A 72,089-nucleotide genomic window follows, 5' to 3' on the forward strand; every position below is an offset into this window, starting at 1 on the left:
TGTAATATTGATGATGAAAGATATCAGGATATTATTTGATCTTTGTAAAATAAGTCATAACTATGTTTACTTTTTGTTTTCTATCTGTGAAAATAGAAGGTTAAAGCTTGGTTGTTTAGATATCTTTCAGTATCATTTCATAAAATCAAAAATAGATATTCTGATCTCGACAAGCTATAATTAACATCATAGCATTAAAATAAATATTCTATCTTTTCTTTGTTTTTATTTTTCTGAATTTTCTCTTTAGAATCTCAAAATGAAAGTTAAATTTCTGGACTGCCTGTTCAATCTCTGAATAAATGAAAACCAAGGCCTGGATGTGTATCAATATAAATAAGTCAAATAAATGAAAACGAATGGAAATCTTTCTGTCTATTTGTCACGATTCTAGAAATACAAAACTAGATTTTATCTTAATTACTATGCATCATGCATTGAACTATCTGTGTATCATTTATGTTTCTGATTCTAGAAGTGAACTGATTTTTAATGGCTATTAGTTCAAATATTAAATTCAAATATCCAATGAAAAATTTTAAATATGACTACAAATTTGAACATGCTCAATTTCCTTGATCTGCAATAAAGACATTAACTACATCTTTGGTGTCTGTTAATCCATGATATGATAATAAAAAATTATAGGCAAAATCTTCCATAGCCAAATTATCATTTATTTAACTTTTTATTTTATTATCATATTAATTAACCTATCCCCAGAAACTCAGAGTCTCTAGAAATATGATAATTGATCACCCGGTTGAAATGGCCCATATTTCATTGTTAAACATAAGTAGTTTAATATCTGGATTGCAATATCTTCTGGAACCAGATAAGCATCTTCATAATATCATTATATAACTAAAATATTCTTTTTCTAAACAAATTTTTTGTCTCTGAAAACTAATATTTAGGGTGAGGTAGGATGGAGCTTGAATCACATATTTAAATTTTAAGTCAACAATGTTAAGTCAATGATGGTAAGTCAACGATGTTTGCTTTAATTAATATTTCTGAGTTCGAAGCTCTTAATCACTAAATTATTCAATAAAGATGAAGGATGGGACACTAAAGAAAATAAGAGTATGAGTGAACTAATAGATAATATCTCCTTCTGAAGACAAGTACACATTACTTCAGAGAGGAAAAGAATTATTTGAGATGATCGAAAGGAAATCCAGCATTAAATTGTTATCGTGGAAGCATGAGTTTCAGACATGAAGTTGATGTTTTTTTGTGGATTAGATCAAATTTAGAATCAAAACATGAAGACATACTTGGTCTCACAAGATACAAACACAGTTTTCGCAAAGCAATTGTGAGCTAGCGTACATTAACCTTTGGTCGACCTCATTAGGATATTGAGGTGAGTATAAAATCCATTTATAATGTTGATTGAGTTTTTAACTTACTATAAACTGGTAATTTGGGGTGAGGATAAAGGAATAGCACATGGATACGACATACATGCGTTACTCCCCGACCTTGATAAAATCACTCCATCGTTTCTTTATCTTACACTTTATCTGTTAAATAGTAAAGTTAAAATTTAATTGTATAAAAATAAAATGAAGATAAATACATAAAAAATAAATCAAATAATTCAGCATTTTTTTTAGATAATTACTATTCTAGTAACCAACAGTGTGGATAGTCCGTTAGGGTATATCTACACAGCTTTGGATAGATTAGGGAAAATTGATAAAATTTTATAAATGGGATTGTAACCATGTAATGAATCTTATAAATTTTAGTTATTAACATGATTGATCAGTTTTTCACTGATTTTTTTATGATCAATTCCGACATATTTCTTGGAAAATTATATCATATTGCGGAAACATATTTTTAGTCATATAGCATCGTGTGGTCACATTACACCACACAAAAGGCTTGTGTGAGGTGTAGTCATCGCACATGTGGTGTGGTGTAGTATTGCACACAACTGTGCCGCCTTAGGAACACTTGTAGTGAAAAATTATTAGACGATAAACAAAATGTGAGTAGGCCATTTAGATAAACCATTACTGCCAAGAAGAATCTCATCAGAAAAGTACAGGCCATATCACAAAGGGGTCTCATGAGGCAACAAGTAGCAAAGGCAAGGACACCACAAATATAAGGCATCATATGTGAGAGGGGGAGTCGATTTGATATGTGGTATATTTGGGATGGCTAGAGGTAAAGCTAACGCTGGTTGGAATCTATGATGGGTTGGCAGGGAATGGGGCAGATGACCCTATATTTCAGTTCCCTTTTATTTGGACAAAAATATAGTTTTTGATAACTACAATTATGTTTTTCATATAAACTCAAAATTATGGTAAAAATTACGTTGTTCATAATTTGAGTATAATTAATTCAATTTATAACCTATGCTCGTAAATAATTTAACTAGTTAGTGATGAGTACGGGTCGTCTCCACATGGAATGGATATTAGGGAAAGTACAATCTCAATTTTGGTGAGGCAATGATGAGAGGACTTATATATATGGTAGTGAATGTGTGATGAGAGTAGATAATAATATGATAAATGGCTAATTAGGTTTTATTAATTTGGGATTAAGATGGACGAGATACGAGAGTGAGATGGGATCATAACAACAGCGTGGTAAGTGGCATAAACGCGAATGGATAAGGTGATAAAGATAGCGAGAATGAGGTGGCCAATTGTAGAAATGAAAGACGTAGTAATGTATGTTGGTTAAAATAAGAAGGGGAGAGATGTGTGACGAAATCGTCACGGCGTAGAGAGCACGTGAAATGAAGGTTAAGGTGAGGCTGGGTAGGGAACGATGATGGAATGGATTGAGGATGGTAATGGGTGAGGGTGACAGATGGTGAAGATGGATAAACTAAGTGTGTTGGAAACGATTCAGTGTAAGGCGAAAGGCTAACCTTAGATCCCTATATTCTATTGGGATCACGGCGTCTTCCTACTACAGACAAAACTCCCCACTCCTCTGTTGAACCTCCCCAAACACTAGAGACACCAAGGAACACTTGATGGACCTTCAAAACTTCACTTTTTTTCAATGAGCCTAACTAGGAGAAAGTGAGCTTAAAGATGTTTTTTAGAAAGATGGAGGCTCAATTTATAGTTCCTACCATAAGGATGGACAGAGGACAAAAGACGAAGCTTCCCTTATAATTTCAACTCGATCGGAGTTCTAGATCATTGAACATCAAGCCTTGAAGTTGGATGATTTCTAGCAGTTTATTTAATTCAAATATTTCTCTCTCCTCATCCTCATTAGCACCGTCACATCATTTGTTTAGGTTTTTATCTCTTATGGGTATTAATTGCGATTATTGCCTGAGACTCTGCCTTCTCATATGCGATTGACGTCTCTCGTCTCACCCCATGTCACCCTAAGGAAAAAGACAAAATGGAACAATGATAGTATATTATTTTAATAGCTTTTGTGGAAGCTGATGTGGTGACACATCAACGCACACCACCTCAGCGATTGCCTCTTGTAAACCAATAGGAATGTGAAATGTATGTGCCACGTGTACAAGTGTGCCCCACATGAACACGTGGTGCTCTATGGCGCTTCCACATCGCCATGCCGTCATTATTGACTATTCCAAGGAGAGAGAAAGGAGAGAGAAATAATAATAATTTAATCATCTCTTTCTCAGGTCACGAGGCAGTTATTGCTAAAAATACCTCCTTTTTTATTGGTCCACATCCCCTGCATCAGGAAAATTAAAAAACCCAAAATATATTCTAAAATTCATATAAAATAAATTAAAATACCTAAAATACAAATAAATATATATGTCGACTTAGAAAAAATCATATATTTTGAAATTTAATGTCGTAAGATTCCACAAAAATCATATTCTACCTCAAAAATTGTTTTCTGTCAGAAAAATCCCCAAAAATACATGAAATATAGAAATTTCAGAATATCATTCTAAAAATGAATTTAATCATTTTAAGCTTGATAACATGCATATAGCTCAATTCCATGCAAATAAGCATGTAAATCTGGTCATATTAAGTTACTAAATATGCATGTTATCAGTCTATACATACTAGATAAAATTTAATGGAGATATTATCACTCTCTTTCTCTTTATATATAACCTATACATACCCCCACACCACCAGCACTGCACTATATTGTCCCTTGTGTGGAATAGGTTCAGCAAGTTTGGTATATGCTTTTCTAACAATAGATATTATGTATTCGTCAAGCCAATCACACTTTTATTGCATATTTGAATTCATTAAAATACTTATTCATTTATTATTATTATCGTATGGTATTTATAATGAAGTCTATAAATATATGCAATCGCTAAGTGAATTATAATAATATCATAATATAATGATTATTAGTCTTTAAACATGTAATCTAAATAGTTATTTTCAAAACATACTTGGGATAGACATTAGAATGATAACAAAGAATAACATTCTAAGAGTCTTACTTATATGACAAGTATTTATAGTCATTTAAACTTTGATTTAGATATATTACAGAGAGATGGTGGGTTCTCCTTAGGGAAAGAGTATACTAAATTGATCCATTTGAATCACCGAATGGTGCTATGCCTGATAGTTAATTATATGGATTAGTATCACTAATGTTTAAATGTTCCTAAGACCTCAAATCCCAAATAAAAAATTAAGATGAACATTTTTGTCTTAATCTGAAGAATCCCTTAGGAATACTATACCTAAATGTTAATCAAGCTCATTCATGGCACGATTTTAAAAAGTGATCCATTGACTTGAGACACCAATGACATATCATGGATGGAAAACTATATTTTGACTATGACTTACAAGTCTCTGACCACAAGATTCAAACAAGTCATAGCTCAGATGTAATAGGCAACTCAAAAATATAATTGAGTTGTCAAGACAAGATCACCTTTCCTTGATATAAAAGGAGATAAACTCAAGGAAGATGATGCAGCAAATCCCTTGCAAGGGTGGTGAGGATATTAGAAAAGGCATTCTCCAATGATCCCCCTTACACATCAATACTAATCAAATTATGGATTAGGATTTGACCATCAACCATACCCTAAGTTGTTCTAGAGTCTCGCATAGGTGAATGTTTATACATATATGTTAATCAATAAATGTAATGCTTCCATGAGAGGGTTCTAACACTACTCAATATTTTCTAGATCATAAGGTGTAGCTTTATAGCCCATGGGCTGAAAACTTAGCCTATTGATTGGGTCAAATCAATTATTAGTTAATTAATTTATATGTTGACATAGTTAATTAATAAATTTGATCAATAATTATTATTAGATCACTGAAGTTATTTACTACAATGATACATGTGCCTAGAGGGTCTGATGGGGGACCTTCCAGCTTCGAAGACCCCATCGAACCAGTTCGTCGAGCGAGAGCTCATGCGAGAGACTCATCTTTCGGAGTACCCGACCTCATCAACGGCTCGTAAAGGTTTGACATTATCTTTCCTTTCATTTCCTTGTTTAGCAGGCCATGTATGTCGGCCACCTATCTGTTTGTTTTTGTTTATTTGCACGTGTCTGGACTGCTATGCGGACCTACACGTTTGCGCATGTGTTAGTGCATATGTGGGCATATTCGTGTTTTTCTCTCTCCTATTAGGGGGCCCCAATTATTCTTAATTGGGCCTTCTCCCCTTCATATTCAAGGGGGAGGCCCATATTTGCACATATAAAAGGTGGGGCCCGCCCATTGGAAGAGAAAGAGAAGAAAGATTAAAATTGTGATTTTTCTGTATTTTTTAAGTGTTTTTTTAGTTTCCATCATATTTACAAAAATGCCACTATGAACTTAGGAGAGAGAAAGAAACCCTAGAGTTCATGGGAAACTGCCGCCTTCCTCGCTGGAAATCACCGCCGCCTCCTTCGCCGGAGTTTTGGCCATCGCTGCTGAGGCAGCACAACTCTGCCCAAGGCCACTAGTGGCCGCCCGGGGCCGCCAGCGGCCGCCCAAGGCAGCCAGCCGCCGCCAAATACCACCTTGGGCCACCACCGACCGCCTAAGGCCACGAGCGGCCACCCAAAAGGGGCCACTTGCGACAGCCCAGGGCCGCGAGCGACTGCCCTGAGCCATTGGCAGCCGCCAGGTTACTGCGCCGCTGCGGCCGCCTGTGGCCGCCACGCCGCCATCGCCGCCACCGCGCCGCTGACCCGAGGCCGCCGACCTTGCGGCCAACTTGAGGCCACCGCCCCTGCGGCCAAACTCAGGTCGTCGTGTCCCGCGGTCGACCGAAGGCCACCACGACCCACGGCCGACCTGAAGCCGTCGCCTTGCATTGCCTTGAGGCCGCCGCCTTCGCCACCGCCTTCAGCTACCTTGTGGTCGCCCCTCGCTCGCCTACGCGGCCGCCCCACAGCGGTCCCCAACATCCAGCCTCGGCTCATCGTGTTGCTTGTCGCACCTCTGTGCCTTGACTCCTCCGCGCCCTACAGTCACGCCCATTGCTAGTCTAGCGCCACCACCACTGCTGCACCCATTGTTGCGCCCAAGGAAGGGGCACCCATTTTAGGCACCAGCTAGATCTGGGAGACCCCCCTTCCTACATTTTCATCCCTTCTCTAATCAACCAAGGAAAGATTCTTCATGGTGAGATGATCTTCAAGACTTTCAAGAATACAAGAAAAGATGGAAATATATGTGGTCTGTAAGCCAATCACATATTCTATATCTCATTCTATGTTCATTAATAGAACATATTTATTATATTACACATAGGATGCTGATATGAAGTCCATGAACACATGATTAAACTTATTAAATTAGAATGAGATCGTAATACAGAGATCACTAGTCTTCAAGCATGTGTCCTAAGTAGTCCTATTCGAAGAATACTTGAGAAAGACATCGAAGTATCCAGATATAATAGAACTACTTAGCCTTACTCATATGATGAGTATGGTCATTCCAATAACCATCAGTGTGGAGACACTAAGAATAGATAGTGGGTGCTCTTTAGTGGAAAGAGTTCACTAAATTGATTCGTATGAATCCCTAAATGGTATTATATTGAATTGTCAATCAGGTTGATTCATGTCATGATTGTGTAAGTGGTCCTTAGACATGAGACACCAAAGACATATTGTGGACATGCAATTTTAATTTAACAGGATTCTACAGAGTCTTAGTTCAAGTTCATCAATAAGTTTATAAAGACAATCCAGTGCTCATGATGGGATTCTTCACTCTCAGTAAAGAGGAGACAACTCAAGGAAGATGATGAGATAAAGTCTTTGGCCAAGGTTGTGAAATGTTAGAGAATAGTTCTCTGATGATTTCAAACACATCAATATTAACTAGGATGACTAGTTAGGGTTTGATAGTTGACAACACCCTAAGTCATCCTAGGAGCATCAAGTGGATGAGGGACTGTACGTACACAGTAACTGATGACAGATAGTTTCCATGTGCGTGTTTATACACATTATTCTACATCTTTTAGAGCTTGAGGTGTAGCTTGGGAACCCACATGTTAGAGACTCAACCTATCGATTGTGTTAAATCGATCTGATTTTAATTAATTTATATGATGATATAATTAATTAATTTGGAATGCCAATGCAGGTTATTGGGCCGCTAATGTCATTAAGTAGACAAATACATGGGCCTAGTGGGTCACACGTAAATGGTCTTTTGGACATCGGAAGATATACTTAAGGTTTGGTGGTTTTGATGAAAAATACCCTCTTAGTATAAATTGGGGAAGACCTTGAACTAAATTCACCCGGGCTAGAATTATTTAGGGGTCTTGGCCTTCTTTTCTCTTCTTCCCACATCTCTTCTCCACCCCTCATGCAATTGGGACAATGTAACGAGGACGATAGAGGGTGCACGAAGTTCACAAGGCTGAAGGAGAAGATTTGATGTGTTGAGGATTTTTTGGATACATCTAGATGTTGCACACTTGAGCAGCTCGAGTCAGCTTGCTCAGGGATCCAAGAAATCATGGATGTGATTCGTGCACCGGTGCTTAGATTCAATATTTTATTGATGGCTTTATGATTCTGTTATTTGCCTTCAGTTGTGTGGATCCTTGTATTTATTAGATTCTAGAGGCCTTGACATGGATGAATAAAACAAAACATTACGCAGCGGAAGCCTAGAACATACTCAAATCACATCATTAAAACTATGAAACAAACTACCTTTGCATGGATTGCATCCGTGATTTCTTCAATCCCGGAGTGAGACGAGTCAAGCTGCTCAAGTGTGCAGCCTCTAGACCTATCCACACGATCCTCGGCACGTTGAATCTCCTCCTTATTAATGAGCCCATTCAATCTTTGTCATTGTCGTTACATCGTCCCGATCGCATCGGGGATGGAGAGGGGGTGTGGGGAGAAGGGAAAATAAGGGGAAAGGCCCGTGAAGAATTCTGGCATGGGTGAATTTTGTTCAGGGCCTTCCCCTATTTATATCTTTTGACATCCAAAAGACCATTTGTGTGTGACCCTGTAGGCCCATGTATCAGTTTAGTTAACGACTCCAGCAGCCCAATAACCTTTATTAGCCTTCCAAATTAATTAATGTTAGATCGACTTAACCCAATCAATAGGCCGAGTCTCCAACACGTGGGGTGCCAAGCTATACCTCGTGTTCTAGAAGATAAAAAGGAGTCTGTATCAAATCACTTCATGGAACATGTTCGTCATCGGTTTTTGTGTATATTTAGTCATCATCTACTTGACGCTCCTTGGATGACTTAGGATATGGCCAACTGTCAAACCCTAATCGGTCATCCGAGTTAGTATTGATGCATTCGGAAATCATAAGAGAATTCATCTATGATACTTCACTACCTTGGCCAAGGACTTCATCGCATCATCTTCCTTGAGCTGTCACCTCTTATAACGAGGGAGGACGATCCCATCTTGACCACTCAATCAAAGTTCACCTCTTATAACGAGGGTGAACTTCTTGATGTACACAAACTAAGATTGTTTAGAATCCCATGATCAGAGACTCGTTGGCCATAGTCAAAGTACAGCCGTCTGTACACAAGACGTCTTTGGTATCTCAGGCCTAAGGACCACTTACACAACCGTGACGTGAATAAACCTGTTTGACAGTTCGGTATAATACCTTCCAGGGATTCGTAGGGATCAATTCAGTGAACTCATTCCACTAAAGAGCATCCACTATCTATCCTTAGTGTCTCCACACTAGTGGCTACGGGACTGGCCATACTCATCATATGAGTGAGGCTAGATAGTATTATTCTATCCAGATACTTCGATGTTCTTCTCGCATACCCTTTGAATAGGAATGTTTAGAACACATGCTTAAAGACTAGTGATCTTCGTGTTAGGATCTCATCATAATTCACTAAGTTCGATCATGTATTGATGGACTTCATTATAAGCATCACACGTGCACTATAATGAATATGGTCAATTAATTAACATCGAACGAGATGTAGAATGTGTGATTGGCTTGACGGCCACCTATCTTTCCATCAATATTCATCTAGATCAATGCCTCCAGAATCCAACAAGAAGAAATGGAGATCTAAGAGCAACATGATTGTTTGGATACTTCTAGAGGTTAGGTACATCAATGATTTCAGAATGATCTCACCGTGAGAAAGTCAAGGGTGGAACAAATTCCCCAAAAGGCACATATGATGTATTGGTCTTAAAGATCAATTTTGAATCAATTAATTGCTTGTACTTAATGAAAAAACATGTTTTTCATGATTGAACCAAGGCAAAAGAACCCATAACAGGAAGACCCTCAAAGATGGGCTATGTTTCAAAGGGATCCCTAGAGAGCACTGGACTTGACCAAAGTTTGGCTAAGTTCGGGTAATGGAAAGGGATGGGAACACCCTAAAATAAACTAAAAATAAAATGGGATTGGAAAGGGATTGGAATTTTTATGCAATTATGAAAAGGTATATGGATGAATTTCTAATGAAAACTTGAGTGAAGAAACTAAAGATATTGTATAAGGTTTAGAGAGAGAAACTTTATGGTTTTAGAGAGATAAGATTCTTGCCCATTGATCCTGATCCAATTTTTTTCTATACATTTCTACACACATGAATCTTAAAAAATTCATTAGTAAAAAAACATTCTCGACACGAAAGTCAAGCAAGATTACTTAAAATGCCCAAAATTTGTATTAAATGGTATTATAGTTAAATTCAGGAATTTATAACAATATAGTTGGTAACATGATAAATTCAATATTTATATGATTAAATTCATAAAAATTGATGCGTATAATCACCTTTATGATGTTATCAATGTGTTCATTTTTTTCCAAGGTTAATATCCCTAATATCCTTGGTTCTCACAATCCCCATGCCTCCACCAAATTCCACTGCTCATCAGCACATATCCGCCTCATCTCCGTTGTAACAAGAAATACTAAATATGTATCACTTTCCCTGACTCTGTTTCTTGACAACGTGTATCCACCACCATCTCCGTCACATCCAATGGTGGTATGTTGTTAATCCACTCCCCTCTACTCACACCAGATCATCAAACATCAATCAGCACTTTCAAAGTTCCTGTTAAGACATTTTAATAGAACTAATTAGGATTTCTCATTAGAATTTTCCATGAAATTCCATAATTATTTTTATCAATTTTAATAAATTACTTTAGTTAGGAAAATATCTTATCTCCCTCATAGAATTATTTTGAATTAATTTTACTATTTGTATTTGATTAAATTAGTTTTAATTCTTAAAATAAATATATATCTCTAAAACACTAGATTTAAAACTAAATTTCACTTTATTAGAACTTGCTCCTCGTGTATTTGACCCTTGCCCTATACTCATAAGGAATAGTATAAGTGTTGTCGTATAAAATAGAAGATCGTAAAAAACATAATTACCTAATTTATGGTTTACCAACAGTCAAAACTAAAACATATTTTCAAAAAAATTGGCTTTCTAACAAATACATGCTTATGGTCAGTGCCTATATATTAATTATTTTAGTTTAACTAACTCTACGGAACATGTGCCATTAATTATTTTATTCAAGTTATCCCTTGCCTAACCCATGTTCAAAGGGGTTAATCCCACATTGAGGAAACCAACATTCAGTGAGCCTATATAATTTATCAAAACAGATAAAATGTTAATTAGGAAACTAATCTCTCCACAGCACGCACGGGAACCCTTGGCACTTTCAAACTCTTTTCCCGATTTGTAAGTGTGCGACTACATGATTGCATGTGGTTACTTTGGTGAACTTGAAAGTCAATTGCAATGGCTTTGCGGCTTGGCCTGCTGGAGTTAACTGCTGTGTGGCTTGGCCAATTGGTGCGGTTTTTTCATCTTTTAAAAAAGATATCTTGCTCAACATTTTTATTTACATAAAAAATAAAAAAATCTCCTTTCCCTTAAATACTTTTTTATCATTACCTAGATGATATTTTCTCCCAATACTGAAACACTCTTAAATCATAAACGGGGGATCATCCTCCTTTCCCTTTTTGTTTATCCTTATTCCTTTAAACCAAATGCAATGATCGCCATTTTCCCTGAAGAAAGGATGTTGAGAGGGTGATATGAGAGAAGCGTATATATGAACCTGAAGGAGAGCGTCGCGAGAGGAAAAAGATTTTAAGTCGACAGCAACAATCATATGTTGAAAAAATATGATAAGTCATCACATCATATTTATATAAGTAAGACAAATAAGAATACAAAACTATGAAATATAAAAATATTAAATAAAAACAATATTTATATTTTAGTTATTTCATCCTTCTACTTAAATGAAAACTTCATTGTGCCAATTTTAAGTTTATAATTAAATAAAAATTATGAAATCCGCATAAAAATCTAGATTAATACTTTCTCTCCCATTTAGGAATTTCTAGAAGCAGGCAGTGTGTTCTTTACTTTTCTTTATTTCTGATTCTCTTTCGCACTCTTGATAGCCCTTTCTTTCTCTATCTATCTCCTTATCCATCTATCCTAGGTTCTTCCTATATTTCAACATCTATTTACCTGTAATCTCTCTATTAAGAATAATGTCCCTTATGAATAATTGTATTATACAATATGCATTCCCTCTAAACTTTTAACTTTTGAATTAACTCTATCTCTAAAAATCCACTCTCTTATGAAACAATCTCGCTCTCTGCTATACATTCCTGACTGAGAATAATTACTTTTTAAATATTATTTTATCGGGTTGAATTAATTATGCCAACGTGTCAACACCCTTAATTATTCTCTATCAGGTATGTCACATTCTTCTGGATAAGCTCCATAATTCCATTTTAATAGAGGTTTAATCTGTAGGTGATTACTTTAAAAGTATTTAATCTCACAGTTTTCTATCAGGTGCCTATCATTGGAAAACAACACTGTCCTGATCAGCTGTCCATGCTTTTAAATGTACTTTCCATTTCATGATCTCCTTCATTTATTTCAACTTATTATTTAAGTTTTGGATTATGGTACGCACATGTTTTCATGAATATTCGAGTCCCAAAGTGCATATTTTCCCCTAATCAGAAAGGTCCACTACAAGGATTTGGAATGAAAATGCCAAGTTATTTTCATTCTCTGAATTTTATTAGCATCCTCCAAGTTACTTATACCTAATCTAGCTCTTAATAAAAAATTTCTCAACAGAACTCTCGCTCTTCATGTCTGACATAGATATTTTTGTTCATCTCTTTTTGTCTTTCACCATCTATCCTTCTCCTCGTTCCCGCCTGGTTTTATACACCTGTGAATAACTATCTCACATTTTTCAATATTTATCTATCTCTCGACCTTCCTCCCTATTAGTATCCCTCGCTGCCTTTATCTGTGCGTGAGTGTTTTTTACGTCCAAATCATTCAACGTGGCAGACCTTTTTTCAATTGCAGGCGACAAAATGCCTCAATGTGAATGTGGTGGTGTCACTGCATGACAAATCTGATTATGTGCTTTAATTTTTTAAATAAGTATTTTATTCTCTAAATTATTTTTCTATGTCACATCAAATCACATTTAACTGGTTTATTCTTAAAATTACGATTTTTCATTGAATCGGTGAAAGCAGTTGATTTTGGCCTGATATTTATTTTTCATGCTTAATATTAGAGATATAGATGACCTATTATTTCTTGAGATTTCATATGTAAATTTAATAATTCAAGGTTAAAATACTTAGTTGAATTTTTACATGTTTTAGAACTTACATTTATTTGATTCTTTAAATAAATATTATCCAAGAAACACAATATATTATAAAATTGTCAATATTAATAGATAAAGCTTTTTAAAAAGCATTCACAGGGTACACGAGTAAGTTGAAGGAGAGGCCCATTTGTTGTTTACAAAGCTCACATGGGATAAGAAGTCAGGACATGAGCTGCAGCCTTGCACCTGAGGGAACTACGCACGACGAGGAAGGAGGGGAATGAATAATTCGTCAAAACGAAGACTCCTACTTTTTCGTTATGCATTGAATGAGTATTCTATTTTCTTTCTGCCGTAAATGAGTAGCGTATCTTACATAAATATTTCTTTTAAGACACGTTAAACAGAAGGCATTAGCTTTCCACCTAGTAGCGTTTTCTTATGGGAAGGTCGGTCACGACCGAGTGTCGACATAATTTTTATAAATGCATGGTCAAATGTTCTACAGAAAGTCAGAAACACGAGGGTTTTTTTAATCCCTCTCTCTCACTCAACTCATTTCCTTCTTACCTTTCCAAACGTGAGTGAGGATTCTACCACAGCCGGAGCTTGTCAAGGGATTTGTCTTTCACTTTTGCGTGGCGTATTGAAGGGAGAAGAATTCAAGATTTGAGGTTATCGGTTGACAATAAGTCCGCCATTTGATTGAGCAAAAAAAAACCTTTTGGCAGGACCAAACATATCGATACCCGGCATCATTTCATCAGGTGCAGTTGGAGAATCTGAGGACCGAAGATCAACTCACTGACATTTTTCGTAAAGCAATGGTGAGACTGAAGTTTGTCCAGATGCGCAAACAAGGTTGGGACATAGAAGCACGGACATGAGCTGCAGGCTTAACGGTTATAATGTTTGAGCAAATCGATAAGGGATATAAGGCTTAAGGGAATTTCACACAACATTGGGTAGTGACTGTTGCGATTTTATTCTTTGCTTTAAATTAGTGATGTATCACTTACACGTTGTCCATTAACTGGCACCACGGAACGTTACACATCTGGGATTCTACCCAGCCAGTTGGCATTTATGTTAGAGAGAGAAAATTGATATGCCAAAGGGGACAATGGATATTCGTAAAGATTAATGACTAGAGGGCCAGGTTCATATTGGCGGTTCCCAGCTCCCAAGCTCGCAGGCCGGAGATCTTGACAACAGCCCCGCCATTATTGAAGGCGTAGAGGTGCGCGGCCGCGCCGACGGCATGGACGGGGTAAATCCTGGAAGTGATACATGTCTTCCCTTTAGCTCCAAAGCTCTCCACCACCGACGCGTCAATCTGTTCCCATCGTCCTCAATTTCAGGTCTTCGCCGTGCACATAAAGACAGAGAGAGAAAGAGATCGAGGGATTACCAGAGTGCGAAGAGATATTTTCTTATCCTTTTCGATGTCCACGTCAACGAAACCAGCGAAAGACGGCTTCCAGACGCCCGGGCGGCTAGTGGAACTGTGCAAGGGGCGTTAGAAAGCTTGTGAGTTGGGCAGAAAGATGAGACAATGAAGAAGGAAAACGACGAAGGGGGACCTGCTGTCATCATGGCACATGAGGACAGTGTGCTTCTTCTCCGACCCTTTGAATACGCGGAAGAAGACAGCGGTGCGTTCGCTTAGATCGGCCGAGGCGAGGACCCACAAGCCGAACGGCCCCACGCCTCCGGCGACGTCGGCACCTCTCTTTTGGCAAAGCTCCTGCGCGTCCTTCCAGCTCGGGTCAAAGGCCTCTGCCCTATCTAGATCCTTCACCTCGAAGGTCGCCTCCACATCCGCCTGGTCCATCCGCAGAGAGAGAGAGAGATATTCAGGATGGTAGAGAAAGATTGAGATCGAGATATTTGATCCATTATCTCTAACGGTAGAGATAGAGATGAAGGGTAGTAGATACAGAGCGAGGTAGCGATAGAAATAGAGATAATTAGCGATACGGCAAGAGATAATGGATAGTAGGGACAGAGAGAAGTTACGATTGAGAGAGGGAGAGAGAGAAAAACAATAAAAGATACAGAAAGCAGGATAGAGAAAAAAAAGATGCAGAGAGAGGCCGAGGTGGAGATAAACGATAAACAATATAAGATACATATAAAACACACGAGAAAAATATAGATAAGAGAAAAAAGATAAGAGATACAGGGAGAGCATAGAAAGAAATAAATGATAGTTAATAGGGATAGTGTGGATGAAGAGTAGATATAGATCGTAATAGAGATAGATATATAGCTACTGACAATGTGGTTTAAAGACTTAACAAAATAGATGAAGATAAAGGGAGAGAAAATGATGCGTAGAATAAATAAAAAAAGTATAGAAAGAGGGGGAGATAGTGATGGCAGACACAAAGTGGTGACAGAGATATGGAGGGATATAGAGGTAGAAGAATATAATTGGTTCCTGATAAAGAGAGATGGAGAAAGAGATCCATAGTAGAAAAATAATAATAAGGTTGTGCGCAGGACCTGTGATGTTGCGATGCCTTTGACCTCGTAACGCTGGCCCTTGTTAAGGACCAACTCCCGAGCGACGACGCTCTTTCCTCTGAGCTTCTTCAGCTCCCGAACGGGCCACTGGACAAGCTGCCGGCCACTCTTATCGAGCCACACCGCCCTGGGAACTGTCTGCACTCCGGCCCAGCCCTTCGTCACGTCATCCCCCACGCTATCCGACTCGTTCGCCCATCCCCACAGAACCCTCCTCTTCTCCGGGTCAAAGAACGTCTTCGACGCGTAGAAATTCCCGTAATCGTACCTCAACCCCGTCCTGTTATCCTTCATACCCTTGTCTGGCACGAACCGGTCTTCTCTAAACGAGTATCTCCCCAGAGTGTAGTACTCGAACCGGGTCAAGTCCAGGCTCACCTTGAAGACGTACTTCTCAGAGATAGCAGAAGTGTCAAGCCCGTTCCTCCCGCGACCCGCCACGGGATAAAAGTCTGGACACTCCCACATGCCGGTGCCCTCCGCCGCGTGAAGCGGCGCCGCCGCCTTGACCCACTTCTTGAAGTTGCGGCTCGTGTACAGCACCGCCAGCCCGCGTAGCCCGACTTTGGAGCCCACCGCCACGCGCCACCGCCGGTCGGGTCCGAGCCAGGCAGTGGTGGGGTCTCGGAACGCGCTGGCGTTAACGGCCGCGTCCGGGTCGATGACGGGGTTATAACTGGGCTTCACCCATTCTCTGAGATACGGGTCGGCTGGGTCCTTGGGGAAGGCTATGTTCTGGACTTGACGGTTCCGGCCGTCGATGCCGGTGTACAGTATGGCGGGTACGCCGTTGAGGAGGACGGTGGCGGAGCCCGACCAGCAACCGTTTATGTCGAAGGGCTTTGACGGGTAGATCGCCGGCGGCAGCGGAGCCCAGTTGATGAGGTCCTTCGACACCGAATGAGCCCATACGATGTTCCCCCAGACCGCCCCCTTGGGGTTGTACTGGTAGAACAGGTGGTACAGCCCTTTGTAGAACATCGGCCCTGTACAATACCTTCAACCCGTCAACACTGGGGGAGAAAAACCTAAAGGGACGGAGCCCATTACGTCAACCATTCCATCAGAAAGGAAACCGAGAGAACCCCTTATAGGTTCGTGTCCCATTCCTTGTCGCCCTGCTCGAGAAAACTACTGGTTTTCGCCCTCGTCCACAAGCAGCGTAAATTGTGCATTTTCCACGTATAACCAATTCAATGACAACCCTTCTAGTCATCGTTTCCGTCATTGTCCTCGACGGGTTGATGGTAACGATGGTCCTCAGCCGAATGAATCATGCGCATCATTCTAAAGAACGAAGAGGAAAAAGGCTCACCGTTGGGGTCTGGAGAGATCCGCCGAGGCCGCCATGGAGAGAGAACAGAAGAATTGGTTAGGACGTAAGAAAAGAATAGAAGAGAAGAGTTAGATAGAAAGGGAAGAAGACACACCGTTGATCCAGTTCTTGGGGGGTTGGAAATGGAAGCCGGTGCGGAGTTCTCCGGTCGCGAGCTTCGTGTCTTCTTCGGTCTGAAACTCGCCGTAGACATGATGAGAAGCTTCTGCCACCAGCCACGTCGCCGCCGCCAAGAGGCAGAGAAACAGCGCCGTAGAATGGCCGATCTTCGCCTCACACCGACCCATCTTTGCCTTCTCTGAATCGGCCTCTGAGAAGACGCGATACCGCCGGAGAAGAAGATGCGAGTTTTGTAGGGACAGGGAACGGAACGGGATAACCGGATAAGGGGTGGCCGTCCACGTTCGAACTTGTCCGGGGAGGACTTCCCGTTACCGAGGCTGTTGCCGAGGACACGCGGTGAAACGGCACTGGACCGAACGTCGAAGCGAACGTCCAGTAGGTTGCCGTCCAGCAATTTGGCGCGGGTCGGGAGGCGATTTTCATGCTTGTAAAGATCTCAGCCGTTGGATAGGAACGTGGGAGAAGAATGGCCTTACGAGAGTCTCCGAGAAAATCGTGGTGATGGCAACTTCCAATGTCCACCGTGGCACCTAAATGAATGATCCCCCATACTTCAATGCAAGTGATTGTGACTTTACCGCTAATCCAATATAGATAGAAAAGAGAGATAGAGAGAGATTAAGGGAGAAGAATAGGGAGAGGACTGGATAGCGGGAACGATTCTTCTGTAGGGGAACTGTAAGGATGGCAGTATCATTCATAACATCACGTAGACGTATGGGCATACGTATCGGTATCTTATACTAGATTACAGCACTGTTCATACGTTAAATACGGTATCGTTTCCATTCTGTATAAAAATGATGCAAAACTGTCGCGGGATGCCATAATCTAATAATGATATAGATACCCCCTTCCCGTTCTGGTCCATGCCGTTGGAAATCGATATCACTCCGGGATATCAGTTCTTTCGATATCTTATCATCAGATTTATATTTGAAATACTTGTTTGTATGAGTAAGAAAAATATAAACAAGTAATTGAGTTAATTAACCTTCATCTTCTTCTATGTGTGAATAAAATAATTATCATTGAGTTCGTTAATTTCACATATAAGAATATTTGTTCGTTAATTAATTTGTTCATCGGATGAATCGGCAAAAGAAAGGGTCAACAGAGTCAACAGTGAACATAGTTAATCGAACAATATCTTATTTATGGACAAAATAGCCCACTGAAGAAGTAAGGCGAGACAATCCGCGCTCAAAGTTAATATGGGACAACTTAATATTTGATACCTAGGTTTCAGCTAACTGGCCTCTTGACGTTACACGCTGAGATTCATCATGCATAGTAACATATTTTTTTAGTAGAGGGCTCTCAATGAACAATACATTGAACTATATTTTATTTGATTTCTATCACATAGGGCAGTTTCTCTTTGTAAAAGAAACCAAAATCTAGACATCATCATCCAACATAGGGATATCAATAATTGGTATGGATATTGGTTCTGATGTCTGGATATCATATTTTGATATCAAGTTGTCTTTCACCACCATCCTGTCTCCTTCAGCATTTGTTCCAGTTCGATATGGTGACACTCACACCTGAAATAGCCTCAATTTTCTTGAATATAGGATATCATATTTATATCACATGCCATACAGATATTGAAAGACGGACCCTATGAACCACTGTCGAAGGAGGTTAAAACCCCGGAAATGGGAAACTCACAAAACATGAGAAAAAGCTCCCATATCTGACAAGCAAAAAAAATGATATTTTATAAATAAAAAATAAAGGTTGTGATTTTGGAAGTATGAAGAAAGTTCTTAAAAAAATATAAAAGTAGCCTTTCGTGATAAGACCCCTCCTAATAGGTCCTCTCTAGGTTGGACCTTGATGGCTAGGTCATCATAAGGTTTCATTACCCTCACACTGCCACTCTTGCCACACCCACCTGATCCCTCACTCTTGAGATCCACTTTGGGGTTATGCTTATTAATGACCCTTACACAGGTCTTACTACTGAAGAATGTTGACGAATAATTAAATCATCATTTCTTCATATTCCAATGATGTGAACAACACTAACCCCTACTTGGGAAACTCCACAAATGATGTACCCCTTTATATGGGGTACCAATTGGCAACAACCATAATCACATCTCATACTGGATAGAGGGGTTTTAGATCAAGACACTACATCCCATGATTCTTTTCTCTCAAAGACTCGTAGAGGGTCGGTGATGGAGGACCATCCGCCAGCTAGAGCACGCGACCGGCCCGTGGAGTCTCGCAAGCAACCCCGCCGTGAAGCTCGAGCTGACGAGAAGGACTCGTCCTTCAAGTACACTGCTTGAGGACCCTCTCTTGTTCTTTCTTTTCTTTCTTTTCCCTTTTCGTAATTTCGCACGTTTTCCATCCTCATGTTTGTGGGCCTCGTGTTCGGTCCGTTCTCGTTTCAAAAGAACCCCAGCACTTTGTGGCTTAATTGTGGGGTTTTCTTCCCCTAACCAAGCCCAAACCTCTAGGGTCATCCACTCTCCCCCCTATAAAAGGAGAAAGGATGCCCTAAAAGAAACGGATGAGTTTTTTTTTATGAAAATGTTGTTGTTCCTCAGAATGTCGTGAGTCTCGCAGCTGCAGATCGTGAAAGGGGGGGGAAACCCTTCTTCCGCCGTCCTGGACAGAAGAAGAAGAAGACCGCTGAGAGATCCGCCGCTGGTCGTGAAAGACAAGGAGATCATCATCCCCACCCTGAGCAGAAGAAGAGTGCCCCGTGATCCCAGTTTGCAGAACGAGAAGGAGGGAGCCCTTCCCTCCCCTCGTCCGTCGCCCGGAGAAGCAGCAGAACGCCTGTAGCCGCCTGCTGTTGTCGCTTGTTGCCGACTTGTGGGAAAGCTCGCCGCTCCCCGACCAGAGGAGAAGCTCACTGCCGCCGAGAAGATCGTTTGAAAACTTCTGCCGTCGACGAGAAGGAGGAAGCCACTTCCCTCCCCTCTTCCGCCGCACGGAGAAGAAGCCGAGCGCCCTTAGCCGCCTGCTGTTGACGTTTGCTGCTCGATCAAAGGGAAAGCTCGCCGCTCGCCGTTCAGAGAAGAGAAGGAGAGGATTTCCCCTCCCCCCCTCCTCTTTGCCAAGTCGGCAGGTCCGCTCTCCGTCACCACGGAGCCGCGGTGACTCCTTTTCTTCGGCCAGCTCCTGCCGGCGATCGGCTCGCAGTCCCTTGCTGGAAATGCGGCCCTTTCCTCTGCCACCTCAGCCGGTGGTCTGCTCGCGGCTGCTACAGACCACGTCGCCTCCTTCATCAGCCGGCCCCTTCCTGCTTCTGCCACGTCCCCACAGTTGCCGCTACCGAACGCCACCCGCGGCCCTGCGCACAGACCATTCTGCTAGTCGTCCGACGTGCGCCACCTCCACCTCAACACCCAGCTATATCGTTCGACGCCTCACGTTCTGATACCGTCAGTGCCCCCCCATCACGCCGATCCTCCCTCGCCCGTCCCTCGCCCGACATCGACACGGCCCAACGCACGCTGCGTTTCCCACGGCTTCCGGTCCACCACGACCTCCCCGGACTACGGTCCTGCAGGTCAGTTCTCGCCCCTTAGGTGTTATTACCCCTGGCAATACTTGGTCGTGTGCTCCTCTGCCTTGACTTTCATATTCTTATACTGCCTCGTTGCGGGTTGGGAAGAGTCCTGTCCTTTCTATCCACCCTTATCGTTCGACCGGGGAATCTACGACCAGATCATGGGATACCCGCACGTCGGTGTTATCGTGATCTATCGGGTTAACGGGAGTCCGACTGTACGAGGCTCGTACGGGACGCTGCTGGGTCCATCGTCCACTTGGCTGTGGAATCGTTCTTCTCGTTATTTTCTTATAACTCTTGCATCATCTTAATAATTCGAACTTTGAATACTCTCGGATTGAGCACTATCCCGTGTGTTGCAACGTGCGCCGTCGATCCCGGCCGTCCGTGTTGCATCAGTCGGGAAACCCTCACAAAGTCCGATCTTATTTCCCTCATCAACAAAAATCAACTTCGTTTATTTGGGCTCATAAAACCTCTGATTTGGCTAGGTGATATCCACTCTCTACTATTTAAGTTTGGAACGGATAATATTCATTCTAAATCTATGCATAAAAATCATTAAAATTGGGACCTGACTTATGATGGATATTATGTGGCCGCCAAGCGAAATCACACCACAATGTTTATTTAAGCTCATTGAATAAAATATTGCATTCATTATTATTCTAGTGTGATGTTTATAATGAAGTCCATGACGTCGTGAAATAATGAATTGTGATGATAGTTTAATATGGTGATTGCTAGTCTTTAGACATATATTCCAAATATTCATATTCAATGGATACTCCAAATGGACATCAAACTATCCAGATAGAATAATACTACCTAGTCCTACTTATACATTAAGTATAGCTGATCATGTGGCGACACTAAGGACAGATTGTGGGTGCTCTTTGGTGAAAGAATTCACTAAATTGATCTATACAAATTCCTGAATGGAATTATACATTAACGGCAATGAGGTTGATTCATGTTACGGTTCTATAAATGATCCATTGCCCTGAGACACCAAGGCCATCTCATGGATGGACGACTACGTTTTGAGTACAACTCACAAGCCTTTAATCATGGGATTTAAACAAGTCATACCTTGGATGTAGTAAGACGCTCACAGTTACAATTGAGTGTTCAAGATGGAGATATCGGCGCTCGATATAAGAGGATATTGAATCAAGGAAGACGATGTAGCAAATCCCTGGTAAGGGTAGTGAGGATATTGGAGAAGGAGTTCTCCAATTATCTCATTACGCATCAGTACTAATCGAATTACAGATTAGGGTTTGGCAATAAACCATACCCTAAGTCATACGAGAGTCTCGTGTGGATGATGGATTATACGTATACAGTAACCGATGATGGTAAAGGTTCCATGAGAGAGTTCGAGACTACTCGGTATCTTCTAGAGCACGAGGTGTAGTTGGGCACCCCATGGGCTGCAAACTTAACCTATCGATTGGGTTAAATTGAACCTTATTTAATTAATCTATATGTTGATATAATTAATTAATAAGGTTATACAATAATTTTTATTGGGCCACTAAAGTTATTAACTAGAATGATACATGGGCTTAGAGGGTCACACGCATAGTATCGTAGGGGCCTTGGTGAACATATTTTTCTTAATGGGTTTTTGAGAAAAAATTCAAGTGAAATATAAATAGGGAAGGGCCACTCATTTCAAGCACCCAGGGCATCCATATTTGAGAGCCCCTCCCTTTCTCTACTCTCTTCTCTACTCATCCTAGGGGAGTGTCTTCGTGGTGAGAAGATCTTCTAGATTTTTAAGAAGATTCGAAGAAGAAGATGTGGAGATCCAAGCACCGAGTGATCACGTGGATACTAAAAAGGATCGGTCCTGGCTTTGGAAGAGAGATTGAGAAGAGAAAGAGTGAGAGAAAGATAGAGAGAGAGACAGAGAAGAACAAGAAGTGAGGAAGAGAGGAGAAGAGGGACACAGTCGAGATTAGAATCTCTTCTTTATTCCCATGATGATTTTTGAAAAGATCGTTGGTTCTCCTTATATAGAGTATGTTTAGGCTAAATATGATAAATGGTTGCAATACCGTAACCGTTATATTGGTTATAACGGCTACAGATCGAACGGTTTGATCCATCGATCTGTTTAAATCGTAACCGTTATAACTGGTATAACAGCTACGGATCGAACGGTTTAGATTGATCGATCTATTTAAAACATAGCCGTTATATATTATATAACGGCTATCTATGGTTATCCTTTCTGTGTTAATCCTTTCTATGTTTGACCCTAAATTATGTTTAATACTAATCTATATTTAAACTTATATGTTTCCTATTCCTTCTAATCTCTTAACGAGTATAAAATAAATTCATCATTACTAAACTAATTTTGGGAAAGTTGGTACCAAATTTTTGGTGGCGACGACGTCAACGCATCGACACCGAACGCGTCACCACCGTCATCTGAAGTCAACACGACTGCTGAACACATGCCGCCATCGTCACTGGATCAAGTCAATGAGCCAGCGTCAGGCATGTCTCCACCCACGCACACCCCTTCGCGCGTCCTGACACGTCGCCAAAGGCAGATCCAGAACTGCCCCTTTACGTGACATGAAACCACGCCGCTCGTCACATCGCTCATCTTTATTTTTATTTCTTTAACTCTATTTTCTCTTTCCTCCAAGGCCTATATGTATAGGCCATTTTTTCAAGAAACAGTTAGGCAAGTCATAATTCAGGAATTGAGTTTTTGTTAACTCTTCTTGGACGACTTGCCCTAGCCTCCCCTTTTCCTCCGATCGCCGCCGCTGTGGCCGCCCTCGTCACAACCGCCGGTTACCACCCACCCTCCTTTCTCTCTCCCTTTCCTTCTCTCTTTCTTTCCTTTTCTCTCTCCCGCCAGCAACAGGACGCCACGCGCCGACGGCCAGTCCTCACCGTGCACGCGGCCGCCTGCACATGCCGCGCACCGGCCGCTAGCCTTTGCGGCGCACGTGGCCGCCCACGCACGCGGTGCGCTGGCTGTCAGCCCTTGCTGCACACGCGGCTGCGCGCCACTCGCTAGCGCTCGCCAGGCACACGATCGCCCACCACCCGTCGCGCGCCTGCCGCCAACATTCACCGCGCACACGGCCGCCAGTGCCCACCCGCGCCTATGCACGCCAGTGCCACCGACGTCGGTCGTCGTCGACGTCATCCGAAGCTTCAAGCCACGCGCGTAGGGTGTGCTACACGCCCTCCGCACTCTCCGCGCGTGCGTTGGCGATCTACATGCTCCGCGCAGTCAGCGCCCACGCGCGCTGCTCCGCGTGGGTATTCGCCTACGCCTGAATCTCCAACAACGACATCATTGCTCCTCTGCCACGCCCAAGCATCTTGGTTACCATGCAGTCCGGTTTAGCCCGGTCAACTCAATACCAGGGCCGTTCAACGCCCGGAACGCCCAGGTATTTTCGTCCAGTGGGCCATACAACGCCCGGATTGCCCAGTCACGTCACGACCTGAATTTCCTACAGCCTCATCATGCACTACGGTGCTGAGGTACGCCTGAAATCTTTGGTGTCGAGTGTTCTTTGTCCAGTGTTCCGCGAGAATTCTTCCACCGTCGTTAGATTTGATTTGATTTTCTTGGAACTTCTACAAATTCTTTCTTTCGTGGGATTTCCCGCAGACGTGAATTCGTAATATTGGATTTGGTGCTTCGGCATCGTCGGGTGGTTGAAGATAGTACTCTCGCCCTCGACGAGGAACGGGGCTACACCACCATTATATCATCGGTTTTAAGTTTCGAATTCGATCGTGTGGATTATGCGGTCTGTTTTATCCCTCCATCCAAACCCGTCCTGCATCCTCCACCCGTCGTTGTCATACCTATCCCCGCAGTCATCTTTTTCCCTAGTTGTCATGCATCAATTTTACTAACTATTAGGTCATAAAGGCAATCTAATATCTCCTAGAAATTAAACTTTTATAAATTTTTTAATGTGCAAATGGAATAGCTAGGTAAAGTTCATAACCTCTTATCTCAATCCCATTAAGGGCTTTTACATTACGCTCAAGCCTAGCAATTTAGAAATTCAGATCAAGATCAAGAAGAACGATAAAGAAATTCACTAAACAATCATCCAAATTACACTAAAAATTTAAATACAAGGAAATAGAAAGCACCTAATAGGGTTGATCCAAGATGAAGCTCCTATTTGTCTTGGAGCTATGATAGAACTATTTCTGGAATAACCTCCTCCTCTCAAAATTTGGCTTTTATAGTTATGTTACATGGTAAAACTTAGTATTTTACCCTAGTTAATATTTAATTTTTATCCATCAATGCAGGCTTGATCTGAATGATCCAAAAAATATAGTTATAAAGTGGAAGTCAAGACGAGCAAATATATAAAAAAATTACCTAAATCGAACTTTAGGATCAAAAGTTATTAATAATTGAAAATTAACCAATCTAAGTTGTTGCATCAATTTTCATCTATTTAATTTAACTTTTTTTTACACGAAATGTCGTGTCGTTCACTGATTGGTGGACGCATTTGAACTTAAAATGGCAGGTTCATTCTTGTAGTGCCACTTAAAATGAAGGGTTCATTTGAACTTAAAATGGCCTTGACATGGATGAATAAATGAAAAACGATTCGCAGTAGAAGACTTGAACGAATCGAACGTCATCAACAAAAACATTAAACGAAGTATCTTTCCACGAATCGCATCCGTGATTTCTTGGATCTCGGAGTGAGCTGAGTCAGGCTGCTCACGTGTGCAACCTCTAGACGTATCCACGCGGTCCTCGGCATGTCGAATCTCCTCCTTCTCACTGACAAGCCTCATTCTTTTTCCGTCGGCGTCGTTACGTCATCCCGATCACATCGGGAAGGGAGAGGGGGTGGGAGAAGAAGGGGAAAGGCCCCTGAATCATTCTGGCCTAGGTGAATTTTGTTCAGGGCCTTCCCCTATTTATACTAAGTTGGTATTTTTCATAAAAACCCCAAAAACTTAAGTATATCTTCTAATATCCAAAACACCCTTTGCGTGTGACCCTCTAGGCCCATGTATCGGTCTATTTAACAACTCCAGCGGCCAAATAACCTTTATTGACCTTCCAAATTAATTAACTATATCATCACATAGATTAATTAATGTAAGATCGATTTAACCCAATCGATAGGTCGAGACTACGATACGTGGGGGGCCAAGCTACACCTCGTGTCCTAGAAGATAAAAAGGAGTGTGTATCGACTCACTCATGGAACCTGTTCATCATCAGTTACCGTGTATGTATAATCCCTCATCCACTTGACACTCCTAGGACGACTTGGGGTATGGTCAATTGTCAAATCCTAATCGATTATCCAAGTTAGTACTGATGTATTCGAAAATCGTTGGAGAACTCTTCTCTGATATTTCACTGCCTTGGCCAAGGACTTCATCACATCATCTTCCTTGAGTTGTCACCTCTTATACCAAGGGTGGATGATCCCATCTTGACCACTCAATCGTCTTCGTAAACTTCTTGATGTACCCAAACTAAGACCATATAGAATCCCATGATTAGAGACTCGTTAGCCATCACCAAAGTATAAGTGTCTGTCCACAAGACGTCTTTGGTGTCTCAGGTCTAAGGACCACTTACACAAACGTGACGTGAATCAACCTGATTGACAGTTTGGTATAATACCATTCAGGGATTCGTACGGATTCAGTGAACTCTTTCCACTAAAGAGCACCCACTCTATCCTTAGTGTCTCGACACTAATGGCTACGGGACTGGCCATACTCATCATATGAGTGAGGCTAGATAGTGCTATTCTATCTGGATATTTAGATGTCCTTCTCGCGTATCCTTGGAATAGGAATGTTTAGAACACATGCTTAAAGACTAGTGATCTCCGTATTATGATCTCATCATAATTCACTAAGTCCGATCATGTATTCATGGACTTCATTATACGCATCACACGTGCACTATAATGAATATGTTCTATTAATGAACCTGGAACGAGATGTGGAATGTGTGATTGGCTTGCCGGCCACATATATTTCCATCAACATGTATAGTGACTTCATATATCATGTGGCCACTATGGGCATCCCTGTTGTACAAAGATCAAGGGCATGGTCTCGTTGCTTCTTAGGAACCAAGCACTTGAGCTTGATGGTTTCTCAGTGGACTTCATTTTTACGTGTTGGGACATCGTTGGCATAAATCTAATAAAATCCCTACAAAAGTCTCTAAGAGAAAAAGCTTCCCCCTACAAAGGCTTCTCTAGGAGGTACAAATCTATTTTCATTGGAGTTATCCTAAAAGTGGCCAATCCAAATGCTTTTCTAGACTGTTAGCCAATTTTTCTTTGTAATATATGTCAAAATATGATATATTTTCATTGGAGTTATACTTTGCTTAATAGTTTCTTTGTCCCTTTTCATGGGTTGCTTTCTTCCTTTGCACTTTGTGAGGTCAGAAAAGGCACGAAACCTAATTATAAAGGGATCCAAAGAAAATTCTATGATGGGAATTTCCTATGACATTTCATTGTTACTCCAAAGTAATTATAAAATAATGAACTTATGCTTCTATAGAGCATTACATTGCATCATTTTGTACTTTAGTAAAGGATACGAGATTGATAGTAAAGTTTATCAAAATATCATATTACCTACCTAATTTTGAATATTTATTATGTTTTAATGCCTGAACTTGATCAAACATATTTTGGTTATTTATTATTAACAACTAAAGAAGGATAACAAAATCATGTAGTAAAACATATTTGATCAAACTGATCCAAAGATAATAGAATCTGAAAAAATTAGTGTGTGTTATGAGTTTCAAGATCATGTTAAATATTTTTATTTTGTAAAAACCATGAAAATAAGTATGTTTGAAAATAAATTAAACGGAAAACTAATAAAGGAATGTACTTTACTTGAGATGAGGTAAATATGTTGAAGTAATCTACTTGTTGTTTAAGTTATGCCACACCCCACAGAAGTTTTATTCAGTTTGAAATGAAAATAAAATATTATAAAATTTGATAGGAAATTGGTATACTTGGGAAGACTTTTAATCTACTCAAATTGTCTCTCGTAAGGGAAATATATTGTAATCATTTTCCAAAATATTTGCCATACTTTATTGTATGGTAGATCTGTACACTAATTTATAAATGGATGGTATCTCCTTAAAATAAAGATTATATTTGGAATGTTACATTAATTCTATAATAACCCTAAAAATGTGTGTAAATATGTCGTTGATTTGACATTTAGACTTATACAATAAAATTTATAAATACCCTTAATCACTAAATATATAATATAGAGCAAGCAAGAGGTCAAACCACAAGGAAGCAGCAAGTCAGAATTTTTATCCAATTTTAATTAATTAATTCAAAGATGAATTAATTTTGCAATTAATCAACCTTAATTATACTTATTAATGTTTTTAATTAATCAAAATCAAGTAAAAAACTTAATTTTGATTTTAAATATTTTGGTCAAAAATCTCAATATAGAATTATTTCAATTATAAGATCAGATTAATTCAAATAATTAATTTCCCAATTATTATAAAATTTTAAGACAATTTTTATGAATTAAAATTGGGAATTTAATTATCAAGAAATGGATTTTAAAATTGGACTTCAAGATGGATGAATTTTCAAATCAAATTTTATTTTTAGGTTTTAAATATATTTAATTAATTTCCAAACAATAAAAATTGAAATATAGAGAGAGAAAGTGAAGAATTTGGGGAAAAGATGAAATCCGACCCTAAATTAAAATTCTAATAATGCAGAAATGTTCAAAATTGATGTAGAATTAAGGATTAAAAACCATATCTTGAATCAGAATCAAAATGCAGTGCTAATTTCATTCAAAACCACTTCTAGGGCATGTACATTTTGCCCATGCCTTGCCGTTTTAGAATCGTTCAAGAAGAAGATTGAAATACAAATCAAAAACTTACAAATTTGAGTGCAGAATCAAAAATTGTCGACTTCCAAAGCAACTCTTGTGTCCTTCCTTGCCAAATCCTTGGAGAGAACTTCAAAAAGTGATTTTCGCACTTTTCAAGATCCAACTGTAGGGATTGTAGAGGGGGAAAAGACAAACATGCCCTTAAAATTTCAGCCCAATCGGAAGGCTAGATATCAAGATATCGCCATTTTATTGAGGATTAATCCCAGCCGTTGGATTAATTTATCTCTCCTCCAATGAGTTAGGAAATGGTGCTTTCTGATTGACTGCCGCATTTTTTCCTCGTTTTCTCCCTTCTTGAATAGCGATCTGACACGTCCTTGTCCGCATCCGCTGGCGCGCAATCATTGGAGGAATCATTCTTTCTTTTAAATATATTTAAATGGCTCAAAATTTGCCACGTCGCCTCGTCAGCCCCTACAAAAAATTTAAAAAAAAAAAAAGAGAGGTGAGCTTACTGTTGTCTATTTAATACGCGCAAATTGATTGCCGTGTGCGTTTAATGCACGCGGCTAATTGATGTCACGTGTTTCTATTTCAAAACAAAACATGTGTGTCGGTTGTCGCGTGCATTTTATGCACGCGGCTAACCGAATACAGTACAAGGTATCCTCTTGCTTTAATAAATGCACAAAAAAGTTAAAAAACGTACTTTTCTTTTTCTCGCCGACCGCGCCACGTCGATGCCCTTTTTATAGAATCATTCGCTCATCATGGCATCGCGATTCGCGATGCCATAATGAGACAATAATGTTCTTTTCTCTCTCTTAATTTTATTTAAATAATATACATCCATTTATTTGCCCGAATTTTGGGCGAATGACGTGGATGCCCCTTGATATATATATAAATATATTATAAAATGCTAAATAAATAGAATATGTGTTATTTAAATACGAAAAATCATTTCTTAACTAAATATTGGTCACATAATTATATAAAAATATGGAAATATTCCAGAAAAATTAGGAAAGCCATGAACAACCTTTAGCCAAATATTTAAGGCCCTGTAAAAAATATTTCTTCAATGAAATGAGGTTAAATACCATGTAAAAAATGTTAAAAAATTAGAAAAAATAGTAAAATCAAAGTGTAAGTCATTTATCTCCATTTTTATACGATAACATGCAAATATGGTCATTAAAACACATAAATATAATGTAAAATGTATCAATTAATCATGTTGATTTGCAAGTTATCATTCGATAGTACCAATTTGAAGGCTATAATGTAGATTTAAATCCTAGGATATGTGGATAACTGAGAGGGGTTAATTCGATATAAGAGGAGACTAACTCATGGAAGAATAAAAATGCAGAAAATCCATGTCTAGTTTAGCGAGTATATTGATGGAGTTCTCTAATTATCCCATTATGCATCAGTCCTAATCGAATTACAGATTAGGGTTTGATGATAAATCTTACCCCAAGTCTTTCGAGAGTCTCGCGGATGATGGATTATACATATACAGTAACCGATAACAGTAAAGGTTCCATGAGAGAGTTCGAGACTACTCGGTATCTTCTAGAGCGCGAGGTGTAGCTGGGCACCCCATGGGCTGCAAACTTAACCTATCGATTGGGTTAAATTGATCCTTATTTAATTAATCTAAATGTTGATATAATTAATTGATAAGGTTATACAATAACCTTATTAATTAATTATTAACTAGAATGATACATGGGCTTAGAGGGTCACACACATAATATCATAGGGGTCTTGGTGAACATATTTTTCATAATGGGTTTTTTAGAAAAAAACTCAAATAAAATACAAAGAGGGAAAGGGGTTTCATATTCAGCACCCATGCAAGCCTAATTTGAGAGCCCCTCCTTTCTTGATTCTCTACATCAACCAAGGGAGAGTCTCCAAGAAGAGTTGAATAGGAAGAGGTGGAGATCCAAGTGTCGAGTGCTTGCGTGGATACTTCTAGAGGGCAGACGCATGAACGGCTTCAGAACGATCTCGGAGCGGCAAAGTCAAGGGTGGAACGAGTTCCCCAAAAGGTACTTTGAATGTTTTATTTTAAAGATCGATTGTGAATTGATTGACACGCTTTCGCATCCATTGAACTTGTTTTCCATGGCCGAACCAAGGCACCGAACCCAACATGTGTATGGTAACAAATGACACATGGGTTATGTGAGTGAGTTAGTGCACTCTTTTGTATCTTACAAAACATGAGGAGAAGTTTGGCACCCCATGGTCTGGAGACTCAACCTATTACTTGGGTTAAGTCAATCTGTCAGTAATTGATCTATATGATTCTATTGTTGATTAATTTGGAAGACCAATAAAGGTTATTGGCCCATCATAGTTTTTGTCTAGACTACACTTCAAAAGTGTATTTTGGATGTCAAAGGATATACCCAAATTTTTGGGATTTTATGACAAATTTTTAGTAAGTGTACGTATAGGAAGGCCCTGAATTAAATTCATCCAGGTTAGAATTTTTCAGGGCTATCCCCTTCTTCTCTCCTATCCATTATTGATTTGATCTAGACAGTGTAACAATGACAAAGGAGCATGAACAGAGCTCATTAAAGTGAAGGAATAAAATGTTACATGCTAGGGACTATGTAGATACATCTAGAGGCCACATGATAGATAAGTTCAACACGTCTCACTCCAAGATCCTAGAAATCATGAATTTGATCCTATTTTATGTGTTTCTTACCGCTTTTATGCTTTTCTGCTCCTAAAGTTGTGCCTTCTTCTGATTAAAGAAAATAAAGTTTTAATTCATTCTTCATTTTATCCATAATAGATGCTCGTAAAGTTGTGCTTGTCTGTATGTTTGATTATTCTTTTTGTTAATACCATTTCTGTTATTTCTAAGTCTTATAGTGCAGGAATTCATTATGTTTCATCTAGATTAAGGTCATTGAACCCAAAACTTGGAACACATTGTAATAAGAAGTATAGGAATTTAATACTTTGTAATGATCTAAGTCACACTATGATATAAATAAAGTAAAAAATAATTTCATAACATGATTCATTCCATGAGAAATAAATTTATGAAGCATTAACAAAATGTGTGGATGATTTAACATCATCTTTACTTCCATTCAATCTATGTATAAAAATTTTTGGGGCTTAAACTATTCTAATATTAAAAAATGTAAAAATAATAACAATAGATTATAGTTTAAATAAGAAAAATATAATACCTATGTTGGAGTCATTTTTTGTATCATGTATTCTTTGAAATGTCTTGATAAGTTAGTGGCATTCACCCATAAGAAGAGATATATAATTTCACTTAATTCTCAAGGGCTTTGATTTCTCCCAGTGGGGTTCAGTCCACTCTACATAAACACTTAACCTCGGAATCCTTCTTTACAAAACAAGTTATTAATTTAAATTTTTTTATTAATACAAACTTGGATAAAACAATTCAACTATATCATACAGTATATAATATCAAAGTAAACTTTAATTATAATAAACCATAGTGAATAAATAATGTGTATACCATCGGAAGTAATTTAATTCGTTAATACTCATTTAGGACAAAGATTAATGTGTAACGCTAGAGTTGTTGGACAGATGACGGATTGTCCTCAGTCCATGCAAAACCTGTATCCGTCTTCATCCGGAGCAAAGGACTGATGGCTGAACAAAGTACTTTCAGTCATCTGTCATTAGTCATCCGTCATCTGTGATGGATGACTAATGACGAAAATTACAAAATGGATGAAAAAATGGAATGATGATGTTGTTGTGACCGAAATATTTCTCTCTCAATTGTTTCTCCCTCTATCTCTCTCTCGATCGCCCCCTCTCCCCCTCTCTCTTTCGCTCGATCACTCGCTCTCCCTCTCTATCTCAATCGCCCCCTCTCGTTCTCTCTCTCTGCCTTCAACACATGGTCTTGAAGACGAAGTAGAAAATGGAATGATAGAATGATATTCAGAAAATGAAAAAGTGTATTTGTATTCTTGATCCATACAGCTGTATATATAGTCGGATGTTCCTTAGGTATGAAATATGGTTAACTAAATTTAAATGAAGTCCGGTTGCAGTTCATGATGGCGCATCATGAATTGATGAGTCCCAAGACTTCTACTTGACTGCGGGTGGCAGCGGTATGGTCTGAGATGTAGGCTGCACCTCCTTTGTCAGGTACTGCTGACATGTACTCTAGACAGCCCCCCGCGAACTCAGCCCAGAGAGAAGGTTGAGTTGGAGACGAAGAGAACAAAATCGTGCACGAGAGAGAGCCTTTGTGAGAAGGTCTGCAGTTTGATCAGGGGTTGATAGATAGGCAACCGGCATTAAGTTCTTAGCGACAGCATCGTGAACAAAGTGATAATCAATTTTGATATGTTTAGTGCGAGCATGAAAAATGGAATTTTTACTTAGATATGTAGCACCGATGTTCTCACACTGATAACACCCTAAATTTGGTCTTTGTTTCATGCTATTAGCTCAATTTTATGCATTTAAAGGGCTTAAAATGGGGTTGTTATCATATATTTACGTATATTTAATGTTTCCAACTGATTTCTGATTTTTCCCTAATCTTATATTAATTTTATGAAATTTCTGGGATTTATTTAATCTTGAAATAATTATTTTTAAATAAAAATGGCAGGTTTAAAATTGAATTTTGATGTTAATTAATGTGGGGACGAATAAATGAATTTTCTAGAATTTTCTGGAATTTTATTGGATTTTTTGGGAATTTATTCAAGGAAGAAATGAATTTTTAACTAGGAAAATGATATATTTATATGGAAAATATGAGTATTTAATCAATTTCAAAAGTAAAAGGGGTTTTTCTTAAAGTTTCGTTGGAATTATGCCGTTAAAACAGCTCTCGGTCGTGGCTGTAAGCAGTTAAAATAGTTACAAAGTTTAAATGCAATTAATCAGTAATTTTTTAATGGTTTTTATGAGGAAAAGGAGGAGAGATAAAGTGAAATGGATATATACAAGAATCAGTAAGTGTCCATTTGCATGCCACCAGTTTATAAGGGACTTTATTTCAAATTCCAGGCTAGTCTCTCTCCCGGAGGTACGCTCACCTCCCGTGCTGTGCATGCAAAGCGCACGCACAAGAGGTGACGTGGCATTGTTTGAATGGTATAAATTATGAAGCGCGTATGGGTACCTTCAAATCACCTCGGATCATTTTGTTTTTATTTTTTAAAATTTTTTATTCCAGGACCAGGGGTATGTGGTGCTCAGATATTTAACCCAAAAAATGGATTCAAATTGCGCCAAATCCGCATTCGACACATCATGGCGTGTGGAAGAATTAAATTAATAAATAAATAGATTTAAATCCAATGGCTAAAATTGGTTTAAATTCATTTATTTATAACTTTTGATCCTGAAGTCCGATCGAGATGATTTTTTAAAGGATTTTCTCGTCTTGATCCCCTCTTTCTATTTTTATGATTAGATAATTTACATCAGTCCTACATTGATGGATAAAAATTAATTACTAATTAGGGTTAAAATGGTAATTTTTACCATTTAACGTAAGAATAAAAGCCAAATTTCGAAAAGAGGGGGTCATTCTTGATGGTGCTCTATCACAGCTGCAAGTCAGAGAGGTGCTCCAGCTTGGATCAACTTGTTTGGTACTTTTTCCTTCTTTGTATTTGAACTTTTTGTGTATTTTTGGATGTTGTTAGTTGAATTTCTTAATCGTTCCTCTTGATCTTTGTCTGAACTTCTAAATCGCTTGGCTTGAGTGGTATGTACAAGCCCTGACTAGGATTGAGAGGAGAAATTAAGAGATTCACCTAGCTATTCAAAGTGCATAGAAAGAAAAATATAAAAAACTTATTAAAAAGGGTTAACTTTGTAGGCGATTAAATTTCCATTTTATTATTCAATAGAGTTATTATTCCTGAATTATCAAACCTACAAAACCAACCAAAACAAATCAAAATTTTCTTCTTAATCTCTCTAATTGAATTCTTTGAGCCTTTCAATTTGATCAATTAATTCAATTTAGAGCCCCATATTCTTCTATTCCTCGCATCTCTCCATCTCCCTTTCTAAATTCCTCATTTAATTAGGGTGATTTGATCTTCATTGAAGATAAAATTAACTTTAATTAGTGTCAAATTATTCAAGTAGATCATCAATTGAATTAACTTACTATCTTCCCTTGGATGATACCCATTACTTATCACTACACATATTAAGTAGGGTTTTATAAATTTTATTGTATAAGCTACAATTTACAACGACAAGGGATTAAATTTGGTAAATTTGACCCCTATTTTTGGTTTATCACACACCATAACACTGAAGGAGAGAGAAGAGAAATTTGAAGTTCCTTGAGGAGAGAATTTAACCAGAAAAGTTCAGCGGTGACATTTGCAAGTGCTTTATATTCTGCTTCAGTGCTTGAGCGAGCTACTGTGGTTTGTTTCTTTGATGCCCAACTGATCAGATTTTGACCAAGGTAAATTAAATAACCGCTAGTCGACTTCCAATTGAGTGGATCACCGGCCCAGTCACCATCACTGAAAATGTGAAGACTTTTAGGAGAGTCATAGCAAAACTGTAACGAGAAATGCAAAGTTCCTTTAAGATATCGTAGTAAATGCTTAGGTTGTTGCCAATGAGAGCCACTTGGGTCATGCATAAACTGACATGCTTTGTTAACTGAAAATGCAATGTCAGGACGAGTGAGAGTTAAGTATTCCAAACGTCCAACAAATTTTCGATATAGAGTGCTATCAGGATTGGAAGTGCATTTCGACTTTTTTTTGTCACATGTTTGAACTGGCGAGGGAGTAGAAACTGGTTTGCACTGTATCATCTCGGCCAGCTTAAGAATTTTTATAGCATATTATTCTTGAGGGTGGGTGAGACCAACCTGGTTGCGCTGAAGTTTGATACCAAGGAAGCTCATGGCGGGTCCCAAATCTCGAACTGCAAATTGTTTGCTTAGTGCTAAAACAGTGTGTAAGATCAAATCTAAACGTGGAATTATAATTAGTATATAATCAACATATACAATAAATTGGTTTTGAACGAAAAATTGGCTAAGCTTTTGGAACTAGGCACGTGGAGCCTGTTTTAGCCCATAGAGTGACTTTTGTAGACGACAAACATAATGAGAATTGGAAGAAATAAAACCTGGAGGTTGACACATATACATAGTTTCATTTAGATCTCCATGAAGAAAAGCATTTGAGATATCAAGCTAATGAATGTTCAATTTTTTACTTCCAGCTAAAGCAAGGAGAGTTCGTAAAGTTATCATTTTAAGCACAGGACTAAACGTTTTGTGATAATCTACACCTGGAGTTTGACCAAAACCTTGAGCTACTAGTCTGGCTTTGCACCAATCGAAACAACCGTCAGATAGAAGTTTGGTGTGAAACACCCATTTATGGCCAACTAGTTTTGTGTTGTCTGGAGGTGGTACTAGGTCCCAGGTGTGATTGCTCATGGGTGTTGATTAATTACTGAATTATACATTCTATTTATGTGTTTTAATGGTCATATTTGCATGTTATCATGATAAAATACATTGAAATCAGTTAACATGTCGTTTTTCTATTATTTCATATTTTTTATCATTTTTTTACATGGAATTTGACATTGTTTCAGTGAAGAAATATTTTTACATGATTTTATTTGCTTGGTTTAAGGTCAGTAAATCATCTCCTGTTTTTTCTGAATTTTTCCCATATTTTTATGAATTTTTCTGAATTTTTATGACCATTATTTAGGCAAGAAATGATTTTTATTTAATTAAATAATATATTGATTATTTATTTTGCATTTTAAATGCATTTAAAATGAATATCCACGTCATTCGCCCGAAATTCGGGCGAATGAAGGGATATATTAATTAAATAAGAAAGGAGAGAAGAGAGGAGAGAGATAGGAAAAGTCAAATAGAGTGATTAAAAGAGAGAGAGAGAAAAGCGGAAGAGAGAGGAGAGAGAGTAGAGCGGCTAGAGAGGAGAGAGAAGAAAAGATATTTAATAGGAGGAGAGAGATTTGAAAAGTCAGAAAGTGCGGCCGACGCGGACAACGAGGGTGCACGTGTCCCAAAACACGGAAAGCGAGAAAATCAAGCCCAGCCAATAGGAAATTCCGATTTTTTAGAGAAAATAAAAGAGATCCAACGGCCCACATTTGATCTCACTAAAACTGCGATATCTTGATATCTACAACTCCGATTGGGCTGAAATTTTGAGGGCAGGTTCGTCTTTTCCTCCTCTACAATTTGGACGGTTGGATCTTTAAATAGAGGTCAGAAAAAAAAGGCGAAATTCACTTTTGGAGGCTCTCCCCAAGCAATTGGCCAGGAAGGACACAAGAGGCATTCTGGAAGTCGTCAGATCTGGATCTCTTTATCAAATTTGTAAGTTTCTGAATTGTATTTGATCATCTTCTAGAACGATTCGAAAACGCCTTGGCATGGGCAAAATGTACATGCCCTAGATTCATGTTTTGAATGCATCAGCACTTCTTTTTGATTTGGATTCGAGATCTGACTTTTGATAATTAATTCTTAATCATTTTAGGACATTTCTGCTTCATTACATTTTTAATTTAGGGTCAAAATTGGGGCTTTCCCTAATTTCTTCACTTTCTCTCTCTAGGTTAATTTGATTTGTTTCTCTCTCTAGATTTCGGTTTTTATTGTTTAGGAATTTAATTTAATATATAAAAAACCCAAAAATAAAATTTGAACCGAAAGTTCATCCATTTTGAACTCCAATTCAAAAATCACTTTCTTGATTATTAATTTCCCAATTTTAATTCTGAAAATTATTATAAATTTTATTAAATTGGGAAATTAATAATTTATATTTTTATGAGCTTAAAATAATAATAATATTCTTATCTGGAATTATCTGACCGAAATCAAAATTAAGTTTTACTTAATTTTGATTATTTTAAGAATATTATTTAATATTAATTGAATTAAATATTGCAAAATCCAAAATTACTTGACTGGATTCATAAAAATTGTTTGAAAATTCTGAATTGTTGCCTCCTTGCGGATCGACCCCTTGCTTGCTCTATATTCTTATTTAGTAATTAAGGGAATTATAAATTTATTGCATAAGTCTAAAAAGCGCAACGACCACGTAATGTTATGTGATTTTTCGGCTTATCACATAATAAGAAAAGCTTTGATTTTGCAATAAAGTTTTTGTTCCACAAGACATTTGAAATGTAAAAAAAACATCCATACGATCGCTCTTTCTCTTTAAGGGATAAAGCCAAGCGTATCGGCTGAAAGCATCACTAAATGTAACATAATAAAAAAAACACTAATGATATAAAATAGGGGCAGGACCCTAGAGATTAGAGTAGATTAATTCAAGAGGGGTGGAATATGCGTGTGGAAAAAATGTGTACGGTAATTGCTTTGCCTTAGACATGGCACATGGTTCGCAAACATGCGGATTTGATAGTAAATTAGAAGGAAAATTAATACGCGATAGAGTATTTTTCAAAATATTAAAGGCAAGATGGCCAAGCCATTGATGCCAGAGTTTAGCGGAGGCCTGCCCAACAAAAGGTTGTGGAGAAGCTTGGAATGCATTGTGATATAGTCCGTTCTGGACGTCACCCTTGAGTAGCGTTGCCCCTGTCCGTCGATCATTAATGAAACAACATTGTGGTTAAAATTCAACAAAAACATTATTGTCAACTGTAAGTTGATGAACTTATAGAAGATTCTTTGTAATTTTGGGCACATGTAAAATGTTTTGAAGCTGAATTTTGTAATGACTTGTCTGAAAAAATGAATTTCAGGTTGCTTGTATAGACAAACCTGTACCGTCGCCAATGTAGAGGTTGTCCGAGCCTTGATAAGGTGTAGCTTGATTTATCATTTGAGGATCTAGAGTGACATGATGTGTTGCTCCGCTATCTAGGTACCAGTGTGTTTGATTTGTTGTAGAAGGTGTTGCGATGGTCCTGGAGTGAGATAATATGCTTGTACTTGGTGTTGAGGAGCTCGAGCGTATTGTGTGGGTGGTGTGCTTCATGGAGTGCATAGCCCGAAATGATCATAACACACATCCACTCGATGCCCAATCTTCCCACAGATTTGATATTTTGGACATGTTCGAGTCGATTTGGCGGAGCCTTGTCCGCGATTTCCTCGTCCTTGGCCTCCTTGACCTCTTGAAGCTTGTTGATCTAAGTGAACTTGATTGGCCTCTGGAGGAGGAGTTTTGTCATGTTTAGCTCCGGCTCCCAACATAATTTATTATGATCGTAGCATCCCCACAATAGAATCAAAAGATAGAGTACTTGTGTGCATGTTTATGATGGTTCGAAAAGCTTGATATCTTGGTCCGAGACCCTGCAGGAGAATAAATTTCAAAGTACGTTCGTTGACTATCTCACGAGATGCACCAAAGGCATGACTAACATTGCATATTTCTTGGACAAATTCATCAGTGGAGCGTGTACCTTTTTTGACGCTATGTAATTAATTCGTCAGCTCCATAATTCTGTACTCTATTCTAGAGGATAGCTCGATTTTGAGAGTCCTTCATGCTTCTAGAGCAGTCAAACAGCCTTGTATGATGGGAAGAACTTCATTGCTCATGGACAACATCATTATGGCCCTTACAACCATATTCCTCTTCCACCAGGGATTTTTCGGATCTGAAAATGGTGGAGCAGAAGTAGGTCTCTCATGTATGAGTTGCTTACCTAGTCCTTGGGCTCCAACATTGGCTTTTATGCAGCTCATCTATAGGGGATAGTTGCTTCGAGTGAGCTTAATCCCAACTTGTGGAACATTCGTGATTCTCTCGGTCAATCTTGTGCGTCGTCGTTGTCATTGAATGATCCCTTCGTCAGAGGAACCTTCAGATCCGGACAGAGCATGTTCTGATACCATGTTGAGAAATCAACACACAGTCTTGAAGATGAAGTGGAAAATGGAATGATAGAATGGTATTCAGAAAACGAAAAAGTGTATTTGTATTCTTGATCCATACAGCCTTATATAGAGTTGGATATTCCTCAGGTATGAAATATGGTTAACTAAATTTAAATGAAGTCCGGGTGCAGTTCATGATGGTGCATCATGAATTGATGAGTCCCAAGACTTCTACTTGACTGCAGGTGGCGGTGGTATGGTCTGAGATGTCGGCTGCACGTCCTTTGTCAAGTACTACTGACACGTACTCTTGACACCCTCAATCGCTCCCTCTCCTTCTCCCTCTCTCCCTCTCCCTCTCTCAATCGCTCTCTCTCCTTCTCCCTATGCCTCTCTCAATCACTCCCTCTCCTCCCTCTCTCCCTCTCACTCTCTCAATCACTCCCTCTCTCCCTCTCTCCCTCTCGTTCTTTCAATCGCTCCACTCCCTCTCCTTCTCCCTCTATCCCTCTCGTTCTTTCAATCGCTCTGCTCCCTCTCGCTCTTTCAATCGCTCCCTCTCTTACTCTCTCTCTCCCTCTCTCAATCGCTCCCTCACCTTCTCCCTCTCTCTGTTGCAGGACAGCTAGATGATGGATGCAAAACAACTAATGAGATAGGAAGGATGACACAGGTTGCTGGGATGGGTTGGTTTAGGAATGGGAGGGATAAACCAAACCACAAATCCATAAGATCGGTTTCGTAAACTTAAATCCAATGAAATAATGGTGGTGCATCCCCTTTCCTCGTCGAGGGCGGGAGTACTGTCTTTAACCACCGCGACAATGCCTAAGCACCAAATCCAATACTTCGAATTCGTGTTCGCGGGAAAACTCATGAAAGACCTAATCCACTAATCGTTGAAATTCCAAGAAGTTCAAAGCAAATCCGACGGCGGTGGACGAATTCTTGAGGAATACTGGGCGAAGAACACACGACATCAAAGAAATCAGGCATACCTCAGCACCGGAGTACGTGTTGAGGCTGCGGGGAATTCTGGTCGTAATTAGGCTTGGCGATCCAAGCGTTGCGTGGCCCCTCTTGGATGATATGGTGTGGTATTCCGGGCGTTGAGCGGCCCTAGCAAAGGGATATCCGGACGAAGTCTGGTCGCTCAGTAGCTAGGATGCTCGGGCATGGCTGACGAACCGTGGGCATAGATAGATGGGGCAAGCGCCTGCACGGGTGACCGGGTTGGCGGCCTGTGCGGGCTTCCAAGGCGCAGACGGCCAGTGGCTACCTGCGTGGGTGCTGATAGTGCGGGGGGCCGGCTGGTTGCCTGCATGGGCGGTGTGGGTGCCAGCGCGGGTGGCGGGGTTGGTAGCTTGCGCGGGCGGCCGGCTGGCTGCCTGCGCAGGCGGTGAGGGGCGGCCGGCGCTAGGGCGCTTGGTGTGGGCAGCCCTGGCGGGCGGCCGGCGCTGGGATGCCGAGCGTGGGCGGCCTTGGCGGGGCGGTCGGCGTCGGGGCCCTGGCGCTAGGGCGCAGGGCGGCCTGGCACGTGGGTGCTGGACGGCCTTGCGCCTAGGCGATGGGCAGCCTAGCGCTAGGGCGCGAGGCGGCCTGGCAGCGGGTGCAGGGCGACCTGGTAGAGAGAATAGGGAGAGGGCGAGAGAGGACGGCAGTCAGCGGCGTGTGGCGGAGTCGACGATGCCGGCGGCAATCTGGAGAAGATGAACGGGTTAGGACAAGTCCTCCAAGAAGAGAAAAACTCAATTCTTGAATATAACTTTGCCAAGTGTTTCTTACAACATTGGCCTTCATATAGGTTGTGGAGGAAAGAGAAAATACGAGAAATGACATAAAATAAATCGTGGGCGACGTATAATTGCGTCACGTCAAAGGACAGTTCTGGATTTATCGTTGGTGACGTGTTCTGATGCGGGACGTCTCGGGAGGCTGTGGTGACATGTCTGAAGTCTGGCGGTTATCTAGTTGATGTAGATGACGAGTCTGCATGCCCGGTGTGTCGGATGATGTAGGTGGCGCGTCCGATGTTGGTGCATTGACGTCGTCGCCACAACTCTCCCTCTCTCTCTCTCTCTCTCGATCACTCCCTCTTCCTCTCTCTATCTCGATCGCTCCCCTCCTTCTCCTTCTCTCTCTTTATCACTCCATCTTCCTCTTTCTCTCGATTGCTCTCCCTCCCTCCCCCTCTCGTTCTTTCTCTTGATCGCTCCCCCTCCCTCTCCCTCTCTCTCTCTTTCTCTCGATCACTCCCCCTCCCTCTCCCTCTCTCTTTCTCTCGATCGCTTCCGCTCCTTCTTCCTATGTCTCTCGATCAATCGATCGTTCCCTCTTCTTCTCCCTCTCTCTCACTCTCCCTCTCCCTTTCCCTCTCTCTCGAGTCTGGACCACCCCCCTCCTCTCCCTCCCCCCTCTCAGTAGGGGTGGAAAAAAATGTTTCGTTCATTCACGAACATGCGAACGAACACGGACACAAACACGAACAGTCCAAATGGGACGCGAACATGTTCAAATGATGGCATACATAAAGATGGAGGACAAAGAGACAAATCGATGCTCACAATTTGAACTAAAAGGCTCATTATGTTGCTTTAGATAGTGCGATTTGAAGTTGAATGTTTGTGAACCATCCAGTTCTCTCTCCTCTTTGATTTGTGTGATAGATTACCAGCGTGGCATGTAAATTTGGGAAATCATATGCTTTTAAAAATTATCCAAAGTCAGAAAATTATTTACTTTATAAATTTGATTTCAAAGAGTTTCACAAAAATACCAAGAAAATAAGAAATTTAGAATATCGTTCTAGAAACCAATGTAACCATTTCAAGCTTGATAGTGCACTTAAAATTCCATACAAATAAAGATAGGAAATTCATGATATTAATGTAATAATTAGTATATTATGGGGGGGGGGGGGCATGCTTTTATTTCATTATTCATTCTCTCATTACATTGTTTACATTTGTTTAATGCAAAAGGCTGAATTCAAATAGTAGTTAGCCTGCCAAGTTGCTATGTAGTTACTTGCTGGATTGGGAGCTAAGCGTCCAGTATGCTGATATTATGACCATCCCTGACTGAAAGCCTAATTTCAATAACAAGAGGGGTCAAAGACATGGATTGTGACTGCAGAGCAATGTTTACCTATTAATCATCTGTCAGATATAAAATATTTTACGACCTGTTAACTGATACCCGGATGAAATCGAAACGATATCAGATGTCAATGTCCGAATTTTGATGGATATGTTAGAAATTTGCCCAAAGGTGTTGATGTAGCCCAGAAGGATGCGTCAGGTGTCAGGACGGTTTCAGATGACGGCACCATATATAGATCTAAATCCAGTTATTAGAGTCATATACCAGGAGTTTGGATATTTGAATCGGTACAGAAAATTGATTTGCGAGTTCCATATATCAGTTTGTTCTTATGAGGAGACATTGTTCCAACTGGGAAAAAAGGAAAGAAACAGGTTGTATAAATACTTTAAGATGAGAAAATCCACAGCTTGTAAATACACGAGTATACATACAATGATTTAGTCCACAACAATTTAAAGCTGCATATGGGCAAAAACTACTTGTGATAATGTTCAAAACGACTCTTGTTTTTAATAATTCAGCCCATCAATCCGTTAAATAGGTAGCATGCCATTTTTACGGCCCAGGGGTTCCTTCAAGCATCTCTGTGCTGGAAAAATATCACAAGTCTTAACAAAGAAAATAATCTGACTTTAGAAATGATGTCTTGTAGAAGAAAATAACGCATCTACTTTTCTCAAAGTTGAATCCAATAGCTTCCACAGAATAAAAAAAGGTTCTACTTTCTCAAACTTGAGTCCAAAAAAACTTTTACTGCGTGCCCAATTTTTTTCTTTTCCTATGGTAATAGGCTTTCATTACCTATTTCCACAGATAATATCATTTCTCCGTAGCTTTATCTCGGTGTGGCTGTCCTACGCTATTTCAGGATGCTATCGATCACGCTTTAAACTGGAATCTTTCAACTTGAACCCTTTGACGTCCCCACGATCCGTGGTCGGCCACTACTTCGTCTTTCGCCCTCCATTCTCTCTCCAGTCCCATCTCCAACAACGCCCTCTCTCTTGCCTTGACCATGACACCATTCTGTCCTCTCCTTTCATACCGGGCATCTCATAGAATAAGCAGAAACTAGAGAGATCGTGGAACGGAGACTGATGGTCTGATGTAGAGAAATTAACAGCAACTCGAATCGATGGGCTTTTACTCTTCTCTCTCTCTCTCTCTCTCTCTAAGGTATCACCAGGTTACATCAAAAAAGGTCTCAAGACAAAATATCAGAAGGGCATTATGTGAGTGGCCCTGATATCGCAGTCTGCTTGAAGGCAACCGCCACGATTGACGAAGAAGAGCTTGAACAAATCTCTCACCATCTCGCGAGCAACGGCGGAGAAGTTGCACTGCATGGCCAAGAGAACTTTCGCAAGGCCATTGCTAGCCGCCACCGCCTGCTGCGCTTTGCGATTTCTAAACAGATAACAAATCGTCCAAACCACGACGATTGCGTACTCCGCCGCCGCCGGCGCCGCCATAACCATCCGCCCCAGAACTGCCGTCACCGCCGTCGCGTCATCGCAAATCGCCGCCCGCCCTTCTGCGCACCCCGCCAAGCTCTCCATCAGCTTCAGCGCCTTCTCCGCCGTCGGATGCGGCGTCGACGGCCGAGACAGAATCCTCCCCAGCGAGGCCACAACTCCTTCCCCCGCTATCTCCGGCCCAAACCGCCGTAGCTCAGAGATTGATAGCAGGCAAGACAACGCACAGTCGGCGACCTTCGGACTCCCTTCCGTGGAGACAATCAGACGGCTGAGAACGGCGATGCAGCGGGCAGGATCGACGGCGGAGATGACATCAGGATCCATGAACGATTTCAGCGCTGATAGAGGCTCGGCTGAGGACTCGATCTCCGATAAGAGGTCAAGAGGAGAGCGAGAGGAGACGCCGGCGCCGTTAACGTCCTTTGTGGAGTTCTCGCACCAGAGGTCGATGAGACGACGGATGACGAGATTGGGGGTGAGGTCTTTGGAGGGGAGGACTTGCATGGTGGCGGGGCAGGTGTTGTGGCCGGCGTCGAGCCAGGCCTGGATCGAGGTGCGGTCGTAGGTCACGCCGGTGCTGAGGCTAACGGGGGATTTCATCACTTCCAGCGATATGGGACATAGGAAAGAGCTCGGCACGCTCTCCGCCATCTTCCTCTTCTGTCGGCCCCGCCTAGACTGAGCTCTAGACTTTGCTTATAAGAAGAGAAGTCGGTGACTTGCCGGGAAACATGGGTATTGGTCAAATATACTGTATCCCGTTCGCATGTCTCCTCCTTGAACGTTGCCCTGAATGGTAACTGTGCGTCCGGCTTTTAGGTAAAGGCAGACAAGTCACACCGCCTCCCATCCGGTCAAACTCTTCGGTTTCTCTCCCTCTGTTTCTTGCTACCTAGAGAAGAGGAGAGGTAAAAACGGGAGAAAAAAGGGCACTTTCCCCTTGTTTTTTCCTTGACCTTTTGAGGTTTCAAGAACAGTCTTTTACGCTTCTGAAGTCCAGAGCAGAGATGAAATCGCGGTGAGATAGGGTACCTTGTTTTTTTCCTTCCTTACGATACAGGCTTACAGGCTTACAGCCTTAGGAAGAACTGTAAAAACTAGCGTCGACCGGCGACAAGGGACGGGGGGGTTATGTCTTCCGGGGGACTCTTCACTCTTAAGTCGTCACAGAAGATGATTCACGACCAAGAAAGACTGTCGCTCTTTCCAAACAGCGTGTTAACTTTGACACGAGACGGAGAGAGTTGGAAAGAAGAGAGAAGAGAGATAGGGGAAGAAAAGAGATGAGAGAGAAATTGGAGAGAGAGAGAGAGAGAGCGTGCAAAAGAGAGGGAGAAAAGAGATACGAGAGAGAAGAAAGATTAGATAAAGAGACAGCGAGAAAAGAGAAGAGAGAGAAGGAAGATTAGATAAAGACAGGGAGAAAAGAAATATGTGGGAGAAATAGGATAGAAAGGAGAGGGAGAAGAGAGGGAAGAAATATTAGATAGAGAGAGAGGGAGAAAAGAGATAAGAGAGAGAGAAGAAAGATTAGATATAGGGAAGCGAGAGATAGTGAGGGAGACAAGAGACAAGAGATAGAGATGGGAGAGAGATTAGATATAGAGCGAGCCAGAGATAGTAAGTGAGAGAAGAGACAAGAGATAGAGATGGCAGATGGGAGAGAGAGAGAGAGGGAGAAAAGAGATAAGAGAGAGAAGAAATATTAGATAGAGAGAGTGGGAGTAAAGAGATAAGAGAGAGAAGAAATATTAGATAGAGAGAGTGGGAGAAAAGAGATAAGAGAGAGAAGAAATATTAGATAGAGAGAGAGGGGAGAAAAGAGATAAGAGAGAGAAGAAATATTAGATAGAGAGAGTGGGAGAAAAGAGATAAGAGAGAGAAGAAATATTAGATAGAGAGAGTGGGAGAAAAGAGATAAGAGAGAGAAGAAATATTAGATTGAGAGAGTGGGAGAAAAGAGATAAGAGAGAGAAGAAATATTAGATTGAGAGAGTGGGAGAAAAGAGATAAGAGAGAGAGAAGAAAGATTAGACAGAGAGGGAGCGAGAGAGGGAGAAAAGAGATCAGAGAGAGAAATAGGAGAGAAAGAGAGAAGAAGGAATAGATATAGAGCGAGCGAGAGATAGTGAGGGAGAAAAGAGATAGAGATGGGAGAGAGAGAGGGAGAAAATAGATAAGAGAGAGAGAGAGAGCGCTAAAGAGAGCGCTAAAGAGAGGGGGAGAGAGAGTGAGAAAATAGAGGAGATAGAAAAGAGCGAAGGAGAGAGAAAATAACAGCAAAAGAAAGAGAAGGTTGGGGTTTCGGTTGGGGTTGTACCCAGTATGGGCTTTTACTAAGAACCAGCTGTGCGTTTCTTCCAATTCGAGAAGCCTCAGAGGTCAAATCATTTGAATGAGATGGGATGGGGAGCAATCGGGGTGGGCTTCTCTTTATGTCTTATAATCCCGATTTTATTGTTCTTGGAAAGAAGAGATAACTAATCTAGCCCGACATAACCCCCCATGGGCGCAGTTAATAAGTAGCCAGGAGATTCAGTGAGAGAGGAAAGAACAGATGGAATGTTACTGTAGATCTGCAGAAACCCATGATGCTGGACGCCATTTCGGGCACGTCCTTCCTCCTTAATGGAGACGTCTGTTTCTATCTGCCAAACCCCGAAATGTTAGTCTCCCGATGGTCTCACTTTCTCTCTCCATGTCCTTTTCTGAATGAAAACAATGAAACATCAGAGCCAGTCACCTTTAGGTACTAGGGCTGTGCGGGCAATGAGAAGAGGAAAGCTAAGAGGGAAGGAACAAGGTAGTAGTCTACTCAGCGGCTCCTTCATTTAATGCAGGCAATGTTATCTTTACTAGAACTCCTCAAATCGCGGCACTCAAGGAATCGACACCCTGGAGACTAATCCAACATCTCTTCCCTGTCCGTATATCATATCTGAACTCCTCCACTTTCTCTTTCTCGCCCCTGTCTTCATCACCCTAGTTATTTTCATCCCTTCCTATCTTGCCCTCCTTTGGTCTCATCACACTTCTCCTCACATTCCAGGTGGTCTCTACCTCTCTCTCTTCCCTCACTTGGCCTCGTCACGCTTCGCTTCACTCCCCAGGTGCTCTTTTCTCCTCTCTTTCTCTCTCTCTGGATCTTCCTCTTCACTTCATCTCTCTCTCCGTCTCATACCTGGGAAACCCAACCGTGTCAACGTCTTCAACGAAATGGGCGGCCAAGGGAAGGCCGCCATGCTGGTTTTGCTACTATTCCTTATCTCCTGGTGCGACGGGGCGAGAAACGTTCAAGGCCTGCGGTTACCGCCAACGGAGACAAAGAAGGAGGAATACCGTTTCTCTGGGTTCTTGCCCAGATCCCTGACGATACCGCCGTCAGGGCCGTCCAGGCGGCACAACTCTATCGGCGTTAATAGCCATTCGGCAAGCCCCTGAGAAGATGTTCATCGTATTATTTCATTTTCTCCTCCCCTTCTCCCATTTGTGGTTTCTACCTTGTCTCCTTCCATGGTTAGACTGCATGCAAGTTGGAGTTCTCCGAAAGGAGACGTAGAATACGAGGCAAAGTATCCGTGATCGTGACGGGACGAGTGAGCGGTGGCCGGAGGCGAGGAAGACTCGTCTGATGTGCCAGCCATAGTTTTTAATTATTTCATCCTGTGGAGTATCTTCCACCGGCTTTTTTGATCTGTTACGCTGCCTTTTTTATTCATTAGTATAACCCCACTAAAGGGTTAAATTTTGAATTGAGCGAGCACGATTCTAGTGTTAAAACGAACGTATATGATGCCCAGGACCAGACCTATGATTGTTGGATAATTTTCATGTTAAATTTCGTTTTTAATAGATGGATCATAACGAAGTGGTTTATTTGGGTCTGGGGTTCATGTAGAGTTAGACCAAAATATTGAGGTTTTAGACTTACCCGATACGTCGGCAAGGAAAACTACACGACGTCACGGTCGTAACCACCATGGAGCTTTGGTGGAAGTCTTCCTTTCCACATAAGAGCAAAAAGATATGCTATTAAAACTGTTTTGTCATAGTGAAAATCATCTGCAACGGATTATCGAATATCATTCATATCATTCACACATATGTCGCATGTTGTACAATATTTCTTTAATAATCAACCTATTGAAAACCCTATATCGATGGACTGGCTAATTGGCATGGACATGAATATTAATGATGCGCAGTGCCCTACGATTATTTCGTTCTTTCACAAAAAATGACTAGTCATAAGTAGAGGCGGAAGACTTATCTTTAATATTATCCGTATTTTATATGTAAAAGAATATCCTACAATTTAAATATCTCTACTATAGATAGATATTTATATTAATGACATAATATTTTCTCGTGCGTATCACTTTAAAAGTTTGTTTATAATTAGATGCAATTTGATTAATCGTACAACTGGGAGTCCGGTTAATATACATCCTGGGGTTATCAAATAAATAAATAATTGAAATACGTGAATTAAATGATGAGTTTAAATGCAAACGATAAAAGAAGAGAAGTCCAAGCCAAACCTTATAACAGAAGAGGAAACCCAATTCATGGCCGAGACCATAAGAAGAGTTCAAATACGTAACAAGTATATACATTGACCCCCTTTAATCCCATTTTAAGAACCCGCTCAAATAAGTGCAAGAATTGAGAAACTAATCCCCAATTTGAGTTTGCAAAGTGTATTTTCAAACATGGTACAAAGGGAAACAAATCCATGTCGTAAACCAATTAATCCTAGACCTCCTAACCCCAACAAAATATCAGTACAAAGGGATAGTTAAGACACTTCTACTGCAATTCTTATCCCCTTTCTTTGTATCCTACCTTGGATTTCTGCTCTAAAAATGTGTCCCTAGCAACCTAATACATCAGATTTATTTGACATACTCTTGTTTTATAAAAGTTTGGGTGAGACACGTCAATTTTGATCAAGATTCTTAAATAAAGTGCATCACTCGATCATTGGGACGGAGTGACAACCAGGTTTTAATAATCATTCTAATGTATTATTCTAATGGAATGATCAGATTTTGTAGATTTTTCTGTTGTACCTCAATGTGACACGAGCATGAAAGAGGTTCAATAATCATATTTTAAAGTGGCTACAAATTATAACTTCTTTATCCTATATGACAAGCTTTCCAACACCACCAACCACATTCAAATATTTTTCATGAAACAAAAGTTACAGCATTTTGTATGCCACATGCCCTCCCAAGCTTAGCAGCATGCTGGGCCACTGCCACGTGTTAATTTTGTCCCAACCAGCACAACGGTAGACAAAGTCTGCTGCAAAAGTGCCACTTAAAGGTTAATTTTGAACTTATTTTGTTTGATTATGTGCTTAAAACAACCAAATATCCTAAAAATTGTTGAATATATTTAAATAAGTTGTTTGATTTATTAAAATTGCTGTGAGACAATTTTCTTTAATTTACTACATTTTATTCTTATAAATATCTAAAAATACCAAATTATAAATATACCACTAAATCATATTTTAACTTATAGTTTAACTAAAATATATTCTCTCATTACAGGTACCCCCCTGAGTAAACCTTTACTTGTCCTTTAATAAGTACGAAAAACTTTATAAATATTGATGCATAAATCAAAGCTTTTAAGGGACATAATTTAACATAACCTGTAGTTTATCTGCATTGGATTATATGGCGAAGGATGACAAAAATTAATTTGATGACTTTACTTGTACTTAAATAGTCTCTCATCTATGTATTAAAGTTAAAATAAAATTAAATGCATGTATGGAATCCATTTTCCTATCAAACCAAGACAATGCTAGGTAATGTGGGGAAAAGATGAAATATCATATCAATCATAATTTGATCCATTCACAAAGGCAAATTTCTTTAGATTTGCAAAGAATAGAAGTCTTTAGATTGTTAACTTGAAACTTATAGCGGCCTAAAATTTATTTAGTGATCACCATCTTGAAAAAATTGTTCTTCAATTAATATCTTTTAGATTATTAATTATTAATTTAAGTAGTTGAGGTATGGCCAAAGAGTTATCAACTAGGTTCTTTAAATTTTATTCACTACACTTTAGTTACCTATGTGAAATATGATTTATCTATATAGGGAATGACACAGATTTTAAGATTGACCAAGTTATTATCTTTTAAAGTTAAGGATGAGCCTTAATCCTATTTGTGGGTATCTAGCCCGTGGTGATGATGAGGCCCTACCAAGTTTGTATGATTGCTTCCTAGCAAAACACATGGAAATAAAGCATAACAAGGATACCAACAAAACATATGGATTCTGAAATTTGGTCCACACAACTCAACCAAGTTTGGAACTGGGTCAAACTCTGAAGGATATGGTACCCATAATGAGTAAGTGAATTTTTTGACGAAGATAAGGTGCTAATGGAAAAATTGTAATTTTTCATAGGAAAACTTCATTGAGGAAGGGTTTGCACTAGCTGCCATGATACAGTCCACCAGAATCGTTCTCGCCATAGAAGCACTATTATCAGTATAGAATCTAGAAATAGATTAAGGTGTATATGATACAACCATAAATTATACATCCAAGTGTGCAAACTTCCAGAATACAATTGTGGATTGAAGCAGGCATTCCGAAGTTAGAATATGAATTTTGATGTAGTGATGGAATCTCACGCCTTCATTGAGAATGAAGAAGGGCCCATGTAAGTATACATGAAGATAAACGGGAACACAATTACAATAATAGTTATCATATTCTTTATATAGAATACAATCTACTCATTGAGAATGATGTAGGAATGTTATCTTTGATAGAAGAATGATTGTCAAATGTCTTCTCCACGAAAGGATTTAGGAGAAGTATCCTACATATTGAGAATACTGATCTATAGAGAAAGGTCAAAAAGGTTATTACTATTCTCCGAACCCATAAACATATATATCATGACCAAAAGGAGTTTTCAGATGGAGAACTCTGAGAGAGGTTCATTGTGTCATTATAATAAGATTAATCATGTACATCATTCTATGTGTAAGGCCTAAAATGGCCTCAGCTCTAGCTGTTATGAGTACTAAAACAATATGAGATATGTTTTTGATGTCTTGAGAAGACAAAATAAAATATTTAATTTTAAGGAGAAAATGAATTGAAACTCAAGGGTTACATAAAAATTGAGTTTTTAATAATATTCAAATGATAGAAGGTCAACATTCGAAGTTATGTTTCTAAAATAATGAAGTACAGCCTATTGTAAAGTTTCTAAAAAGGTCAACATAAAGCTTGATGAAGAGAAAAACAGAACATCACTATAGTTGTTGTCTCCAAAGGAGAAAGAGTGATTGAAATGTTCATAACTAACCCAAGATTCGTATTTGAACATAAAGCCCATTCCATTGTTGTGTGACACTAATGGTGCTATAGCACAAGTGAAAGAGCCTAGGTCTCATGTGAAATTAGAGGACTTCCTACAATACTTCATTTGTTTAGGGAGATCATCTTTAATAGGAGATTACACAATATAGCAGATCCATGGATGGAACCCATAGCTTGATGTATTTTGAGCATCACAGGAAAATAAAGGGTTTGTTCACTAAGAGTGAGTGGCTTTTGTCTAAGTGCAAGATTGATGGAAATATATGTGGTTGGCAATCCAATCACACATTCCATATCTCGTACCATGCTCATTAATAAAACATGTTCATCATAGTGCAGTGATGCTTTTAATGAAGTTCATGAATACATGATCATACATTGTGAATTATGATGACATTGTAATATGGAGATCACTAGTCTTTTAAGCATGTGTTCTAAATATTCCTATACAAAGGATACTCTAGAAGGGTATCAAAATGTTTGAAATAGAATATCACTATCTTACCTCACTCATATGATGAATATGGCCTGCCTTATAGCCATTAATGTGGAGACATTAATGATAGATAGCAGGTGCTCTTTATTAGAAAGAGTTCGCTGAATTAATTCCTACGAATCCCTGAATGGTATTATACCAAACTGCAAATCAAGTTGATTCACGCCACGATTGTGTAAGTGGTCCTTAGACCTGAGACACCAAAGCCGTCTTGTGGACATACAATGTAATTTGATTATGACCTACGAGTCTCTAGTCATGGGATTCTAAACAGCCCTAGTTCAGGTGCATCAGGAAGTTCACAAAGACGAATGGGCGGTCAAGATGGGATTGTTCGCTCTCATTATAAGAGGAGAAAACTTGAGGAATATGAAATGATTGAGTTCTTGGCCGTGATAGTGAAATTTCAGAGAAGAGGTCTTTGATGATTTCTGAACGCATTAGTACTAACTCAGATGATCAATTAGGGTTTGACAGTTGGTTATACCCTCAGATGTCCTAGGATCATCAAGTGGATGAGGGATTATATGTACACAGTAATCGATGATGAACAGGTTCCACGAAGGAGTCGATACACACTCATTTGTATCTTCTAGAGCACGAGGTATAGCTTGGCACTCCACGTGTTGGAGACTCAACATATCGATTAGGCTAAATCGATATGATGTTAATTAATCTATATGATGATATAGTTAATTATTTAGAAGGCCAATAAAGGTTATTGGGTCTCTGGAGTCGTTAACTAAACTAATACATGGACCAAGAGGGTCACACACAAATAGTCTATTGAACGTCAAAAGATATACTTAAGTTTTAGGGGGTTTTTATTAAAAATACCTACTTAAAATATATATGGGATTGGGATGCCAGAATTGTTTAGGGGCCTTCCCCTTCTTCTCCCTTCTCCCCATAGCTCTCCACTCCCAATGCGATGGGGATGGTGTAACAACAGCAGTAGAGATTGAATGGGGTTTGTTAGTTAGAAGGAGGAGATCTGATGCGCCGATGACCCCGCGGATACATATAGAGATTGTACACATGAGTAGCTCGAGTTGTCTCACTCTAGAATCCAAGAAATCATGGATGCAAACTGTTGTATAAGTGTTTTTCATCATTTTGTTAATGCCATTGATAACTTGCAATTTATTATATAAAATTGATGAATATTACATATATATATGGGTTGTATTGGCCAGATTTGCATCTTTTCATAATTAAATGAACATAAATAGCTTGCATTATATTTTCATGGTTTTTTTTATTTTGTAGTATTTTTTACATGACATTTGACTTCATTGCAGTAAAGATTGATTTTTTGTAGGACATAAAATATTTGGCTAGAGGTTGTTAAGGTTTTTACTAATTTTTGTGGAATGTTTCCATATTTTTTATAATTTTTTTTAACCATAATATAGCCAAGAAATAATTTTTAGAATTAAAAGAATATATTTTTAAAAAGTTTTTTTAGATAAATTAAGTGATGTCCACGTCATTCTCCCAAAAATTTGGGCAAATGATTGGATATGCTAAATCAGCCTTTTATAGGTTCATTATGGCATCGCAATGCGTGATGCCATAATGAGCTAATAATTGCTTCCATGATTACCTGGCACGGGCGGCGAGGATAAAAGTTATATTTGTCTCTTCCTTTTTGGCATTTTTAGGCAATAAATGCATGCTGAGAATTGATAGCCGCATGCAATAAATACAAGCAACGAATCAATTTCATATGCATTTATTTAAAAAATTAACTAAAAGGTGTTATGCTTCATTTTATTCTTTTATTGAAATGCTAATAGGCAACGTGGCACCCCCTAGCTTCTTGAAAGACATCGTTAAATGGCAATGATTAAGCTCTTTTGGAGCGCGCAAAAACGTGGCAGTGTGCAATCCGAGGGCGGAGAAAACAAGGACGATGCCTGGAAAATTGGGAATCAACATTTTTTCCTGGGTGGTGCCCACGTGGAGAGATAAAATGATATATTTGCGGAGATTAGTCACCAGTAAAATGGTGATACCTTGAGATCTAACTGTCCAATTGTGCCCAAATTTTGAGGGTAGGTTTCTCTTTTCACCCTCTACAATCCATATGGTTGGATTATAAATCAGAGGTTGGGAGGAAGGGGAAAACTATCGAGGAAGCTGTCCCCCAGGTTGTTTGGCCAAGAAGGACACAAGATTTGCTTTTGAAGTCGACAGATCTTGCTTCAAGAATCAAAGTTGTAAGTTTCTTCTTCACTACTTGAACTTCTTCTTGAACCATTTCAAAATGCCAAGGCATGGTGATGGAGGACCATCCAAGTGAGCATCATCAACCCCTTTTTGGAGCATGAGCCGACATGAAGAACCCCACTTCCACTACCAAGTTTGAAAATTTGCAATCGTTCCATCTTGTTATGCGTCATGTTCTTTTATGTTCGTGACAACCTATTCCTTTTGTATGGGCTCCTCGTCTCTTTGTTTTTTTTGTTCTACCTTTCATCGTCATCCTTGACTGTATGGAGGCTTCCACATGCACGTGTACAGGCCTCCCCCATAAACATTTGTGTCTATGTTGTTCATTGTTGATCTACACCTTTGGTTGGGGCGGAAGCCTAGGTGGACTTCCTTGTTCTCCCTAAAGGATCTTCTTAAGGGGAAGCCCAATAAGCTTCCCCTTAAGAGAGGCCCATCATGGACCCATAACCGTCGCCCCTTTTCTGCTATAAGAAAATGACATGCTTGATCATTTTGTGAAGAATTCCAGATCTGATTTCCCTTTTGGCAATTATTTTCTTTGTTATCGTGTTTGTTTTCTGAAAGAAGAAGAATCGTCTTGAAGATTGCATCATAGTATTCCTTTTTGCCAATGATCTTCAGTCTTGTTGGCCTTTCCAAGACTCCAAGTTATCTTCATTCACCGGGGTGAACTATCTCGTTGATCTCCTTCGATCTAGTCCCATCCACCATAAACCATCACCAATTCACTCGGCGGCATCATTCCGCACACAAGTTTATCCTCCATCCCCTTTCCCTCTCTACTTTTCCTTGTTGATCTTCACTCCTTTCGACGAATGATTGGATGTTGTGGACGTTTCCCGCCGGCATAGCATTGCTATTCTTTGCACGGTCCATCTACTGATTCACAACACTACAGCGTCCACGAAAAATCCATATCGACGGTATTTTTCTTCCACCGTAAAGTGCTACCAATGAGTGGTTACGGTGATATGTGAAGTCTGTATTCTCCTTGGACCAGCAGATTGATCGAGCATTTTCCAGTGTTGCTTGATGGCTTGACCTTGGACATAGCGCTTGTAACACAGCTGATGAGAGGGGGTCGGGAAAAGTGCACGGCGGCCTGGTGACCTCTAACGGAAGATTGGCGCTTAAGAGGCGTTGGGAAGCTCCTCCCTCCTATGCGTCTTCCCTTCTTCTTCCTGGTTCTTCCTCTCCTCGTTTTCTCTTGGCGAGAACTGAAACAGGAAATAACTGCCACAAGAATAATTCCAGATTTGACTGAACGTGGGGCTCATCATGGCCTTATATAGGGCCATGATGGGCCCCTTACAAAGAGTCCAACAAAGGGCCCAATAAAGACCCCATTTTACAACATAAATAAGACAACTAAGAGAAAATATGATACAAAATTAAAACGATACGGATACGTCACAACAAGTACGAGCAGTCTTCGTGACAAACGTGTTGGGTTTTGTGCTTTGGTTCATCCATGAAAAAACATGGATGCGGAAGCGTGGTCGATCGATTCTCAATCAATCTATAAAATGAAACATTTCAAGTACCTTTTGGTGAACTCGTTCCGCACTTGACTTTGCCACTCTGAGATCGTTATGAAGCCATTCACGCATCTGGCCACTAGAAGTATCCACGTGGTCATCAGCGCTTGGATCTCCACGTCTTCTTCTTCAACTCTTCTTGCAAATCTAGAAGATCTCCTCACCATGACGACACTCTTCCTTGGATGAGTTGAGAGGAGAGTGGAGAAGGGGGGGGGGCTCTCAAATGAGGCTTGATGGCGCGACCTTGGACATAGCGCTTGTAACACGGCTGATGAGAGGGGGTCGGGAAAAGTGCATGGCGGCCTGGTGACCTCTAACGGAATATTGGTGCTCAAGAGGCGTTGGGAAGCTCGTCCCTCCTATGAGTCTTCCCTTCTTCTTCCTGGTTCCTCCTCTCCTCTTCCTCTTCCTCCCCTCGTTTTCTCTTGGCGAGAACTGAAATGGGAAATAACTGCCACAAGAATAATTCCAGATATGACTGAACGTGGGGCTCATCATGGCCTTATATAGGGCCATGATGGGCCCCTTACAAAGAGTCCAACAAGGGGCCAAATAAAGACCCCATTTTACAACATAAATAAGACAACTAAGAGAAAAAACGATACAGGGCCATGATGGACCGCACTTGACTTTGCATTTCTGAGATTGTTATGAAGCTGTTCACGCGTCCGACCACTAGAAGGATCCACGTGGCCACTCGGCGCTTGGATCTGTACGTCTTCTTCTTCAAGTCTTCTTGCAAATCTAGAAGATCTCCTCACCATGAAGACACTCTTTCTTGGATGAGTGGAGAAGAGAGTGGAGAAGGGAGGGCTCTCAAATGAGGCTTGCATGGGTGCTCCAAATGAGACCTCTTTCCCTCTTTATATTTCACTTAAGGTTTTTCTCAAGAACCCCCAAAGTAAAATATATCCACCAATGCCCTTATGACCTTGTGCATGTGACCCTCTAGACCCATGTATCGTTCTAGTTAATAACTTTAATGGCCCAATAGCATTTATTGACCAACCTTATTAATTAACTATATCAACATATAGATTAATTAAATAAGGATCGATTTAACCCAATCGATAGGTTAAGTTTTCAGCCCATGTGGTGCCAAGCTACACCTCGTGCTCTAGTAGATACCAAGTAGTCTCGAACTCTCCCATGGAACCTTTACCATCATCGGTTACCGTATATGTATAATCCATCATATGCGCGAGAATCTCGAACGACTTAGAGTATGGTTTATCGTCAAACCCTAATCTGTCATTCGATTAGCACTAATGCATGACGTGGATCATTGGAGAACACCTTCTCCAATATCCTCACTACCCTGGCCAGGGATTTTTATGCATCGTCTTCCTCGAGTCAATCTCCTATTATACCGAGGGCAGCTGATCCCATCTTGAACACTCAATCATTTCCGTAAGCTTCTTACTACATCCGATCTATAACTTATTTGAATCCCATGATTAGAGGCTCGTAAGTTATAGTCAAAATGTAGTCGTCCACTCATGAGATGTCCTTGGTGTCTCAAGTCAGTGGATCACTTATACAACCGTGACTTCAATCAACCTGATTGGCGTTTAGGTATAATACCATTCAGAGATTCGTACGGATAAATTCAGTGAACTCTTTCTCCAAAGAGCACTCACTATCTGTCCTTAGTGTCGCCACACTCATAGCTACATGATTAGCTATACTTATCATATAAGTAGGATCAGCTAGTGCTATTCTATCTAGATAATTCGATGTTTGTCTCGACTATCCATCGAATAGGAATATTTAGAATACATATTTAAAGACTAGTGATCATTGTATTATGATCTCATCATAATTCTCAAAGTCATTGCACATATTCATGGACTTCATTATAAACATCACACGGAATAATAATGAGTGCAAATATTTTATTCAATGAACTTAAATAAACATGGTAGTTTGATTGGCTTGCCGTCCCCATAATATCCATCACAAACCACAGAGAGGCACTTCTCAGGACTTTTTATCCTAATTCTATGGATTAATTCAAGAATGAATTAATTTTTTTAATGGGTCTTAAATTGTGTTTAATTTTTTTTTTGTAATTACTCAAAAGCAAATAGAATCTTTATAGTTATCTTACTATATTCGGAAAGAACACTCTTGAGAGGATAATATTCGATTCTCGTGTCAGAGTAATTCGTATTGCCAAGATTCAAATCAACATGATTTATCAAAAACAAAAATTATGTATTAAAATTGGGAATTAATGAGCAAGAAAGGGATTTTGAAATTGAAGAAATTTTGGATTTAGGTATTTTAGATGTTGAATTGAATTTTCCAGCAATAAATTTTTAGATCTAGAGAGAGAAATTAGGAGAGCTAACCTACAGAGAGAAAGTTGAATAAATTGGGGGAAAATGAATTATAGATGAAATTTGACTCTAATCTAGGGATATAAGATGCAATATGAGATAAAAATCAATGTAGAAATAAGAATTTAAGATCAGACCCTGTATCAGATTCAAATTGTAATGCTAATCTATTCAAGTCAACTCCAAGGGCATGTACATTTCACCCATATCTTGGAGTTTTGAAATCGTTCAAGAAGAAGTTCAAATAGTGAAGAAGAAACTTACAACTTTAATGCTTGAACCAAGATATGTCGACTTTAGAAGCAAACCCTATGTCCTTCCTGGCCAAAATCTTAGGGGAGATCTTCCTCGATAGTTTTCCCCTTCTTCCCAAACTCTATTTAAAGATCCAACCGTTTGGATCGTAGAGGGTGAAAATACCTTCAAAATTTGGGCACAATCACATGGGTAGATCTCAAGATATCTGGCAATTAATCCTAGCCATTGGATCTTTTCTTATCTCTCCACCAAAAGGTAGAAATGTCATTTTCTCCTCCCTCGGATTGCACACTGCTATGTCATTGTGGGGAGAAAACAACAAAATCATTACCGTTGATAAGAGAGAGAGAGATTATACATTTTTAGCGACTGGGAGAGTGCCACGTCGCTCTCATTTTAATAAAAATAATAAAATGGTAATCTTACCTCTTTAATAATGGAATGAGAAGTATTGATTTGCCGTGTGCATTTATTTCACAAAAATGCCAAAACAACAAAAAACAAATTTACCTTTTTCCTTGAGCCGCCCGCTCGCAGTAATCATCGAATCAATGATTCACTTATTATGGCATCGCGCATTGCGATGCCATAATGAGCCTCTAAAATTCTTATTTGGCACTTCCTATCATCCTCCCAAATTTTTGGGTGAATGACGTGGATGCCACATAATTTTAACTAGGATTTTTTAAAATATCAAATAAAATCTAAAATATATTATTTTAATTCTAAAAATTAGTTCTTTGCTATATAATGGTATGAAAAATATCAAAAATATGGAAAAATTCCAGAAAATTAGTAAAAGCATTAAAGGCTTCAAGCCAAGTATTTTATGCCCTGGAAAAAATAATTATTCAATGCACTGAGGTTAAATGTCATGTAAAAAATATTTAAAAATTAAAAAAGATCATAAAACTATAGTGCAAACCATTTATGTCCATTTAATTATGATAAATGCAAATATGGCTAGTAAAACACATATATGTAATGTAATATTCATCAATTTAACATTATACTTTGCAAGTTATCACAACACTGCGTGGGTAGCGAGGGAAGAGCTCGACAACCTTCGGATGTTTGGTACTCCAAGAAAATATGTAAACCGATTCGGGTCAATAGGTGCATGTGATGGATGAATTGGTAGATGAGTAGAATCTTGAATTTTATATATAATCTCTGCAAGTGTTTTTGGACGACGGAAGTGTTTGTGGACTTTGGATATAAATTATTTCTTTAGCTAAAATATTCTTTATTTTGGCCTTTGTAGTGTTTTTATTCATAGGCTCAAGGGTTTATCACTGTATACTAATTAGGTATAATCTCAAACATAAGAATACACTTGTGTCCCTTCATGTATCATTCCACACTTAAAAATATAATATCAAATTTGTAGACTTAGTAGATGGTAATTACCTGTTATGTTTTTTGTATCAATGTTCAAACATTACCATAAAAAAAATAAAAAAATCCAAGAAAATAAATTTTATAAAAGTTTGACATTATATATAATAAAATTTGGCTCATGATTTATTCATAAAATAACTATCTCAGTTTTAAAACATGGAACTATGGAGTTGCCTTTTATCCCAATACAGCATTTTTGATAAAGTGTAGATTATATTTAAAAACACAGTACGAATATCAATTGCTTGATCGAATTTTATTTGACCAAATGTCTTGTACTTTCTTATTCTAATCAAGCAATGCCTTTAACTTTTCAATATTTGGCCCAAACTATTAGATCCCAACACTTTCCATATAAGCTCTCAATTTATTATCCACACTTCAAAGGTATCGTGTACAAAAAATATATGATAAACTTTTGACAAACCAGAGATAATTATATCAAGTGAAACATAATAGTATATATAAGTTTGGCTATTACAATATCATAATGTATATATTATTTATGTTATTACGATAGTCTCTATTTGATGAAACACACACTTATTCAATAATTTTTAATCTATTACTTCCTCACCATATTGAATAAGCTTATAACTTGTTACCTTATTGAAAATTTAAATCTAAGTTTAGGATAATAGCATGAAAGTGAAATCATAGTTTTTAGGATATTAACAATATTGTGTTTATTAGGACATGAAAACCAACTAAATTTATTTTTTGTTTCGTTTTTCATTTCTAATAATGCAAATATAACTGACAATATATTTACCTTGAAAAACTCAACAATTGTTCTTGAACTAATAAAAAAGGTCAAATATGATTATGCCATGCATGGATGATCTTTAGCCTTGAACTTCGACAAAAAACTAACATCTTTAGCCTTGATGTATTCATGATTACTAATGCTTTGTTTTAAAAAAATATAAAAACTGATGTAATACGACGTCCGTAAGCGAGCAGTTTGTGTTACATCATAGGGAAACGGTGCGGTTACGAGATGTGAAGGTGATTAAATGATGTGCACTTTTAAAATTCAACGAGTAATACAAGATTAAACCAAAGAAATGGCCATCAAGATAGTTAGGGAATGCGGGGAAAATGTGTCACATGAGAGCTCCCAATGACCCACATGATCAGCTCGAATACTGACAAGGCGAGGGACGTTTGTTGTCCAAGAGCATCTGCACCGCCGACAAAACAAACGATCAAATCCAACACCTTCAAAGAAAATTCCTTACACTCTTCAAGTGGCTAATTCTATCTTCTTATTTAACTACTCTCGAGGCAGAGGAGCAGTCGGAAAACCAGCTTTGAGGGACGTAATGATATTGCAGAAATAAGGGGAAGGGAATAGTGGCCTGTAGCTGGATCCGAGTAATGACAAACCGTGATCGTCGATGAAAGATGAAGAATCCCTTGAGGAAGATTTCAATATCAGAGGAGATCATAAGCACCAAAGGACCCCTTTGCTATCACAACAAGACTCGTCCACAGTGGTTGCGAGTTGGTCACTTTATACTGGTTGGATGTTGACCTCGGACAAGACTCCGACTATGGCTGTCAAGCTCCAACCCATGCGTTATTTTTTTCTCTAACGGCAGCACGAATAACACAACGACGCGAGACCCAATCACTTGACTGAGTGTGGAGCGAACAAGCAACCGATCCAGTAATCAATTTTGGAGGCCATCGGTTATGTTCCACAATAAATATCCATGACATAGGGAGACAAATAGAGGAGATTTCACATAGATGGTTTCCACAGTCTCGTGGAGAATCAATGTCGTCATTCAATGCTACCATAATTCTTCACTTCAAGCGCAGGAATTGATGTAGTGCTTAGAACCAGAATCTGGAAACGGAGAAAAAAAACCAACAGGCAGATTTGGGAACAATAGTGATGATTCCCACTGGAGAGGCATTGGCAATCGAGAACCGTGGCCCAAAATAATCATTCGGCGGGTACAACAGTTCTGCCAATAGTGAGATGTTCGGATTTTTTGTTTTGGATCATAAAGTCTCGTCGGTGGGAGGGATCTTCAGCTTCAGAAAGCGCAAGTCAATCTCTTCTCTTGGTCTTCAGGAGCGTGGTTCACCACGGGTCAGTCGTCGCCTTGCTATTGAGGAATTAAAAGGAAGAGTCATCGATGGAATCTTCAGCCAGCCGTATAATGAATCATTCCTCCTCGACTTCTGTCTTCTTCAATATCAACAAATCAATTCAGATGACTCGAGGAACCTAGATGATGATCGAACAGATACTCTAGAAAGAAATTCAACCTGGTTCTCCGTCCAGGATCGTTCTTCAATTCAAGAGAAAGCTTCAACACAAACTACAATAACTGCCGATTCAAAAGTAGGTCTAATTCTTTGGAACGAAAGACACACCTCCCTTCCCACGTCCACTCTCCCCCCCCCCCTATAGAGAGAAAGGCAGTTCTAGAATGCCCAAATGGGCTCCTTCTTAGGGGGAAGCTTATTGGGCTTCCCCTAAAAAAGTATTCTTTAGCGGGAGAAGAAGCCTAACATGGATTTCCTCCCCCCGAGAGATGGCAACTAAGTTAACCAAGAAAATAAAACATATAAGAGGGGGCTTGTACTCACGTAGGAGGGGTCACCCTACAATCCGAAGACGACGAAAAGACTAATACGACACAAAGATGCGGCTTGTATACGAGGAGAGAAACGCCATAAAGCCACAAAGACACAACACGAATCAAAACGACGTGAATACGGTTTTTCAAAACTGGTAGCGGAAATTTGGATGCTTAGCATCGGCTCGGGCTCCGCGAAGTGGCTGATGACGAGTCCAGACGCGATCAACTAGACGGTCCTCCATCAAAAACTCTGTTTTTTGGAGTTATTTGCCCACCCATGTTCCATATTGAGTTTATAAGTTATATTGTATTGATTCTTAGTCCCTCCTCCACATACATGGAATTTAATGATTTGACTTGTACTTTATTTTTATATTTTCCCTTTATCGTAGCATTTGTGGAGCTGAAATATGTGATAATGAGGTCGAACAAAGTGCACTTAACAATGATAGTTTGAGATACAAATTATAAATGACCAGATCAGAGAGGTTGAGTTCGGTCATTTATCATATGTGCAATTGTACAAGTATGCACATAAGACCAATTTAAATGTAAGTTATTAGTTATTTTTTATAGAGACTAAAATATCACATGAATTTGTGTTATTTAGACATTTTTTCCTTCCTCCTTGATTGAATTATGACGTTTCTCCACTGTAGGATGATGACTATTAAGATTACGAGTAATATTGTTTGGGTTTTGAAGGACTTTATGACTTGTGATGCGAGATACAAATAAGAGTTTATCAAAATAATGAGTAGGTTTAATACCTATCAAAATAAAAATAATATGCACTAGCCTTTTATGATAGCAGTAAGCCCTCTTGTGTGGGCTTTCTATTGCGCCCATCCATTTGTTACAACAAAATGTGTAGTGCTTGAGCCTAACTTTGGTAGAGATAGGCAAAGCTTTGGGTAATGGTACAATGGACACTACAATGCACGCTTCTAGCTATGGGACTGCTAGTGTTTTGCAGACTGATGGAGATATTTTTTATTAGGCAGCTTGACCTTTTCTCTCTATTTTTTTCTGCTTCAGCTTGAAGAGAATTAAGTGAAAAAAACACAAAAAATTAAAAAAAATTCATAGCATAAAACTTAGAGTAATTTAGTTCTCCAGGAAAGACATTGGAAGCATTTCCACAAATACTTTTTCATTATCTAGAAACTTTTATCATAATAAACTAAAGAAAATTTATAGCCACGATGATGGAAATATATGTGGTTGGCAATCCAATCACACATTCCATATCTCGTACCATGCTCATCAATAAAACATATTCATCGTAGTGCAGTGATGCATTTAATGAAGTTCATGAATACATGATCATACATTGTGAATTATGATGACATTGTAATATGGAGATCACTAGTCTTTTAAGCATGTGTTCTAAATATTCCTATTCAAAGGATACTCTAGAAGGGTATCAAAATATTTGAAATAGAATATCACTATCTTACCTCACTCATATGATGAATATGGCCTGCCTTATAGCCATTAATGTGGAGACATTAATGATAGATAGCAGGTGCTCTTTATTAGAAAGAGTTCGCTGAATTGATTCCTACGAATCCCTGAATGGTATTATACCAAACTGCAAATCAAGTTGATTCATGCCACGATTGTGTAAGTGGTCCTTAGACCTGAGACACCAAAGCCGTCTTGTGGACATACAATGTAATTTGATTATGACCTACGAGTCTCTAGTCATGGGATTCTAAACAGCCCTAGTTCAGGTGCATCAGGAAGTTCACAAAGACGAATGGGCGGTCAAGATGGGATTGTTCGCTCTCATTATAAGAGGAGAAAACTCGAGGAATATGAAATGATTGAGTTCTTGGCCGTGATAGTGAAATTTCAGAGAAGAGGTCTTCGATGATTTCTGAACGCATCAGTACTAATTCGGATGATCAATTAGGATTTGACAGTTGGTTATACCCTCAGATGTCCTAGGAGCATCAAGTGGATGATGGATTATTTAGGATAACAAAGGATTGTTACACAGGTCGAGGCATTTCCTTGGATATTTGGGATAACTTTACTCATGGGTAAGTATTAAAATTTGGTCTTCTAAATATTTTTCTAGAAGATCTTTTAATTGTAATTTGGAGAAAACTGAAGAATGAAAAATTTTGGAAAAATAAAATTGTTATTTGAAGGAAACAAGTGATTTGGGAAATGCCTTTCTTTTGCTTCAAAATTAATTATCAAGATTCCTTTTTATATGAGGCAAGGTTCTACAAAACGGTAGAAAAAATTATGCACCTACCAAATAAGAGGATGATGATGCATCGTTTTTCCACCATGGTGCTACCATAATGACCTTTTTGAAAGTTGTGACATAAATCTATACTGATTGAATGGAAACTAGTTGACAAATCATGACATCATTTAAGTTGTGACATAAAAATCTTTTGAATTCAACAATAGATTCATAAAAAGTTCTAATCGCAGGGTAATAGATGAGAGGAAATGGAAATGATGAAATGCCGTGTTTATATTTTTATTTATATTTACTACTGGTCTTGTAACACCTTTATTTTCACTTCCCGTTGTTAGCGTGGGAAAATATCTTTTCTCGTTTAATATAGCTTTAACAGAAGAGGAAGATTATGGAGGATTTTGAAGAGAAAACTGTACGTTTAGATTCTAGCTTTGACGTCTAGGTGTCATTTTTTGCCAAAAAACATGATGTGTTTTGGAACCAAATAGTGAGATCCATGGACTCTTCATTTCTTAATTCACGTTGAAAGACTCCCATTAAGATGAAAAATTAAACTGAGATACATCTAATACAAGGAACAGAAAGGCAAATGAATAATTCCGTTACTCAACAACGTAAGTGGGGGCTTCTATGGCGGAAAGGATGTTTTCTCAGCTCTCATCCTTCTGCTCCCCAGCAAAATTGATGTTTATATAGAGACAGAGAAACTTCAGTTGCTAATGTTTACGCCTACGTCAGTTAAAATAAGAGATTATCAAAATTGATGTTTACATTCGTTCCCAGTGAAAAATCGGAGCCTTTTCTGAGAAGTCAGAGCTTTCGGAGCCGTTTTTACAAAGCCTGTTGCGTAACACGAACCACGTAATCAGCCGGACGTTGCATAAGGGGGGATCCGGCCATTTTTAGCAACGGAAACTTTTGATAAAATAATATTTTCCTAGAATTGTTAGTTTTTTTTTTTAATTATTAATTTTGCCGCCACTTTAACACCGGGCATTTGGTCTAGTGGTATGATTCTCGCTTAGGGTGCGAGAGGTCCCGAGTTCAATTCTCGGAATGCCCCATCAATTATTTTTGACTGGTGTAGTGTCTTTTTGAAGTTCTCTTTATTATTATTCTTACTGTTATTATTACTATTATTATTATTAATAATATTATGATTATTCTATTATTACTCTTATTATTATGAGTATTATTATTATTACTATTATGCTAATTATTATATTACTATTATTATTATTAATCTGAGACTTGGCCAAGATGATGTTGATGGAGGAGAGCAAGTGGTAAGAACGGGCTATCTGCCTTCTTTTTCTACTGTTCATTTCCTGAATCTGTCCAGATATATTTTCCATGAAGATCCACTGGCCTATGTAGTCTTAAAAAAACACTTCACCCGGACTCCTCTCTGCAAGACACTTGGGATGAAGCAACATATCTTGAATCACTAGAGTTAATCGTAACAATCCCCATACATTCACCCAGTTTAGGGTTATTATCATCTTTTTATTCCTACAAAAAACCATTTTCTGGAAAATGGTTTTTACAACTGGCTTGTTTATGAAGAGCAAAAAACCAACTATTTTATTAGTTTATTCTTGATCAACTATCATTCAAATCCAGGTTAGTCCATTAGGCCCATTAAGGTCTAAACCCAACAAGCCCAGTAAGGGGTTGCCCTAACGCCGCTCCTGTAAAAGGGTATAAAAGGCTACGGCTAAGAGACCGCTGGGAAGGGTTCCGGGGAGAGCAGCGGCGTCGCAGAGAGAGGAAGAGAGGCGTGGATCGATCGATCGATCGCTCTATCTCGTAGAATTGTAGGGAAGAAGGCGAGATGGGGCGGGTGCGGACGAAGACGGTGAAGAAGTCGTCGAGGCAGGTGATCGAAAGGTACTACTCGCGGATGACGCTCGATTTCCACACGAACAAGAAGATTTTGGAGGAGGTGGCGATCATCCCATCGAAGCGGCTTCGCAACAAGATCGCGGGCTTCTCCACCCACCTGATGAAGCGCATCCAGCGCGGGCCGGTCCGCGGAATTTCCCTCAAGCTCCAGGAAGAGGAGAGGGAACGCCGGATGGACTTCGTCCCCGATGTTTCGGCCATCAAGACCGACGGCATCGAGGTCGACAAGGAGACTATCGAGATGCTCGCCGCCCTCGGCATGGCCGACCTCCCCGGCGTCGTCAAGCAGGCCGACTCCTCCCTCGCCCCCGGCGGCGTCCCCGGATACGCCGGTCGCGGCGGCTTTGGGGCTAGACCCAGGTACTAGAATCCCGTCTTGCTATTCCTTTTTTTTTGGGTTTTAAGCTGGTTACAATTTAAGATACTGTTTTCAGTGTTGGGGATGCTGAGATTAGGATTTTGTTCTTTCGGTGAAAGCTTTTGGTAAAATCAATTGTCTTGTTTGTTATTTCTCCTCTGCTTGTGAGAATTTAACCTCCAATTTTGCCATCGGATTAGATTTAAGAGTTGTTTGGGCACATGTTCTGTATGACAAAGGTCGTTGTGATAGTATGTACTGAAATTGCATCGTAACCGAACAAATGTTGTTTTACTGTGCCTTAATGATTACCCTTGGAGAAAGGGCTTAGTCTAAACTCAAAAGGTGCTTACAAAGGTATGATGTAATTGATAAAACAAATGTAGAAAATGGTTATGTGATTACATTTTTTGATGAGATAATCACAAAAGTTTGAAGTTCTGAAAGAATAGCACAATCATTTTTTGAGTCGCAGAAAATAGGATTTTGAGTTTGATGTCGTCATGACAACGTTACCCTGAATCTATGAGGTAGTTGTCCATATACTTTCAAGGTTTTTGTATGGACCACTTGCTTAGTTGGTGCAATGATGAATAATGAATACTGTTTCTACTATGAAGGATTTAATAACTTCATTCCCAACTGACTTAACAGTAGGACCTTGAGAAACGCAACGAATAAATCACATCATCACAATCTGAAGCATATATGGTAATTATTAGACATAAGAGAAAGAAATCTAGTGAGGATGAAACAAACATGCAGCCCAGCTTCTGTAGAATACATGATATATACGTGTTACTTTATTCGTTGAAATGCCACATTCATGAAACTGTTGCGTGGAGACTCATTTTGAGCCGCATCTTGGAAACTTCGCCATTTTAAAGCTGTGTCAACTCCTCATGCGTGGCATTTACATATTATGGGTCCATTAGATTTACTTTCTAAGACTCAATTTAGAGGTTTGAAGGCCACACCTACTCGCTCCCTATATGTGAACCTAGTACAAACCCTATGTGTATGATACCACTATTCTTCATTCATTACTAATTGGTGACTCCCCTTTCTTCACGACCTTCTAAAACATCATCGTATATTATTTTTTTTTACTTTCAACATTTCTTCCAAGCCATTTTTGCCATCCCAAGATTTCACATGAATGGATTCCCATACTCCCATGGAAGTTTTGCTGTATATCCTCTAGGCTTTTTATGTCTCTGACAATCCAACCATATCCTTCTTAGATAATAGAAAGTTGTCTTCAAACCTGTAGATCATAAGTATTATCTGAAGCGATTGTCCTCTACCATGGCGCTAGACATGTCAATCAATGTCTTATTCTTGTTTTCTTAATCGCCATTATGAAGTGTTAAATTTAGGCGTGATTAATTCATCAATAATCTCACGTTCTCCGCAAAACTTGATGAAAGATTTAATTAAAAAATTATACCGATGACCACTTCTAACAATCTTAAAATTTAATTTAGATTTTTTGTATCTCAAACATTTCACTATTATGCTCAAAGGAGTTCACCCTAGTGAACCACCATTAATTCAGATGATCTCCCTTTTACGTGTGGGATCTAATTTGGACCAAATAAGTTCATATGAAGTAACTCTAATGGTCTACATCTAGATTTCTAGCTTGATAATAAAAAAACCCATTTTGAGTGTTTACTCTTGATTCATTTGAATAAATTCCTCGTTTAGTGTTATCCAATCTTGCAAGGAAGCCTCTAAATAAATACTCCATTGACAACTTTATATGTCGATGATGAGATATGTGGCCTAGTCTCACAATTTCCTAAAGATATAAGATAGTCTCCTAATTTTAATAATGTTATATATGTCTATTAAATAGATATTTCCAAATTTCTTCCTACGAATGAGAAATTGTCCACAACAAAAATTTAACACATGCTTTTCCTTAATGAGTTTATATTTTTTTTCTACATGCTAGACAACGGATAAAAGAGTTATTGATTCAGGTTTACATATACTACTGGTAGAATTATTCTACATTTTTTATCCCCGGATGTAATTTTTCATCTATTTTACTTTCTCTTGTTGATATTTAAACTAGACCCCTACTCAGATGTATTCATCACAAAATCTTAAGTTTTTTCTATGACTATATTTCTCCGAAATCAATATAGGTAAGCTAACAAGCCAAGATGTACTTAAGTAAAAACTTGGCATAAAAAGTTGAAAACTTATGCATAGATATTATTCCAATCTTAAGTATTTTTTTAAAAATGTCACGAACTATTTTATTTTAAAGTATTATTTTCCTGTACACGTTAGATTAAAGTATACAATATTTTTAGCTTTTTATTTCATGCTTAGCTCTTTTTTTAATATATGCACTTGTATTAATGATATCTTCAATGACAATATCTATTTTACCATTAATAAAATTCAAAAAAAATTCTGAAGCATATTTTGATTCACCTTATGATACTTTTTCCTCAGATAAAATCCAGAAATTATATATCCATCATCTTATTCTTCACTAATTACAGGCTGAATCTTCTTCACTTAATGTATTCTTCACCATATTCTTATTATACATCCTCATCCGAGTGCTCTCGAATTCTATTTCATCTTTTCATTTCTTCAATTCTGGGAATTCTGATGTAAGATATCCTTTCTTCTTGATACAATATCAGTTTTAATATTTTTAATATTGGTTTCTTGGATCCTCCCTCTAATAAATGGATGGGCCTTCAGTTTATGAGCGCTCAATGATAATATTCATACCTGGATAATCACCAAGTTTTCAAAATAAAAGCATATATTATTATTAAACCTTGTATTTAGCTGTATCTCGTGATGTTATCCCCTCATCTTTTCCTTTTTATGGGTTATGAGCAAACTTGTTAATTTGTTCACCAGAATCTTATCGAAATATTTAATTATTAAATCATCTGACTTAGCTATACGTTTTTACTTAATCATAATTTGATATTAAAAAAATAAATCAAATAAGTTTAAATTTATTTGATTTCAAACCTGTTAATATAATGGAAATTATGCTTTTTACCTACCGCATAATATCCTTGATATTGTGTTAGTCCATCATTCTAAGAAATTAAAACTCTAAAATACTAATATAATCTAATTAGCATTGTCTTTGATTCTTTTAATTCATAAAATACTAATATTAATATTATGCTTTTTACCTACCTACCGCATAATATCCTTGATATTGTGTTAGTCCATCATTCTAAGAAATTAAAACTCTGTCATGTAAATATAAATACATTATAACCTCACCTTACAGATTACTTCATGCATTCTGTGAATATTTTCAAAAAATATTTGATGATTAAGTAGTAAAATAACTGTCATGGTCTTTGAATTTAACAAAATACTAATATAATCTAATTAGCATTGTCTTTGATTCTTTTAATTCATAAAATACTAATATTAATATTATGCTTTTTACCTACCTACCGCATAATATCCTTGATATTGTGTTAGTCCATCATTCTAAGAAATTAAAACTCTGTCATGTAAATATAAATACATTATAACCTCACCTTACAGATTACTTCATGCATTCTGTGAATATTTTCAAAAAATATTTGATGATTAAGTAGTAAAATAACTGTCATGGTCTTTGAATTTAACAAAAAACACTTTCATTTCACTCTTCCAATTTTGTTCAATCATTTAACAAACACCTTTCAGAGTGAACTGATTATCTTATTACCATGGAAACATGTAAATTGATTTTTCCAATAATTAAATTATGGACCAATATAAATGTATACCTGAAATATGTAGCCATAATATATACTCCTAAATGTTCACCTCAAGTTGGAGTTTAGTGGAGATCTGATTCTACTTGATGGTTTCTAGGTCAGAATAAAATTAGATAGAATGTGAATCTTTTATGTCAAAAAATTTCGCACAAATAATAATAACACACATTTTAAGTTTAATAAGGCTGATGAATGTAAATGGAATATATGGGTGACATGAGGGTCTATATAAGTCATAGATAATCCTTGATGCTATATTTTTCCTATAGTATTATTATGAATGTGAACTGAACATCCCAAAAATACATCAGCTTTCAAAGGATAATGAAAGGACTAAAAACAAAACTAGTTACTCTTAAATAAATGGCTACTAATGCTGGCCATCTGGGTCTTCACAGTTTGTCTTTCTCCACACTCTCCTTCATACATCAATAATTTATTGGATACTATGCTATTTAATAAAAATCATAAAAATTAAAGGAGTATTGATAAACGATTTATACAAATGATCAATAAAAGAACTATTATAACCACATCTATCCTACAGATCCAAAAGAAAACTCTAAAATACTAATATAATCTAATTAGCATTGTCTTTGATTCTTTTAATTCATAAAATACTTAAATCAATACTGTCGGAATCTATGACTATTTTAACTCTATAAGTAAAATATATTATTTATTGAAGGTAAAGCTAGTAGCAAAAAACTCATTGTACATGATAATTCCATTTGGATGTGTTTTCTAAGGTTTTCTATTGCAGTATACTGCTGAAAATATATTTTATACTGGTTGAAGTAGCACAAATTGTGTTGAAAAATCAGAGGCCTCATAGATGAGCTCAAAAGGTCAACTCTAGTATTGATCTTGTGAGATTAATGATTTAATACTGTAACCATTTATTTTCATAAAATCTTTCTCCTATGCATAGTAAATTTGAAAGTTCATACATTTGAAATGAATTTGATCAATGGGTAAGATAATTTACCAATATTTTTAAAGAAACAACAATAGGAGCCTACATGGTAGATGAATCCTCTAAGTTATTCAATATTTGTATAAATAGGAGAGGTTTGTGACACATTGTAAAGTGTTTTTTTCTGTTGGGTTATACGGCCTTTATTGAGGTGGAACATAATCGATTCATGTATTAGAAGACTCTGAATGGAATCTTAACAATACTCTTAAACCTATGATCAAATCACTTATGCTTGGATTGGATATGTGATTTCTCCATTCCTAGAGGGAGGCATGTTGAGATGTTTATGTTTCCAACTCCTAGACATATCCACATGATCATGGTGCATCAACTGTACCATTCATGTTGATGAGCCCTGTTATCACTCCATCATCATTACACTATCCCTATCAAGAGTGGAGAGGATATAATGGGAGAATGGAGCAGAAGGGTGCGACATGTTGGGTTCTAGAGGTATTGATTTGGATGAACACAATGATTCCTTGTAGTCGAAGAGTTGTAATGAAATCATAATGACATCAACAATAATCAGAAAGGAATCACCTTGGCATGGATCACATCCGTGATTCCTTTGATCCT

At 38.9% G+C, this 72,089-nt stretch overlaps 3 protein-coding genes, 1 long non-coding RNA gene and 1 other non-coding gene across 5 annotated transcripts; 2 read left to right on the forward strand and 3 right to left on the reverse strand.

The window, feature by feature from the left end:
* Positions 1-14,072: 14,072 nt before the first annotated feature.
* On the reverse strand, positions 14,073-16,929 carry LOC144710829 (beta-fructofuranosidase, insoluble isoenzyme 3-like). The gene is made up of 4 exons (XM_078584643.1): positions 15,620-16,929; positions 14,695-14,936; positions 14,523-14,616; positions 14,073-14,447 (listed from the first exon to the last, which is right to left on the reverse strand). The coding sequence occupies exons 1-4, from the start codon at positions 16,619-16,621 to the stop codon at positions 14,259-14,261; spliced, it is 1,527 nt and encodes a 508-aa protein (XP_078440769.1). The 5' UTR covers positions 16,622-16,929; the 3' UTR covers positions 14,073-14,258.
* A 21,044-nt stretch (positions 16,930-37,973) lies between these two features.
* Positions 37,974-41,660, reverse strand: LOC144711214 (uncharacterized). The gene is made up of 5 exons (XR_013583497.1): positions 41,237-41,660; positions 40,450-41,151; positions 39,034-39,459; positions 38,387-38,923; positions 37,974-38,200 (listed from the first exon to the last, which is right to left on the reverse strand). It is a non-coding gene; the product is annotated as an uncharacterized LOC144711214 (long non-coding RNA).
* Positions 41,661-43,773: 2,113 nt separating this feature from the next.
* Positions 43,774-44,685, reverse strand: LOC144710916 (U-box domain-containing protein 28-like). The gene has a single exon (XM_078584759.1). It carries the CDS (start codon positions 44,683-44,685, stop codon positions 43,774-43,776), a length of 912 nt encoding a protein of 303 aa, XP_078440885.1.
* A 20,807-nt stretch (positions 44,686-65,492) lies between these two features.
* TRNAP-AGG (transfer RNA proline (anticodon AGG)) lies at positions 65,493-65,564 on the forward strand. Its single transcript has one exon. It is a non-coding gene; the product is annotated as a tRNA-Pro (tRNA).
* Positions 65,565-66,231: 667 nt separating this feature from the next.
* LOC144711128 (small ribosomal subunit protein eS17-like) lies at positions 66,232-66,914 on the forward strand. The gene has a single exon (XM_078585050.1). The coding sequence runs from the start codon at positions 66,336-66,338 to the stop codon at positions 66,771-66,773; it is 438 nt and encodes a 145-aa protein (XP_078441176.1). The 5' UTR covers positions 66,232-66,335; the 3' UTR covers positions 66,774-66,914.
* Positions 66,915-72,089: the final 5,175 nt, after the last annotated feature.

Source organism: Wolffia australiana, chromosome 13 (genome assembly GCF_029677425.1).
Source record: "Wolffia australiana isolate 7733 chromosome 13, ASM2967742v1".
Lineage (NCBI taxonomy): Eukaryota > Viridiplantae > Streptophyta > Magnoliopsida > Alismatales > Araceae > Wolffia > Wolffia australiana.

Bases quoted from the DNA above. Each gene is read 5' to 3' on its own strand.
- LOC144710916 (XM_078584759.1), bottom strand. From the start codon at position 44,685: ATGGCGGAGAGCGTGCCGAGCTCTTTCCTATGTCCCATATCGCTGGAA.
- LOC144711128 (XM_078585050.1), top strand. From the start codon at position 66,336: ATGGGGCGGGTGCGGACGAAGACGGTGAAGAAGTCGTCGAGGCAGGTG.
- LOC144710829 (XM_078584643.1), bottom strand. From the start codon at position 16,621: ATGTTCTACAAAGGGCTGTACCACCTGTTCTACCAGTACAACCCCAAG. The intron at 14,937-15,619 runs GTCCTGCGCACA...CGGATGGACCAG, and splicing joins AAGGCATCGCAACATCACAG to GCGGATGTGGAGGCGACCTT. The intron at 14,448-14,522 runs GTAATCCCTCGA...CGATGGGAACAG, and splicing joins AAATATCTCTTCGCACTCTG to ATTGACGCGTCGGTGGTGGA.